We start from the raw sequence: 72,089 nt of genomic DNA, 5'->3' as shown, positions 1-72,089 counted from the left end.
AAAGAAATGAGAAACACTGGGGCGGGAGCTGTGTATTGAGAGACGGGGTGGGAGAAGTTTTAAAAGGAGCGGAAAAACAATGCGAGGAGGCTCGGTGACAGTGTGGATCACAAGACGAAGGTATTCACCTTCCCGTTTATGAATAGGTGTGTTCGACTTCATGCGGCGCGGCGCAGACCGATCGGCGGCTGACTTGAAGCAGTGCATTCTGGTTAGTAATTTTGTCCCACTTCAGCTCGCGCTGCAGGCACGTGACTGTGTCATATGGTTTTTAAGTACCGCGAGAGCAATTCGAGATCAGCCGCCTGAGTTAGCCAGCGCAGTTCGCGAAGAGGAGCTGCACGGGGTGTAATGACGACACAGCTTTTTCACTATTGGTCGGATTCACCACATGACAACAATCACGTGTGTTTCGTGCTTATTTTCACGCCCTCAGTTCCACAAATGCTTACAAATCTGTATTTTTATAACAGTTAAAGCTCTTTTCATGTAGTCGCGATGTTATATTGTATCATCTTCATCAAAATAAAATGGAAATAGAAATGAAAAAACGTAGACCCCACTTCATTGGTATTTAAATAATTTATGCTTATTTTGAACTTTATTCTTGTAAAAACAGATGATGTAAGAATCTTCAGTTCCACTCATGCTCAGAGGTGGAAAAAGTACTAAAATATTGTACTCAAGTAAAAGTAAAGTTACTTTAATAATATTTTACTTAAGTAAAAGTAAAGTTACTTGTCTAAAAATCTACTCAAGTAAAAGTAAAAAGTAAGTCATTTTAACTTTACTCAGAGTAAAAGTTACTTTTTTACAGCGGGGAGAGGTGGAGGATTCTAGTATAGTTCAAAAACGGATATATTAAGGGAATATAAATCTCAAACTAGTTGTTTTTAATTGTAGGAACATCTTTACAATTAAAGTGCAATAACAAAAAGTTAATAAAATAAAAAGCTTTTTTAAAGTAAGAAACATTTATGGAATTGTTTAATGATTTTTACATGTGAGTTATGCACTTTTGAAGGTGGTCAGCAGCTTGTAAATACAATCACTATAGTAAGGTTGTAATTGATGTATTGCTGGTAACATACATTATTTTATTAAACTATATATCTAGTTTAAATGAGCATATAATGAGATGAGTGCCATGTCTATATACATTTGACACGTTTATTACGTTCTTACTTCCCTGACCTGGGGACCTGATGACCTTTATTCTTCTCTCTCTCTCTCTCTCTCTCTCTCTCTCTCTCTCTCTCTCTTGCTCTCTCTCTCTCTCTCTCTCTCTGCAATGTCTAATGACCTGCGCTTTCTCTAAGACGTTTTGAAGTTCTGTTTGACTTGACGCAAAGCTGCTAGACCTCGGAAGATAATGCGCATGGTATTAAAAACGCGTCGTGCAATTTCGTACAGCATGAATCCTACCTTTCATAGAAATGAAACACTCGCTTCGCGTCAGTGGAAAGTGGTCGCTTAAATATGACCAGGGGTTTCTTTCATAAGATTTGAACTGAAGCGGGTCTGCATTAGCGCACGCCTGTCTCGTCCGTCTCCATGGTTCTTTTTGCGCGTTCCCCGGGCCCCGCCCATTTACATCCGTTTCGCGTCTTTTTCACTTTGCTTTTTAAAATTTTTTTTACTCAGTAACGGATATGATTTAAAAGTAAAAGTACAGATTTTAAAAACTACTCAAAAAAGTAAAAATACACAAAAAAACTACTCAATTACAGTAACGTGAGTAAATGTAATTTGTTACTTTCCACCTCTGCTCATGCTCATACACGGACATTCAAAACAGTATAATTCACTTTTTATGTAGTTTACATCTTACAAATCATGTTTATTGCGATAAAGCAAGCAAACGGCACGTGATCAGCCATGCCTGACGTAAATGGCGCAAACTACGGGAACCACACCGCGTCCGACTTCACGTCTCCGTTTTCAGCTCCTCCTCGCCTGCACGCGGCTAATCTCGCCGATCGGTTACATCCAGCCGATGTCGAACACACCTAAAGACTCTTCGAGGTCCACGTGATTTATCATGTGACGACTACACACCGCAGTGATTCCGTTTACTCTTCTGAACTGTGTGGGAACCCCCCCAGTAATTGAGAGAGGCAACATCGCTGTGGGCGAGTTAAGTGATGTTTTTTTAATGTTTCTATTTTTTATGTATTTATTAAACTGATGTATATGGACTGCATTTATATTGCCCTTTTAACAGACCTATGGCCATCCAAAGCGCTTTACAATTTTGCCTCACGTTCACCCTACTTGTGTTTTTCATGCACAAAATAATGGTGGTATCCAAAACATTCAATTTAATTCAAGTATTATATTAGATACATTTTAAAACTTCAGTGCACATGTATGATAAGCCTAGTAATACAGGAAAAAATTGTTGCGCTCTCAATTAACTATACATTTCTCTTCAGGTGCGTAGAACCAAAAAGGGTATGTAGAATGAGTTAGAAAAATGGCTGACCGCACACTGAATCCAGGAAGACTCAAAAGGTCTAGAAAGTACAAAATTTATTTATTAAAGTGCATAGTGCAAAAATGTGACTTAAAAACAGCGAAACCTGAGCAAACGTTTCAGCAGCTTACTATCCTCAGTGCTCAATGTACAACAAACACGCACCCTCTTACAAGACAGACACTAGAGGCCATCAGCTGAGTCCAATTATCATAATCATCAATTAGCACAAATGGCAATCAATGAACACAGAGAAATCTAACATAAACTATATAAACATCCAAACAGAAATAATGTTACAAAAAATGTTGCAAAAAATAAATAAATCACAGAAAACAAGAAAGTTCAAATTCTTCATTCATACCCTCAGGGAATAAAGATTTAAGTTCAAAAATCCAAAGGGCCTCCCTTTGTGGCAGTTTCTTGTCTCTGTCTCCACCTCTTCTATGAGGTAAAATCCTCTCGATGCCCAGGAACTTCATATCAGACAAAGAGTGTTTAGCAAGATTAAAATGACGATAGATGGGAAATGTATCATCACATCTGCGAATTGCACTGGTATGTTCAATCATTCTGGTACGTAAAGCACGTGTGGTTTTGCCTACATATAACAGAGTCAATGTACCTCTTAAACAAGATAATATTATCAGAAAAAGGGTTATTATTGAAAACATATTTGTCCTCCAAAAAGCCAAGATATAAATTGGCATAGTCAGGCGCCATAGTAGCCCCCATGGCCGTGCCCTCAATCTGTAAGTAATACTGGTTTTCAAATAAGTAATAGTTTTTAGTGAGAACCATTTCAGCCATGTCAATTATGAATTTAGATGGAAGGCCATCATCTTCAGCACGTAAATCAAGGAAATGTTTTAAGGCCACTAGACCTTCATGATGTGGAATGTTGGTATATAATGAGGTCACATCCATTGTAGCAAGTATTACACCCTGTTCAACATTGCGAATGGTTGATAAACACTGGAGGAAATCTGATGTATCTCTGAGATAACTAGGGAGAGATGTGACTAAAGGTCTCAGAACAAAATCAACAAAATTTGAGAGTGGTTCAGTGAGACTATTGTTACCAGCTACTATAGGCCGTCCAGGTGGATTGCTCAAGCTTTTATGTACCTTAGGCAGAATGTAGAAAACTGGCCTACTTGGAGAGCGATTGAACAAGTATTGCAACTCTTTATCAGAGATCAATGAGTGAGCATGTGCTTCCTGAAGAAACATCTCAATCTCTCTCTGAAACTGGGCTGTTGGATCTGATGGTAAAACTTGATAATAAGAGGAATTTTCTAATTGTCGAAGAGCCTCCTGATTATAAAGCCCTCGGGGTAAGATCACTATTTATCAGCAGGTTTGATAACAATGTCTTTATTTCGACACAATTTGTCAAGAGCCTCTTTTTCAGAGTGTGTCAAATTAGACTTTTGGTTCTGAGCTAAGGATGACTGCTCAAATAAACTAGTCACATCCCTTTCCAGTAACCTACAGTAAGTATCAATGGATGAGTTAGATACAGAAGGACAAAAAGTACTAGTAGGTTTGAATTTTGCTCTAGCATTGTACACATTTACACATGTTTGGTCTGCATGGGCATTTTTATAGAAACATTTGAGTCTTAATGTCCGAAAAAACTTGAAAAGTTCAATCTTTGTGACAAAAGGGTCTGTAGCTTTAGATGGAACAAAACTTAAACCCTTGTTAAGCAAACTTACTTCTTGTGGATGTAATTCTTGACCTGTGAGATTGAAGATCAGATTATCTTTGGACGAGTTCCTCTCTTCTGAATTGATTGTCGAGTGTAGAAGAGAGGAGTCTTCCTGGATTCAGTGTGCGGTCAGCCATTTTTCTAACTCATTCTACAAGCCTAGTAATACATAAATATTTAAAATACATCAATAAGTGATATCATAGGTTAACAAAGATAAAATCATAGTTAAGTCTTCCTTTATTAAGTCCATTACTGAGTGTATTTGTGTTTGTGAGTTTGTGACTGTGTTGTTGTCTGAAGTGGTGATTCGGATGTGGACGCCAGTCATCAGAATGGTTAATTTTCAAGTTCATCGTTCCACTCTGTAACTGACAGAGTTCCTTTAAGGACACAAACATGGTTGCTGCAAAAAATAAATTAATAAAGGACAAACGATCATTTCCCTACGTTACATAAGGCATGTTTAAGTATGTTCAAAAATTACTGCTACTCAATTATATGATCTCGGTTCTTTATGGGCAAAAAGAGTGGTCCAAAAAGCAGATAAAATACTGTGTCAACCAGCTCATGTACTCAGGAATGGATTTGTTCTTATGCAGTCTGGCTGGAGGTATCATGTGCCAATACGAAAAACGAACCGCTATGCAAACTCATTCATTCTCTCTGCTATAAGACTGTTAAATGAGAAACAATAATTACAATTGGATGTTGTATCACACTGCTCTGTTCTGTTACTTGCAGGTGAATGTGTGTGCTGTGTTGTGTGTGTGTGTGTGTATGATTGTTTTTGTATACATTTTAACTTACAATTTTATATTTATTGTGTGCTAATTGACCTATTGGATGTGTTGGCTGTAAAACTGAATTGCCCCTTGGGGACTAATAAAGATATTTGAATCTTGAATCTTTACGTATAATAACGAGGCAAAAAAATGCCTGGAGAAAGGCAGCAGTCTGTGGTGCGGCGCTGACTGGCGAGGCAGGAGGAACTTGTACTGGAGTGTGTTGTGAGGAGCTGACTGGCAAGGCAGGAGGAATTTGTATTGGAGTGTCTGAAGAGGAGCTGACTGGCAAGGGAGGGATTTGACCAGTACCCTGTGGCGTGGACTTGACTGAAGAAGCAGGAACATGGGCAGGAGTACAGGCAATTGCATTTTTTGTTATTTCAGAGACATTTGACTGTTTTTTGTAATTTGTGAGGGACTTTTGGACTGTCTTCAAAATAGGGCTTCAAATGGTCAATGTTTATTTTTAGCTTTTTTCACCCCTCACATTCTCCAAGTCAGCACTCTTTCCATCCAATGCAATTACTGTGAATGGATCAAGGTAGTTTGCCTCATGTTTTCAGCCTTCCCGCTGTTGGCTTCTCAAATTCAGTCTCCACACTTTGTCTTAAAATGTTTGATGGTTGATTTCACCGTTTTTTTTTTTTTACTTTCCTTGGGATTGTTTTATGTTTTTCTCACCCTCAAGCAAAACTTCACTGAGTCTTACTGCTGATTCTGTCACTTGCTCCACAGACACTACTTCTTCCACACTTTGGTTGATCTAAAAAAGTTTTTGGACCATATATTAAAACAGGCTATATAGTAATGAGCTATTAACACATTCACATTACTACCTTAATAAAATAATTTAATTCATTTTGAATTTACTTTACCCTGAAATCCTCTGGAATCTCACAAGGATAACGGGCCTCTCTCCCAAACATTAAAAAGTAAGAGGAGAACTTTGTTGTCATTTGTTTTTTTGTGCGTATACCAAACATGACAGCATCAAGATGTTTATCCCACTCCTTTGCCTTGTCTTTTACCAGCTTGCAAAGAGCTCTGAAAACAAAACATTGAGCATGGTACAATATACTGTTATTGCAAGCAATAACAATAGTTATTTGTGTTATTGTAGTTCTGATAGCAGGGCATGGTGCTAGCAACAATTCACTAGGAATTGATGAGTTAAATATAAATGGAATATGTGGTCTACGGGGACATGAATAGTGTATAATGACATGTTTACTATGCTATAACCATGGTTTACATGATAACACAGGAAGTGTTCCCAAAAACTGAACAGCTAAAAAAAACATACTAAATGGCACTTTTTCATAGATTAAAGCCAACAGGTATTTTTGTGACATGAGGGTTAGGGACTGGGGTAGGAATGTCATATAACAGTTTGGACAGTATAAAATGCATTGCGTCTATAGAATTGTATATAAACCACATATACGAGTGTGTGTGTGTGTGTGTGTGTGTGTGTGTGTGTGTGTATGAGTGAAAGAGGGACAGAGAGAAAGACATAAAATTATACATACCACAATAGGCTTGTAGTCTGACCCCTGTTTTAAAGATGATCTACTGGCTTGACATTGGGCACACTGTCCCACCTTGTAAAAACATATACACATTTTTAACTTTTGTCAATAATTATAAATAAAAATATGACTTTTAAGCAGCAGAGGTAAATGCACAAAACAAATCGAATTAAAAAAATATCATGTTAACAAACAAAAATGTGTTATTACCCATTTGTCAATATCTTGTGACATGCCGGGCCAATAAAATCTTCTCGAAATAGCATCTCTGGTTTTATTTTGCCCTGTATGGGCTCCAATGCTGCTGGTATGAAATTCTGAAAAAATACTGTTGGCTTCTTCAGTTCCATTCACAACTTTGGTTTTGATTGCTTTTGGGGTTTCTTTGTATCGAACATAGAACAACAAAAACTCTGCACGACTGCCAACGATGTGCAAAATAGATGTAGGCCTATTAATTTGGCATGCGACACATTCTGACCTTTTACGTGAAACACCTTTTACGTGAAAAAAAAAGACGTGGAAGATACGCAGCTGTAGGCCTACATGCGCCAAAAAAATAAATATACGCACTTTCAATAAAGTACTTAATAAAATAAAGGACTGAATGACTGAATAACTTAATAAAAATAAATAAAGGACTTAATAAAAACAAAGGAGTATCTATCTATCTATATTTTTTACACTTTAAAAAAATCTGCAATTATATAATGTACGAATGGAAAATAATCTTTTATTCAGCTGAAATCACATAATTTCTTAAATATTTCAACTATTTTAGAACTGACAATTATTATTAATAATTAAGTTATTTGATTTTTTGATGATTAAAATATCCATATATGAGCAATGACCTTTAAAATGACTTAAATAGTAATAATGAGGCGATATTGGATTAAATATAGTACTGTATCAAAACCAAGTAAACACATGTTTATTCAAAATAATAAGATATCTTCATCATAGCAACAAAATTATGTATACATTTTACAATAAGGTTGTATTATAGTAAACATTAGTAAATACATTACCTTACATGAACAAACAGTGAGCAATATGGTTGTTTAACAAGTATTAACTCTTGTTAATGTTAATTAATGTAAATTATGGTGCAATATTTAATGTAAACAGTTATGTATACAAAAATTAATTTTTTAAATGTATTAAATGTAAAATAAGATTAATAAATGCAGGGGTGGTGTCAGGGATAAGAGCGAGAACCAGATGCAGGTGAATCAAAATGTGAAATTTATTTCAAATAATCAAACTGAATAGCACAATATTCTTGTGAGCACAGCAGGGCCAGACTAGAGGGCAGCCAGGAAGCAGGATAGGGGTAGGATTCCAGGTAGATCCACCGGAGCACCAGACAGCAGGCCACAGGGCTGAGGTCAGCAGTGATAGGCCAACACATCCTCATCCCATGGCGTCAATATTTTACGACACTTGACCATGCGTCAATATGTTACGCGGAGGGTATACCTTTATTTTTTGACGAACTGGGGACTTCAATACTATTACGTCCGTTGCATTCTCTTTCCTATTTTCTTACCATTTTCGCGTCGGTTCAGGGTCAGATTACGCAAAATTAAACAGTGTACGCGAAATTAAACAGTTGTCACCTGGCGTTGGGGTTAGAGTTAGGTACGACAGTTGTCACCTGGCGTTGGGGTTAGAGTTAGGTTTGGGTAGGGATGTCATTATGTAAATCTAACCCTAAACCGACGCGAAAATGGTAAGAAAATAGGAAAGAGAATGCAACGGACGCAACAGCACCGAAGTCCCCAGTTCGCCAAAAAATCACGCGAAAGGTACACCCCCCGCGCAACACACCGACGCATGGTCAAGTGCCGCCAAACACCGACGCCATGGGGTGAGGATGGGTTGGATAGGCTGTAATACAAAAGGAGGTACAGGCAGGCTGGAAGCAGTCTATAATATAAGTGGGGGTCAGCACTCTCCTGGAAATAGACAGGCCAAGAGAGCTTTGAGAATCTGAAGACTTCAGTGTTTCTACTTCCTGTGATGTCAGAAGGCCAAAGATCTTTGTTTCTGTGTATGTGAGATGGTAATGATCTACTGGGATTTCAGATGAAAGAAGAGACTTTGAGAATCTGAAGACTTCAGTGTTTCTACTTCCTGTGATGTCAGAAGACCAAAGATCTCTGTCTCGGTGTGTGTGATGGTAATGATCTACTGGGATTTCAGATGAAAGAAGAGACTTTGAGAATATGAAGACTTCAGTGTTTCTACTTCCTGTGATGTCAGAAGACCAAAGATCTTTGTTTCTGTGTATGTGAGATGGTAATGATCTACTGGGATTTCAGATGAAAGAAGAGACTTTGAGAATCTGAAGACTTCAGTGTTTCTACTTCCTGTGATGTCAGAAGACCAAAGATCTCTGTCTCGGTGTGTGTGATGGTAATGATCTACTGGGATTTCAGATGAAAGAAGAGACTTTGAGAATATGAAGACTTCAGTGTTTCTACTTCCTGTGATGTCAGAAGACCAAAGATCTTTGTTTCTGTGTATGTGAGATGGTAATGATCTACTGGGATTTCAGATGAAAGAAGAGACTTTGAGAATCTGAAGACTTCAGTGTTTCTACTTCCTGTGATGTCAGAAGACCAAAGATCTCTGTCTCGGTGTGCGTGATGGTAATGATCTACTGGGATTTCAGATGAAAGAAGAGACTTTGAGAATCTGAAGACTTCAGTGTTTCTACTTCCTGTGATGTCAGAAGGCCAAAGATCTCTGTCTCGGTGTGTGTGATGGTAATGATCTACTGGGATTTCAGATGAAAGAAGAGACTTTGATAATCTGAAGGCTTCAGTGTTTCTACTTCCTGTGATGTCAGAAGACCAAAGATCTTTGTTTCTGTGTATGTGAGATGGTAATGATCTACTGGGATTTCAGATGAAAGAAGAGACTTTGAGAATCTGAAGACTTCAGTGTTTCTACTTCCTGTGATGTCAGAAGACCAAAGATCTCTGTCTCGGTGTGTGTGATGGTAATGATCTACTGGGATTTCAGATGAAAGAAGAGACTTTGAGAATATGAAGACTTCAGTGTTTCTACTTCCTGTGATGTCAGAAGACCAAAGATCTTTGTTTCTGTGTATGTGAGATGGTAATGATCTACTGGGATTTCAGATGAAAGAAGAGACTTTGAGAATCTGAAGACTTCAGTGTTTCTACTTCCTGTGATGTCAGAAGACCAAAGATCTCTGTCTCGGTGTGCGTGATGGTAATGATCTACTGGGATTTCAGATGAAAGAAGAGACTTTGAGAATCTGAAGACTTCAGTGTTTCTACTTCCTGTGATGTCAGAAGGCCAAAGATCTCTGTCTCGGTGTGTGTGATGGTAATGATCTACTGGGATTTCAGATGAAAGAAGAGACTTTGATAATCTGAAGGCTTCAGTGTTTCTACTTCCTGTGATGTCAGAAGACCAAAGATCTTTCTTTCTGTGTGTGTGATGGTAATGATCTACTGGGATTTCAGATGAAAGAAGAGACTTTGATAATCTGAAGACTTCAGTGTTTCTACTTCCTGTGATGTCAGAAGGCCAAAGATCTCTGTCTCGGTGTGTGTGATGGTAATGATCTACTAGGATTTCAGATGAAAGAAGAGACTTTGAGAATCTGAAGACTTCAGTGTTTCTACTTCCTGTGATGTCAGAAGACCAAAGATCTTTGTTTCTGTGTATGTGAGATGGTAATGATCTACTGGGATTTCAGATGAAAGAAGAGACTTTGAGAATCTGAAGACTTCAGTGTTTCTACTTCCTGTGATGTCAGAAGACCAAAGATCTCTGTCTCGGTGTGTGTGATGGTAATGATCTACTGGGATTTCAGATGAAAGAAGAGACTTTGAGAATATGAAGATTTCAGTGTTTCTACTTCCTGTGATGTCAGAAGACCAAAGATCTTTGTTTCTGTGTATGTGAGATGGTAATGATCTACTGGGATTTCAGATGAAAGAAGAGACTTTGAGAATCTGAAGACTTCCGTGTTTCTACCTACTGTGATGTCAGAAGACCAAAGATCTCTGTCTCGGTGTGCGTGATGGTAATGATCTACTGGGATTTCAGATGAAAGAAGAGACTTTGAGAATCTGAAGACTTCAGTGTTTCTACTTCCTGTGATGTCAGAAGGCCAAAGATCTCTGTCTCGGTGTGTGTGATGGTAATGATCTACTGGGATTTCAGATGAAAGAAGAGACTTTGATAATCTGAAGGCTTCAGTGTTTCTACTTCCTGTGATGTCAGAAGACCAAAGATCTTTCTTTCTGTGTGTGTGATGGTAATGATCTACTGGGATTTCAGATGAAAGAAGAGACTTTGATAATCTGAAGACTTCAGTGTTTCTACTTCCTGTGATGTCAGAAGGCCAAAGATCTCTGTCTCGGTGTGCGTGATGGTAATGATCTACTGGGATTTTAGATGAAAGAAGAGACTTTGAGAATGTGAAGAAGTGTTTTTTCTACTTCTTGTGATGTCAGAAGGCCAAAGATCTCTTATAAATATTAAGTTCATTTATTAGCTGTTTGTATTTCTGTTGTTTTGATAATAAGTTTAAAGGTAATTAACGTTTATATTAGAGAGGTGAGAGACAAAGATGGCGCAACAGTAGGAGGCAGAGGTGGGAGCCACAGTACTGGGTGGTACAAAGATGGTAGCAAAGGGCGGCATAACAGTAGGTGGCAAAATGTTAGGTGGCACAGATGTGGCAGCGATGGCTATGGTAGCTGGAACAGCAATGGCAGTAACCTGTGCAACAGCAGTTGCCACAGCAGTGGGTGTGATGTTACAGGCAGCAGTGGCACTTGCTCTCTTAATGCTCTTACATTTGCAGGATCCTAATTGTGTAATGAAATCTGGCTTTCTTAAAATTGTTTACTGGCAGTACTAGCAATGATAATGTTGCTGGGTTCAGCAGGGGCGACCACATCGATGTATGGTGAACCCTGGAATAAAACAGCACACAATTGCACTGTCACACACACTCTTATGATTTTTCAAAAAGCAAAAAAAAGATGTTTGCAAATGTTACCTTCATGTTGCACTGCTCTGTTGAAGTATCCCTTAAGATGTTTTTGAACTTTGTGGGTTTGAAATATATGGGGGCACAGAATGGGAAGTGAAAATCACTGCAGCATTTATTACATTTCTGGAAGTGAATTCCCCATTTGAATTGTTACATCCATCTTAAAAAAAGAGAGTCAAATTCAAATTTTAAGACCACCCCACAGAGCTCATACACTCAAATTGAAGTCAATACAAATTAAAACAAGGAACCTGAACAAAAGGCCAAATTACACATTCTAGCTCACATGTTAATTCCATAAACTGTTTAATACATAGTGAAGGCATAGTAAATTTGATTATTATGCAATTGTATGATTGTAAATGGCTGGCAACAACTTCATATCACAGTTAAATTAATATTGATTCATTCTAATACTTACATTTTATAAAAACTAATGTAAGTAGTCTACATAAATGATATGAAGTAAAATAATTACTCCGGCATTAATTAATTAAATTGATAGTTTTAGGAGAAAAGTCCAATAATTAAAAAAGTCAAACGGTAAATCTAATTAAATAATTAATGATGACGGTCTTTGATATTAACATAGGCTGCTTAGTGTATTTAATTGGTCTACTTTAATGTCAACTGATTTTAATTACATTTTGACAATGGCTTGTCTACAACGTTAGCTATCAAAATATTTCTTGGAAAAAAGGCGAAAAAACATACATTAATGGCTCAAATTTTGTTACAAACTATCTTAACAAATATTAAAAGGACTATTCATAGGATGATGTATCGATGAGCTATAAAGTAGTTTGATTAAAAAAGAAATCGAATGAGTATGTTTTGCTAAATAAAACTGAGGATACTCACGTTTCGGCAAAAGTTCTTCATGTTTGAACCCTCGTTTTTTCGAGACAGCGCCTCCAGCTGCTCGGAAGATCATATAACACCCTTATCCAAATGCCATTAAAAACAATGGCTGAATCCGAAATCGCATACTTACTGTGTAGGTACTGAATTTCACTGGGTACTTACTTAACGTGCGCAAAGACAGTACCTACGTTCGCGTTAAGTATGGACAGCATCCGCCATGTTGACGTTATCATGTGACATATGACGTAGTAGACTTGTTCGAGTTCATGCGGAACCACAAGAATCAACAGGAGATTAACATCACAATACCGCGAGAGCAACACGAAATCAGACTTCTCCGTATGATTTCTGGAATCGCTCTCACGGTACTTTGATGTCATCCACCTGTTGGTTCTTACAGCGGTGCATAAACTCGAACAAACCTAATAAAAGACATGAAAACGTATGCGTGTGTATGAGGGACAGGTGCACTAACACCTGATTGCATCAGACTTCACAACTCTACTACGGTCTCTGTCAGTGTTACGGATATATTACATAATTTTGTAGTGGACAAAAATAAGTAAAACAAGCAGATTGTAATTTAATATCTGTTGTCAGATGACAGCTGTGCTTAAATACAAACTAGACAATGCAGTCAATGTGATGATATACATTTTAGTGAAGCAATCGCTTGTATTTACTTAAAACAACAGGAAACATGAATAAAAAATGAATGAACAATAAATGAAAACGTATAGAAGTGAATCCCATATGAAACAAAACTTTATTCAAATGTAATTTTCTAACAAACTATCATATATTTCATCTCAACACAGCTCTAGATGATTCTACAGCTCTATTTTAAGGAATCAGCTGAGCACTTTGTGGGATATCCTGGCCGGTCTGTGCGTGAAGTCAGGGTGCTGAGGAACAGACCTGTGTAACGTATCACCCGATTGGCTGGTCTCCGGTCGATTGCTTCGCTTTCCTGTGGCATCATGGGAAAGCTGGGATAGAAGTGTCCATCCGATGCACGTTTCAGAATCTGGGCGGACTCAGTAGGGCATCCGGGGATTTCTGACCTACTGATTTTATGGATACTGAGGATTCGGACGTACTACTCTGTTCACGTGCTGTTTTCCCTACTACATTTTCAGTAAGTAGGCGGTTTCGGACGATACTTAAGTACACGTGCCTCTGAATCTCACGAGAAATAGTCCAAAATCCCGCTAATTCTTGCCTACCCTTTTACGTATACTGAGGTTTCGGACATACTATGTGTTCGCCTACTGCTTTTTGCCTACTATATAGTATGGCAGTATGCGGTTTCGGATTCAGCCAATAGACAAGTTTCCCGGGCGCTTCCGGTTTACTTCCTGTTTCTGCCAAGAACTTCCTGCGCAGGCTGAGTAGTGGTGTAAACATGGCTTTGGAACAGGCCCGGCTGCAGGATGAAATGACTGAGGGGGAATGTGAACGTTATACCATCAATAATACACTGAGATCTCGCTTTGAAAAGACATATTTTTAAATACAGCAGTCCATAAAACACTCCATATGCAACTGCACAGCACAGGTAACCAGAAACTCAGTAATAATGATAGATCATGAGATATTATTTGATAGACTAGTAAGTGCGGATTAAGGATGTTTAAAATCTCTAGCCTGTGGTCAGGACATGAGTGGATTAAATCAGCAGATTTGCAAAGGTTTATTTATCTCCACATATAAATTAAAATTAGCAGGGTAACTGTGCAGTATACCACATTATATAGGCTATGTCCTATGTGGTTTCCATATTATAGACGAGAGTATTCAACGGCAATAAACATCTGCAATAAATATCCTAACTACATTATTAGTTATTTAAAGATGCACAAATTATTCCATATATTATTTCCTGTTTAACAGCACGTATGTCTCTGGCCTCGCTCTGTTATGTAATAGCTGATTGACAGGTGCGCATCCTCGTCTTTCAAACAGGTATCATTATAACCTTTATAACAATACTGTGAACTTAATAGTTGCTTCCACTGTGTTTGTCTGATATGAATAACACATGTCAGCAAATTATTATTATTTGAAAATAATATTTATTTATTATTTGTAAATTATTATCTTATTTGAATAGATTTTCATTGCTGCTTCCACAGACATCAGGGTGTATTTTACAAACTATAGGCTATTGTTTTACCTGTGCTTATGTGTATTTAAATGTCTGAAATCTAAAATAAACATTATCAGGTTGAAAACACTGCATAGTGTTGATATATGACAGCGCTGAGCTCGTCCGTCTGGCTCAGCGCCAACCAACGCGCAAGACGTTTGAATCTGGCAGTAATGTCACGTTACTGAACATTCTAAATCCCATATGGGGATAAGTTTAAATTATTATTTAACTCAAAAGGATGAAAAATTTATTTGTAACCACGAGTACAAAAATAAAACAGAGGGAGCACAAATCAGATCTAAGGGGGAAATGCCCCCTTTTGCCCCCTCGTGGCGCCGGGCCTGCTTTGGAATGGCAACATTCGACTGAAAATCTTGTTAAAAATGGTGTTTTGACCATTCCGCATCCAAGTAAGGTAACATCATGGGCGGACAACATGTCGATATGGCCCAGCATCACAACATCCAAGATCTTGTCTTATTTAATTGATTCCATGGCGGTTGATGGGAATGCAATTAATAACCTGAAAAGCTCAGAGGCGTTTCAGTACCTCCATTCCGACAAAGTGGGCTGTGTACTTTTACACAATATGGGCAGTTTAATTTACCTAAAGGCGATGTTCAACCAAGTCAGTCCGTTAACAATTCAGCGCATAATGCCTGGGTTTTGGTTACCAAGACCGGAGATGTGGAGACTGCAGGCTGTACCTGTATCACCGGACCCGGACGTTCCTATAGCCATGCAGCCGCCATGCTTTGGAAGGTACGTTAGCTAATCTTATGTTTGTATTAAGATGTTTGTATGTATCCGTGTGTTAATCTATAACAGAACATGAAGAGTAATAAAAATCAAAAGTAATCCCCTCTAGCCTGCCTGCCTAGCACTTTAAATGTTCGTTGATCGGCGCTGATAAGAAGCGAGACACTTTGCATACATTGCGAGTTACTTTTACTTTTAGAGTTACTTTTAAGACTACAGCAAGGTGTTTACAGTAAGCGCAGAATGCGGGAGTGTTTCACAGTGCTTTAATTAATTTGGTGCTAGGTGACAAAAAAGAGTTTATTGATAGCAATGTTAATGGTATCAAGGAGGATGGCTCATAAACCAGTTTGCTGTACAAGTGATCAATCGCAGGATGATGAAAACCCTGGTTCATGTAGCGACAAAAAATAGACTTGGATGCAAACGTGTAACCATATACTGTCATTCACTTGATCTGACATTTGGCATGAGGCTGTGGTTTGTTGTTAATATTTAGTATGTAAACAAGCACACTATTTATACTGGGAAACATGCATCAGTAAAAAATAGGCTAGTGATGCCTTCACTAGACTTTTTTTACTGATGCATGTTTCCCAGTATAAATAGTGTGATCTCTCTCTGTTTTATTGGTTGTTTTGTTTATTGTCTAAGGGGGCTTACCTTTTAACCATATCCTTGCCATAAGCAGCTCTTCGCCCATCCACACCTTTATTAAACATTGATATTGATGGCTGCAGGCCCAGCTCATTAATCATTTTGAAAAGTAACAAAAACGCTCTACCTTCATCATACCCTTGTTATTTTGATTTACAAAATGTTGTCTGTAAAATAAGTCAATTGTGCTGTGATGCTCAAACCATTATTTAAAAAGTGTGTGATTTTGTTTCTGTCTGGTAGAAAATGCTGTGAGGCAGAATTACTGGAATGCCGGGACAAAAAGCAATACTGGGCACCAACCAGCATCACAGGCATCCTCCTCCAGTATACTCTCTACACCTAGTCGCAAGGTAAAAGTCCATGAGACACTGGAAGAATGGCAAAATTACTGTCAATAGCGGCACTTTTTACTGCACTTGGCAGTGGACTAATGCAGCTCACTTTTAACACCAGCCTCCCTGCTCAGTCTGCCGAGACATCAAAAGCTCCACTGCCCCTACATCATGGTGATCACAACACACAACTTGAATGTGAGAAATGTAGGGCATTCTACACCACATACATTGACATGACCACAACCCAACTTATGTACATTGAGCAGCACACTAAAGAACAGAGCAGGGAACAACTGTGGCATGACATGTGGCGGGTACGGATAACCGCAAGCACAGCCAAGAATGTGCCAGTTCGGGCTACTATGTTGCCAAAAGTTGTCGATGACTTCGATGATGGAAGGCTGAAGTTGTGCTCCAGATACATAAATGTTGTAAAATCAGCATGACCTCCTTATGTGTACTGCGGTGATTAGCCATTCCTTTTTTAACCCCTTGTCCCCTGTTGTCACAAATTATCCTGGTCTATGCTGGTTTGGTGCTGGTTTAGCGGTTGGTCATCAGCATAGCAGCAAGACCAGCATATGTTCTGTTTTCCTTTATATTCCCAGCATGGGAATTATGCAGTTTTTTTTCAGCAGGGATAGTCAGACACAAAAACATTAATTTAATAAAAGAATTTTACTCTCTTGATGTATGATGTGATTGCTGTCGCACATTGACAAACCAGCGAGCGCCTAGTTATAACTGTAATTTTGTCTGTAATTTTGCATTAGCTTAGCTCTGAAACTTTCGGAGGTGAACGCGGATCTGCCGCCACTATCGTTCAAAATCGACTCCAGACAGAGCAACTCTGCTAATATACCCGCCCTCCCTTTGACCCTGATTGGCCCTGACCTGATGCTGACTGTATTAAACAAATCAAACTGGTGATGGCAGTGACATTACCCAATCAGAAGTAGAATAGCACGAGTCTTCACAGAATGCGGGTGGGAATGGTTTTTATGAATGAATGCTGCACAACTCGAAAATATGGACAAACGCCTCATAAAGAAAACGGGACACGCTTATTCTCAAATTCAGGACGACTATTAAGAAATGTTTGGGAAATTGTAGCTTGTGTGGAAGCTACTGCACTACTTGTTCAAAAAAAGAGCTTCACTACTGGAAAGCTATTTGATTTAGAAAGCAGCCAAGCTACTTAAATATGATACTGCCCAACACTGATATAATATAAATATTACACATGTTTTTGTTTCACATAGATATTATTTTTGCACAAATCAACTTTACGACTTGGTATTAGCTAACATAAACACGAGAGATTCACATAGAACGTGCATTATTTACCCTATCGTCAAAGTTTGACTCCGTAAGCCGGTGTTTCACGTGTGGTGCCAGCCAGGACAAAAATACATAGAACGCCGGGACTTTTTTTCCCTTCTGGATCCCCGCTCCTTGTGGCAAGTTTTTTACGGAGGCGAGACGTACTTATCTCGAGTGCTCTTCCATCTCTTCATACAATCCACCATATCCAAACCGACGTTAGAGGAAATTTCTCCCCACGAATTCACTGCCATCTGGCAATCTTTGTAATCTGGTGAAGACGAGTCATACAGACAGCTGTATTTTCTCACTTCTTCAATCAGTCTCTCGGTAGCTTGATCCATTTCCATGTTTATCACTAAACTTCGCTGCTGCATTTAAAAATGGCGGGCTGCGAAGAACACGCTGGAAATGCATAGGAGGAAACACAATGCATTCACGCCGACCAATCACAGATCTTGCGGTTACATTTTTGAGGAGGTGCACGTCAGGTACTGCAAAGGGTACGGCGACAGGGGTCGTGTCTATGCATATGTTACGGCGTACCTATAACGCGCACCTAACGCAAAAGTATAAATTGGCCTTTAGGGTAAAATGGGGCATGCAGTGTGTAACTGCTCCTGTGTATAAAATTGTCATTTCCAGATGGTGTACAATTAAGTGAATGTGATGTATGTAAAAGAACAGGGAGGGTAAAAGAACAGGGAGGGTAAATCCAGGAAGTACTATTCTAAAAAAGCAGGAGTGTAAAACTAAGTAGTACCAATTTGAAAGAGCAAGGAGGTGCCAATGTGGGGTGGCATTACTATTGGCCAAACTGGTGTTTTAAGCCCCCAACGGCGCCTTCCAGGCAGCGAGGGGATGGGTAGGTTTAAGGTTGAGGGTAGAGTTAGAATGCCTCTAAGGAGCCATTGGGGGCTTAAAACACCATCAAGCTCCAAAGCTAATGTTATAGTTGTTTCTTCAAATGGGGATGTCAGCACGAGGAATTGTCAAGAAAATACTATGAAATGCAGCATCATCTCTCACACACGGATGTCATGGTAGGAACAGCTGGATTCAGGATTCCACCCCCGCACTAGAGGTCTACACGGGTCCAAAAATTCCTACCCGAACCCGATCAGACCCGTAAATGTGCTACACTGAACCGACCCGGACCCGTCTGTTGTTGTGAAAGCTGGACCCGGATCCGACGCGGACCCGTCTATTATTTAAAAGCTGGACCCGAACCCGTCCGGGAAGAAACAGACCCGACCGGCAAATATTCTTTAGCTAAATGTTATTAATAAGTCAATAAACAAGTAGCGAAAATTAACTCATTCACCACCATTGACGAGTTATCTCGTCATTTATGAGTTCATATTTAACTAATAAATATGCCTTTCTGGTCGAATTTCAAAGTGAAAGTGTAATACCGCCAAACCGAATTTATCAAAAATGGAAGTTAAAAAGATTTAATGATTTATTTTAACTGCCTTTATGTTTGATAGTCATTCTGAGTCTGATCTCTAACATAAATTTCTTTACAAAAACACAATTTTTAAAGCTTTTTGCTCAAAATGTTGTATTTTTGAAGAGAAATATCCATATTTCAGTGGTTAAATTAAGTAGAAAAAGTAAATATATAATGAAACGTTTTTTCCCCATTTTGTTTGTTTGTTTGTTTATTGTTTGTTTGAAAGCAGAGGGTGTGTTCTTTAATTTGATATAATTTGTATGTTTATATATTTATAGAAAATAATTTTTCCTGCAAGGAATTTTGTTAAAATTTTGTTAAAATCACAAAAATGCAGGTGGGCAACTTTTCTCAAAAAGGCTGGCGGTGAATGAGTTAAACTTTTTGTCTTACCCATAGAAGTTAGTCTTCTCCCTCCTTGTACCCGACTGTGTGATGCACAATCCTTATTTCCAAGAAAGTTCCATCATGTTATTCCTCTCTTGACGATTGAAATGTTTAAAGCCAGTGTTTCCTCTAGGATTTTTTTCAGCTGTGGCGGCAGGGGGCGCCCATGATGATTATAAATGTACATTATTTTTTTAAAAGTAGAATATAGGCTACAGTAAACTAACATGTATTTTTATCATTTCATGCTGTCATTTACTTTTCCTTATATTTATAGCATATTGCTTTTCTATGTTTGATCTAAAATGTATTTTCTTAAAAAACGTTACATAGCTACGTACGTAGTTCGGATATTTCATTGTACTTTTAATGTAGTGTGCATTGCAAGTTGTGCTCGTGTTTAGCGTTACAGAGCTGTTGCAAACTCACGCACAGTCCGGTTTGATAATCCGCACCGCTGTGATTGACCGAACATCCATCAGCAGCAATTTTATTTCACACCCGGACCATTTGACATAAAGACCCCGAGCCGGTCACACGGCAAATCGCGCAGTTGAATAGAAACCTTTAACGGTCTTCAGACAGATCTTAAACGCAAAGCACGGGGCCATTTAAAAACGAGTCGAATTTTGGTCTTGGATGTTAGACCCACATTTTACTCTTGTCTATTGAGTCCCGACCTGCATCTACGCAAATGACGCGCGAAAAGCCTATTATTACACACCCGTTTCATCAAATATTATGCGGTTCACCCAGCTGGTACACCGACCCTGCTGTCTGAATACAGATAAAACAGTCTCACCGTCTGCCTCAAGTTTCTATTACCAACGTTCTTCTCTTCCACGGGAATAATGTAAGTTTCCTTACAAACAGATTCGACTATTAATGTCTTGCAGTCGCATATAAGAAGTATTCAGTTTTTAGCCTTTTGTTTTTGGACAAATATCATATCATTTAATGTGACACTTTGTGAGTGTCGATCTAAAGCACAGAAGATTGATTGACAGCTGAGCAGTCAGCAGCGCGCTACTGCGCTTATAGCCTATATTCTGAATAACTAATGACCAGATAAGTTGATAATATGAGTACAGTGATTCCAAATGAATGTCCAAAAAACTCGTAATATGTTAAATCGAAAGTTTAATAATGCCTTTTCTCGCAGCCCTGCGCTGCGTCCGTGTATATGCGCCAGTGAACGTCAAATGCGTGATGACCTTGCGTGATTACCCTAAATTTATAGTCATAAAGATAAAAGTAAAACAATATTCGAAATTTCAAATTATGTATTTTTATTTGTGTAAACTCACAATAAGGAGAAAACTTTGTGCTTATTTAAAATCATTAAAAACATGACGTGCTTTCTGCTGCTTTGGTCAGCGCGTCACAAAAAAAAAAAGAAACTCAAATACTTTTTTATTCGTTTTGTCAATTAAATTATTATTTAAGTAAAACATATTTCGTATAGGCTTATTTATTTTATTATTATTTCTCAAAACAGAGACGTAGCCTAATCATCCTCTGTTGATTTAAATCTATTTGTTCATTAAACTAAACCCATGGAAGAAATGATGATACTTTACGAGATTTATTTATAAATGAGTTGTTAACGCGAATCCAGAAAGGAATTTATTTCTAAGACAGCCAGTCTGGCAGAGCGGACATTTCTGTAGCTTTTTTGCGAGCTGCCGCCGTGGGTTTTGTCTAGAAGGGATACAGCAAATGCCGAAAAGTTAAGGATTAGATTTGGAGGTAGGATTATTAGGATGAAAACAGTGGCTCTGGCTAAATGAGATACAAATACATCCTACAATCGTGTGAAATTTTGTGTTTAGAGTTGGGTTTGGTTGAAGGATTAGGATAAAACAGTGGTCATCCAGCGAGATTTCGTTTGCTGTATCCCTTCTATCCACAACCGCAGGCGTGGCGGGGATGTTTTAGGCATGGCGGGCCGCCACGGTAGAATGTATATAGCGGAAACACTGTAAAGCTTATTCCAGCTTTAAAAGTCCACTTTACAGTCATTTGTTGTGTATCGGGTCAACTTGCTTAATAATGTTTGCCCATTTGGATTATAATAACGATTGCTCGTTCAGTGCCATGGCTGCTTTCGTTAGCTTTACTTGCTATCATCTCTGTGCTCTTTGAGCAGATCGCGAAAACTTTAGATATAACAGCAAGATGGTCAATTTATAATATTATTATAAAAATGAGAGAAGTCAGTGCAAAATGCGCGGTACGGCGGAATAGGTCCCGCCTTCTAAATAAAAGAGCCAATTGTCAAAGGTAAAGCCATTGCGTCTCACTGCAGAAGCTCCTGACTGGTAGCCAGAGAAACATTACAAGAGCGCATGCGCGTTAGCTGCCTGGTTGGAGCAACCAAATATAAACTTTTTAACACAATTTTAGCGTCATAGAAAAAATGTATGCGACATTTCATCTAAGTTTTTGTTGCTGTTTTTGAAAAATTGTATTTAAATGTGAGTGTGTTTTCTCCGAGTCCGATCGACCTCGGGTATTACCCACAATGTTAAACAGACCCGGGACCCGAAGTAATAGATTGAGACCCGACCCGGCTGATCATTTAAAATATAGACCCGAACCCGTACGGGTCTCGGGTCAGGTCCCGGGTCTTCGGGTCTTCTGTGTAGACCTCTACCCTGCACCCATTTATTGGGGCCTCACCTGATGGCTTCGTTTCCTGCAGCTGCTGTGGTTCAGGCGTCATAGAAATTAAGTGCCCATTTTCTGTAAAGGACCTTTCTGTTAATGAGGCAGCAAATTCTGTTGCACACTTTTGCCTTGAAAAAGATGCGCAAGGACAAATTAGACTGAAGCGGGACCATGCATACTTTTATCAAGTGCAGATGCAGCTATTTGTTACTGACAAACAATATTGTGATTTCATTTTGTGGACTGAAAGAGAAAGTACTTCCCCAGGTGAAAAAGTAGTACACTTCCATAGTGTACTTAAAGCGCTTTATTTTAGCACACTAATTTTGTACTTAATATACTAAAAATTCATCTTTAGTACTTCTTAAGACGTTCTTAAGATTATCTTAGTGTACTTCACTGTGCTATTTTGAGACACCGTGAATATGAACTAAAATGCACTTTTAACATACTATCTCTGTATTAAAAAAATTATTTAGTTAACACTTGTATTAAACTTGAACTCAACTTTCATATAAAGATGGGTTCAAGTTTAATACAAGTGGTACCTAAATACATTTTTAGCACATTTTAGTTCATATTTATGGTGTCTCAAAATAGCACAGTGAAGTACACTTAGATGATCTTAAGAACATCTTAAGAAGTACTAAAGATGAATATTTTGTATATTAAGTACAAAAATAGTGTGCGAAAATAAAGTACACTATGGAAGTGTACTACTTTTTCACCTGGGTATGTAGCAATCAAGGATATAAAACATGGGTAGGTCATTCATATCAAATACACCAGAACAAATATCTGCTTGAGTGGAGCTCTGTTAGAATGGGTGGATGTGCAGCTTGATCTGTAAACAGAATGTGATCGCATCAGAATAGCGAGTGATAAAGTAATGACACAACAACGAAGCATGAAGTGAGAGTCAAAAAGGTTTATTTCCTGGTGGAGCACATCTGTAGCCAGTCACATCAGTTTAATTCACTGTACATTTCATCACTGGAAGGGCACCACAGATTCAGACACATTTGTAAGTGCGCAACATATGCTCACAATCTTGTCAAGGTAGGTAACATCATTTTCTCTGTCTATGTAAAACTTATGGGGACAGTGCTTTGCAGGACTGTGTACTTTTGACAGAGAACTCCTATTACTCTTTCTATATGTATCCTTAGAGAGGCTAGACATCTGGTGTTCTCCAAGTCAACAGGATCTAACTGCTTCTTTCCACGAGTAAATGCTGGAATCTTTAATTCAGCTTGGCATCTCTGAATGGACTCTTTAACCAGGAAACCTCTGTCCACTAAAACTACATCCCCTGGGAGCAAATGAGATAAAAAGTTACTTTGTTCTGTGATGAACTTATCACTTGTGCGACCTACCCATCCAGTGGAAATGAAACAAATGGAACCATGAGGGCAAATTGCAATTAAATATTTCATTGTGTGGTGTGATTTGTATGATGAGTAACACTGAGCACTGGCTAGCAATCTACTGGGTTTCTCTAGAAATATTTCAAAACAGTCTATAATGCAAACTGTCTTTTCAAAGCTACTGTTTCGAAATGCATATGGAAGAGATTTTCTTAAGGATTATCTGTCAGGCCACAACACTAGACTTGGCACCAGTCTACAATGCATCACACTAATACAGTGTTTGAAGAGCTTTGAAACAGTGGTTGAGTCAATGTCAAAATAAGAAGCCAAAAATTCAAAGAACAAGTTTATTCTAAGCTTCATTAAAGTTAACATGTACTGCTGCAAACATGTTAAACAAGATTTAAGTTTGAGAAAAGGAGCCACAATATGAAAAATTGTCATGAGAATTGAAAAAGTTGATAAACCAGTGAGAGTATTAACCCTTTTATCATCGTTATACAAGCTCATTTCATTCAGTGTAGTCCTATTAATTTTTTCCTTTAACAACACATCTTCCGTCCTCAGATCTTGGCATTCTTGCTCAAGAGATTGGGCGTGTTTAACACAGGTTTCAATGCTGCATGGTGGAGTTGCTGGATCATCCTCATGGAGAACAGGCTGGACATAATTTCCAGGTTCTTCATGGGTAGATTTCTTCAAGGGCTCAGTGGTGGGAGTTTGGTCTGCAGGAGGATCCTCGTTGCTGTCTTGGGAACAATCGGTTGATGCTCTGGTAAAAACACAAAAGTAGTAAATTAAGGGTATATGTATACACAACTTCAATTCAATTCAATTTTATTTATATAGCGCTTTTCACAATACTTAATTGTTTCAAAGCAGCTTTACATTAATAGAAGCAGTAAAAGCACAGAAAAACAACAGATAGCACAACATAATACACAATAGCATAAGCAGTCAAATATGCTGCGGCTATGACTCGACATTATGAGCGAGCGTATTACTAATGTAACGTCTAGAAGAAGAAGCTAAGTTAAGCCCAAGCAGGCTACCTCCCCGGGCTAAAAAACCCCCTAGGAGAAAAAAAACAAAACCCCCGGGTTGTTTAGCCGAGGAAATAAAAAAAGTCCTAGGAGGGAAAAACCCTTGGGAGATACATATGTATAACGGATAAGGAGATTAAGCGGGTCCTGCCGGTGATCGTTGGTCGGACATCAGCTGGGCATCACGTTGAAGGACGACCAGTAGATCAGAGGTGTGCCGACTTTCACATCTACCGGAACTGGGTCTGTTTGTCCCATTGTCCTCGGGGTCGAGGACGAGACAGGGAGAGAAAAACAAAATCATATTAGCGTAGGGGCCGTTCACATGTAATGCAAGTGTCACACAGTGATGTGGTTTAATCAGCTTAGTTTCAGACAGACTAACTATTGCGGCATAATTATATTATCCACAGTTGAGGAGTTTGCAAATTGGGGGCCCACTGCGACGGTATATATGGTAACTAAGGGTCGCCTTCCGATCTTTAAGAGAAAATGAAACCTGTCGACCCATTTGACTAAGGCCTGTAACCCCACTGTCGTCGTTAATGCAGGTTCAGTGGCAAACGGGTCTATATTGCATACTATTTACAAGATCACGAGAAAACGCCAACATCGCAACCTGACCATACGTGTCAACCCGTTTGACTAAGGCTGGAGGCCCCACTGTCGTCGTTAATGCAGGTTCAGTGGCAAACGGGTCTGTATGGCATCCTATTCACAAGACACACGAAACTGATGTCCTTTTTTGTCCATCACTCTCTGTTTTCTGCAGTATATACTAGCTTTTATTAGTAAGTAAATATATATTATTTGTATAGCACATTTACACCATAATATATATTATCGATAGCCTATTAGATAAATATTGACAATGACAGTGACAATCACATGCATAGTCAGTTGCTGCCAAATGCAAGTCGGTAGAGGTGTGTAATAATTTTTAAACCAGTCACAGATGTTGTGGTTTTTAGCTCATTGGTTGTTTTAAACCTACAATGAATTTTGCGAAAACCTTTTGGCTTATAATTTTAAAGTCCACGGAAGTGGGGTTGAACAGGTTAAGAAACTTTGTTATATTCACCTGGGAGGGATCGCTTTCGCAGATAGCTTTGTCTGCTCTATCTTCTGTAGCTTTGCTTTCTGTCGTCTGTTGAAAACCTCCAGTCTCATTTTTCTTTTCCTCTTCTCTGGAGATGGAACGCAGTTGAAAATAGATGGAACAAAGTCTGGACTCAAGGGATTATCACTCTTTCTCCCTACAAAATAAACAGAAACATTTCAGTATCAACCTGGGTTTTGTATCCAACGGCTGGGGGGTCCCATCTTTCAGTCTTGTTTTGCTTGCTTTGGCTCTTTTAATGGCGCTGATCCACTTAGCTTGCCTCTCCACATCTTTAGGAATGCGGTAAAATGACATACCTTTCTTTTTTCCTCGTTTATTTGTGCATCCTGGTGCACAACAGTTATCGACCTTGCTTAGCCTCCTTTACCACAACAGTCTGCCAGTCTGCTGAATGCTGCCAAAATGGCGGTTTCCTGTCACGTAACTACGTCATCTCCTGGAACTCTATAAACTCCATTACATAAGGTATTTCTAAAATAAATATGATGTGCATCTGACCATTTTAACCTGAGTTTAGGGGGGAGTATAATTTTAACAGGTGAGATATTAAGGCTGTGAAAATTATACTCCCCTTCAGTAAATTCTTTCTATTGTATTTACAGCTTAATGCTTATGAGGGTATAAACTCCATTACATGAGGTATTACTAATGTAAATATGATGTGCATCTGACTATTTTAACCTGAGTTAAGGGGGAGTATAATTTTAACAGGTAGAAATTATTACTCCGCCTCCCTTACGAGGGCATAAACTCAATAAAATGAAGTGACAGAATCATAAAGTTTGATATTATGTTCATTTTTACATGTAATCCTTATGACATGAAAGCATTTATGTTTTTTTTTAAATAGTAATTTGTTTTACAAAATGAACATTAAAGAAAAAACCTATACTGAAGAAAAACACAACATTTCTAACAAAAACTATTTTCTTCCGATAATTGGCTTAATAATATTGTTAACTTGAGATTTCTTAGATGCAACAAAATGTTAGCAGACAATAGTACAGCTTTTATATGTTAAACTTTCTGCTATAAGACAGCGTTATAAATTCACAAAGTATGAAAAAAGTATATAAAAAAGTATATACTTTTGAGACAGAATATTTAGGGGTCAAGCACCGAAGGTGCTGTGACACCTATTGGAATTGTTAGTATTATTAGGGGTCAAGCACCGAAGGTGCTGAGACACCTATTGTTTCTGTTAGTATTATTATTATTATTATTATTATTTTTCCCCAATGGGAGTCTATGGCAGCCCTATGAACCGTACATAGGAAAATGATGAAATTTGGCACAGTTGTAGAGATGGTCATAAATAGTCATGTGACCAAAAATGGGGTCTTTAGCAGTAACTCTATAGCGCCACCAGTAGTCCAAAAATTCAATGTTCAAACTGTTATAATTGGTGAAATATTTGATCTATGAAATTTCTACTTAGTACACTTGATTGCTCTCATCCCGCTTATTGAATTTAATACTTTACAGTAAGACTCCACCCATTACAGTAGCGGCCATTTTGAAATGTACAGTATTTCGTTTTTTCGCTACTCCTCCTTCAAATGTGGTTCAATTCTTATGAGATTTGTCACAGATGATCTTTGGAGTGAGCCGCATAGAAATGACCGAACAGAATTTTGATTTTTATCTTTGTTCAAAAGTAATAAATGCGCAAACTTAACGAGGTTGACGCAAAAATGGTTCTGAAGCTGTAGCTCAGTCATTCTTTGATCAATTGCAATGAAATTTGGTACACTTCATGTGGACCATGAACTTGGGGTCCATGCCAAATTTGGTGACAGCGCCACCTAGGGGTCATGAGATAATAAAATAGGCTATTTTTGCCCATAACTTCTGAACTGTTTGTCAGAAAATGATGATCTTGATGTCTATGGATTGCTCACTTCATGCCGCATCTGTCGATGTGAATTATGCCGTGTTTGACCAAACCGCCTGTCCGCCATTTTGAAATTTCAAATAAATTGTTATATTTTTTGAACTATTGGACATATCCGCGCAAAAAATGGTAAGGACCTTCGACATGATATCCTGAAGGTACCTGGGAAGTCAGAGTACAGCGCCACCTAGGGGTTATAAACTATAACAGTTCTTATTGAACTGCTTATAACTTCTGAATACATTGTCTGATATACATTTTCTTTGTGAAATTGTATTCACTGTTTTATGCTGATCGCAACGATACCTTGTTTGTCATTTTCCAACATTATGTTCAGGTGTTATTGTAAGGCATATGGTAAATGATTTTTTCGCTACTCCTTTTACAAATTTTGTGTATTTTATGTCAGGTTCTGCTCGTATAATGTTTGGAGCAATCCGCACAGATGTGACCGAACAGATTTTTGATATTCTGTTCTCTTTCTTAGAAATACCACTCTAAAGTTTACCGTGCCTGTGACGTTGTCTATTTGTCATAGTAATAAATTAATGTGACTGTATATTACATTGTATAGCATCACTATACATAATGGTCTGCTTGTCTTCAATTTCACTTGAACTCATGTACATTGTATTTCTGTTATTTCTACTTCTGCTGTGTCAATTCTGCATCTTTGGTGATTGACATGTTAATCCTTTCAGCTCTCTAATCTCTTGTCTGCTACCTCATAAACTGTGTCAACTGAGTGGCGTATCTAGTTAAACCACATGCATTGAGATTCTGAGTTCCTGGGTTCGAATCCCACCTGAGTCATGATGTTTTGTTCTTCCTCATCAATTCTTCTCAACCTGTCTGTAGTTCACATGTGTTCTATTTTTCCATGTTTGCTGTTGTTGCTCTGCATTGTGGTGCTTCTGCTGTGTCTTTCCTGCATCTTTGGTGATTGACATATGTTAATCCTTTCAGCTCTCTAATCTCTTGTCTGCTGCCTCATGAACTGTGTCAACTGAGTGGTGCATCTAGTTAAACCACATGCATTGAGATTCTGAGTTCCTGGGTTCGAATCCCACCTGAATCATGACGTTTTGTTCTTCCTCATCAATTCTTCTCAACCTGTCTGTAGTTCACATGTGTTCTATTTTCCATGTTTGCTGTTGTTGCTCTGCATTGTCCTGGTTCTTGCTGTGCTTTGTGTGCTTGCTGTGCTTTGTGTGCTTGTTGTGCTTTGTGTGCTTGCTGTGCTTTGTGAGCTTGCTGTGCTTTGTGTGCTGGTTGTGCTTTGTGAGCTTGCTGTGCTTTGTGAGCTTGCTATGCTTTGTGTGCTTGCTGTGCTTTGTGTGCTTGCTATGCTTTGTGAGCTTGCTGTGCTTTGTGTGCCTGCTGTGATTTGTGTGCTTGCTGTGCTTTGTGTGCTTGCTTTGCTTTGTGTGCTTGCTGTGCTTTGTGAGCTTGCTGTGCTTTGTGTGCTTGCTGTGCTTTGTGAGCTTGCTATGCTTTGTGTGCCGGCTGTGATTTGTGTGCCTGCTGTGATTTGTGTAATTGCTGTGCTTGCTGTGATTTGTGTAATTGCTGTGCTTGTGTGCTTGCTGTGCATTGTGAGCTTGCTGTGCTTTGTGTGCTTGCTGTGCTGTGTGTGCATTGCGCCGAAGGTGCTTGACCCCGTGTTGCTGCTTGCAGCTATTTAGGGGTCAAGCACCGAAGGTGCTGAGACACCTATTGTTTTTGTTAGTATTATTATTATTATTATTATTATTATTATTTTTCCGCAATGGGAGTCTATGGCAGCCCTATGAACCATACATAGGAAAATGATGAAATTTGGCACAGATGTAGAGGTGGTCATAAATAGTCATGTGACCAAAAATGGGGTCTTTAGCAGTAACTCTATAGCGCCACCAGTAGTCCAAAAAATCAATGTTCAAACTGTTATAATTGGTGAACCATTTAATCTATGAAAATTCTACTTAGTACACATGATTGCTCTCATCGTGCTTATTGAATTTGATACTTTACAGTAAGACTCCACCCATTACAGTAGCGGCCATTTTGAAATGTACAGTATTTCATTTTTTCGCTACTCCTCCTTTAAATGCGGTTCAATTCTTATGAGATTTGGCACAGATGATCTTTGGAGTGAGCCGCATAGAAATGACCGAACAGAATTTTGATATTGATCTTTGTTCAAAAGTAATAAATGCGCAAACTTAACAAGGTTGACGCAAAAATGGTTCTGAAGCTGTAGCTCAGTCATTCTTTGATCAATTGAAATGAAATTTGGTACACTTCATGTGGACCATGAACTTGGGGTCCATGACAAATTTGGTGACAGCGCCACCTATGGGTCATGAGATAGAAAAATAGGCTATTATTGCCCATAACTTCTGAACTGTTTGTCAGAAAATTATGATCTTGATGTCTATGGATTGCTTACCTCATGCCGCATCTGTCGATGTGAATTATGCCAGGTTTGACCAAACCGCCTGTCCGCCATTTTGAAATTTCAAATAAATTGTTATATTTTTTGAACTATTGGACATATCCGCGCAAAAAAATGGTAAGGAGCTTTGACATGATGTCCTGAAGGTACATGGGAAGTCAGAGTACAGCGCCACCTAGGGGTTATAAACTATAACAGTTCTTATTGAACTGCTTATAACTTCTGAATACATTGTCTGATATACATTTTCTTTGTGAAATTGTATTCACTGTTTTATGCCGATCGCAACGATACCTTGTTTGTCATTTTCCAACATTATGTTCAGGTGTTATTGTAAGGCATATGGTAAATGATTTTTTCGCTACTCCTTTTACAAATTTTGTGTATTTTATGTCAGGTTCTGCTCATATAATGTTTGGAGCAATCCGCACAGATGTGACCGAACAGATTTTTGATATTCTGTTCTCTTTCTTAGAAATACCACTCTAAAGTTTACCGTGCCTGTGACGTTGTCTATTTGTCATAGTAATAAATTAATGTGACTGTATATTACATTGTATAGCATCACTATACATAATGATCTGCTTGTCTTCAATTTCACTTGAACTAATGTACATTGTATTTCTGTTATTTCTACTTCTGCTGTGTCAATTCTGCATCTTTGGTGATTGACATGTTAATCCTTTCAGCTCTCTAATCTCTTGTCTGCTGCCTCATGAACTGTGTAAACTGAGTGGCGCATCTAGTTAACCAATTGCATTTAGATTCTAAGTTCCTGGGTTCGAATCCCACCTGAGTCATGATGTTTTGTTCTTCCTCATCAATTCTTCTCAACCTGTCTGTAGTTCACATGTGTTCTATTTTTCCATGTTTGCTGTTGTTGGTCTGCATTATGGTGGTTCTTGCTGTGCTTTGTGAGCTTGCTGTGCTTTGTGTGCTTGCTGTGCTTTGTGAGCTTGCTATGCTTTGTGTGCTTGCTGTGCTTTTTGTGTAATTGCTGTGCTTTGTGTGCTTTGTGTGCTTGCTGTGCTTTGTGAGCTTGCTGTGCTTTGTGAGCTTGCTGTGCTTTGTGTGCCTGCTGTGATTTGTGTAATTGCTGTGCTTTGTGTGCTTGCTGTGCATTGTGAGCTTGCTGTGCTTTGTGTGCTTGCTGTGCTTTGTGTGCTTGCTGTGCTTTGTGAGCTTGCTGTGCTTTGTGTGCCTGCTGTGATTTGTGTAATTGCTGTGCTTTGTGTGCTTGCTGTGCATTGTGAGCTTGCTGTGCTTTGTGTGCTTGCTGTGCTGTGTGTGCATTGCGCCGAAGGTGCTTGACCCCGTGTTGCTGCTTGCAGCTATATTTATTATTATTATTCTGCTTCCTCTTCTTAGCCATAGGCGTCTATGGCAGCCCTACGAACCTTACATAGGAAAATGATGAAATTTGGCACAGTTGTAGTGGTGGTCTTAAAAAGTCATGTGACCAAAAATGGGGTCTCTAGTACTAACTCTATAGCGCCACCAGCAGTGCAAAAATTCAATGATCAAATGGTTATAACTGCTGATCCGCTTGATCTATGAAAATTCTACTTAGTACACGTGATTGCTCTCCTCATGCTTGTTGTTTTTAATGCCTTACAGTAAAACTCCACCCATTACAGTAGCGGCCATTTTGAAATGTACAGTATTCCATTTATTCGCTACTCCTCTTTCAAATTTGGTTCAATTGTTATGAAATTTGGCACAGGTGAACTTTGGAGTGAGCCGCACAGAAATGACCAAACCGAATTTGGATATTTATCGTTGTTCAAAAGTAATAAATGCGCAAACTTAACGAGGTTGACACAAAAATAGTTCTGAGGCTGTATCTCTGTCATTCTTTCATCAATTGAAATGAAATTTCGTACACGTCATGTCGACCATAAACTGGGGGTCCATGCCAAATTTGGTGACAGCGCCACCTATGGGTCATGAGATATGGAAAATGGCTTTTTTTGCCTATAACTACTGAAATGTTTGTCAGAAAATTATGATCTTGGTGTTTACAGATTCCTTGGCTCATGCCGCATCTGTCGATGTGTATTATGCCGGGTTTGACCACACCACCTGTCCGTCATTTTGAAATTGGTCATAAATTGTTATATCTTTTGAACTATTGGACATATTCGTGCAAAAATAGTTAGGGAGCTTCGGCATGATGTCCTGAAGTTACCTGGGAAGTCAGAGTACAGCGCCACCTAGGGGTTATAAACTATAACAGTTCTTATAGAACTGCTTATATCTTCAGAATACTTTGACTGATATACATTTTCTTTGTGACATTTTATTCACTGGTTTTTGCCGATCGCAACAATACCTTGTTTGGCATTTTCCATCATTCTGTTCATGTGTTATTGTAAAGCATATGGTAAATGATTTTTTCGCTACTTCTTTTACAAATTTTGTTTATTTTATGCCAGGTTCTGCTTGTATAATGTTTGGAGCAATCCGCACAGACGTGACTGAACATATTTTTCTGCTGAATGTCAAATTTTTGAGAAATACCTCTGTAAAGCGGACCATGCCTGTCATGCTGTCCCTTTGTCATATTAAAAAAAAGACAAAATTTGCCCATGTTGTTCATTATTGTACAATATGTTCTAAACGAATTCAGTGCCATTTAAGTTATCTGATTGCCCTACACTTTGTATTTCTGTTTATTTTTGCTTTGTTGTGTTATTTCTGCCCTTTCAGTGATTGGCATGTCAATGTTTGCAGCTTTGAAGCCTCTTTTCCACAGCCTTTCAACCCATGATTCCTCAGTGGCGCATGCAGTTAGTGCTGTGCTTTGAGAACCTGAGTTCATGGGTTCAAATCCCATGTGCAGTGGTTTTTTGTCTTAACTTTTTTTCTCACTTAGGTTTTGTGATTTTCATACTATACATTGTATTTCAGTTATTTGTGCTCTCTGTTGTCATTTCTACACTTTTGGTAATTACTGGATATCAATGTTTATAGCTGTAAAGCTGTATTCTATAGCTTGGACACACCAACTCAGTGGTTTAATCAGTTACTCAGTGGCGCATGCGGTTAGTGCTATGCTTTGGGAACATGAGGTCATGGGTTCGAAACCCAGCTCTTACTTTCACTTATTGAGATTTCCTTTTGTGTTCCCTTTAACACGTTCTTCTCGACCTGTCTGGTTTTCCACACTTGTTATATTTTTGAAATCTTTTCTGTTGTTGCTCCGCACTGCAGTGGTTCTGCTTAGCATTTGCTTTGCTTCGGGTTCGGGCTCTGTATTGCGCGCTTACTGCGCTTTGCGCATTTGCTGCGTCGTGTGGTTTTTGCTGTGCTTTGGGTGCTCATTGCGCTGAAGGTGCTTGACCCCGCAATTGCTGCTTGCAGCTATATTTTTACTTGCTATTATCAACGTTTAAATAAATGCAAGTGCAGTGAGAATGACTAATACAGGATATTTCAATGAAACACTGCATTGAATAACCCTTACGAAAATTAACCATTGTTTTACTACAGTTAAAACCAAAACAACATGGTTACTGTAGTAAAACCATGGTAACCACAAAATAACCATGGTTTTGACAACCATGGTGAATGAAGTTTAAACAATGGTTGTCTAATGTCTTAGATGAGCTTGCCCCAATTAAGACCAAGCCTGTTCCTGTGTCCCGCTCCTGTCCCTGGTTTAATCCTGCGCTTATAGCTATGAAGGCTAGAGGCAGACAACTTTAACGCCTCTATAGGAAAACGGGGTTAACCATACACTTTCAAGCATTTTCAGAACATATATTAACCTCTACAAAGCAGCTTTAAGTGAGGCCCATTCGTCCTACATCTCCAATATCATTAATAAAGCTAACAACAGGCCCAAATCACTGTTTAACATGGTTAACAGGTTAGTCAAGTCACCTATGCATAATACCAGTCTACAGGAATCTGATGACTTGTGCTGCTCCTTCTTGACCTATTTTCAAAATAAGTTAGATGCCTCATGCGGGGCTTTTGATATTGAGCCGACTACTTCTTCCTTGGAGCAGTCTCAGCCTATTCGTCTGCTTAATAACTTTACCTCTGACAAACACCACTCAAATAAGTGAAATAATAAAACAATCAAATTCCTCTTTCTGCCAGTTAGACCCTGCACCCACATTTCTTCTGAAACACTGTATCACTGTCATCTCTGCTCCTATTTCACATCTGGTTAACACATCTCTTATCTCTGCTAATTTTCCGATTTCTTTAAAGACTGCTGCTATTACACCTTTCCTTAAATAAACAACCCTTGACCAAACTGACTTTGCTACCTAACGCCCATTTTCTAATTTGCCATTTGTTTAAAAAATATTAGAAAAGGTTGTGGCCGCTCAACTCCAACCTTTTCCGGCAACGTTTCCTTACTGCTATTACTCGATCTCAGCGTTTGATACTGTCTGCTACAAATTATTACTGACGCGCCTCTCAGAGACTAGTATCTCTGGAGCAGCGCTATCCTGGTTTTCCTCCTATTTGACAAAAAGACAATATTTTATTTCTATGCACAAATATAAATCGCCAACTGTTCTACTCAAACAAGGTGTTCCTCAAGGTTCAGTTCTCGGACCATTACTGTTCATCATCTATATCGCCTGTTTCACACCGCAAGCGTGAGCAGCGCGTAAGCAGCGCGTGTTTTTTCGGTGCCCATGTTAACAAGTTAAAGCATGTACACCGCACGCGTGAGCAGCGCGTAGCAGGAGCGTCGCTGAAGCAGCAGTGCTGCTATTGTTTCGGCGTCGGCTCTATTTTTGCTGCGCTGCTCATGCTCAATTAAAGTGACAGTGCATTGTTTATGCTTTAAATGGTCGTGTATTGAGTGTAATTTTACAGTAAAATCATGAATGTGATGCCAAGTGTTTTTGAAACAGTCATGACTTTGAGCAATTTAAAAGAAAACAATGAAATATTAACACACTGTTGCCAGAAGACTGCGTTCATTCACTCTCTGCCCAGCAAATGAGTCCTTATCTATCTTAATAATCTTCAGAGAAATAGATTAATCTATAAATCTAAATCTTATGCTTAAACTGTTGAAGGGAAACACGATCGACTGCTTCATGCTGTCAATCACTGAGTGAATTCTTTATTTTATCGTAAAACTTCAGAGAAACAAATTTTATAATGTGCCATGGGCTTTTTATGTCTATGATTGTGTTTTGTGTCTATATTTGTCATTACACGGACCAGAACAGCACAAACATAAACGATTGCACTTGCACATTGCAAGAGTTCAGATATTTATATACATACACAAAGCTGAGGAATTAGAAGACATACATTATGATTGATAGTATTGAGCAAAGAGATAGGTTTTTAGATTAGACTTGAATTTCTGAAGTGATGTTATTGTTCTAAGAGCCAGGGGCAGTGAGTTCCATAGCTTAGGGGCAATAACAGAGAAACGTTAGAAAAATGTCCATCACCCTTTCTAAATTCACCCACATAAAAAAAGACTATTATACCATATAATTTACTGCAGTAAAACTGTATAGTAAAATTCTTAGATACTAAAAATATACTATAGTAGGCTTCAAAAATCACCCTATAGTAATTATTTGGTATTAATATCCATGATATTTGTATTGATACATAGTACTAACAACATTGCTTAATAGGTTCCCCTAATAAAAACTTCTACACTTAAATATATACATTTTCATTTTTGTCTGTTTTAATTTCACTTGTCAAATTGCATTGTTATGACATTTTTTACACCACTGGGGCCCATTATCAAGGTCTCGCCTAGGGCCCCATACCCTCAAGGGCCGGCCCTGTTTAAAAGCAAATGAGAATATCCAGTGTCCCTACAGAGGTTGCACATTTTAGACTTGTGTTTATGTGACATTCAATTCGCATAAATGTAAGACACATAGTTAACATGACTTGAAGATGCTGCTTCCTGGGGTAGAAAACCCACATGTGTATGTACCAATCCAGCCTGTGTTACAAACAATGCTAAACAAGCCAGAAATTTTAGACAAAGCACTTACAGTGCAAGAATGTGTATCAGATGGGTACATTTCTTACCATTCAGGTGAATATTTTAAAGAGAATAGTTTTCTCAATGATGGTGAATTTAAAATTGGTGTTAGACTCTATATCTGGATTGAGGTGGCCAATCCAGAAGCAGACACAAAATGTGTGCAGTCTACTGGGTGTTATCAAACATGCCTGTAAAGTATAGGTCAGATCTTCACTGCATCCAACTGGCTCTTCTTTGCAATGTTAGAACAGTAAAGGAGTTTGGCTACCAAAAAATCATGCAACCACTTCTGCAAGACCTTATCCATCTTGCGCAAACTGGGTTGTACATTGGGCAGTTAGATGCGACTGTGAAAGAAACTGCCTTGTGTGTATCAGCTGATAATCTTGGTGCTCATTCTCTTGCAGGTTTTTTTTTTTTTGAGAGTTTTACTGTAGAGAGGTTCTGCCACTTTTGCATGGTTACCATAACGAGGCTCAGCACAGTAATGCTGAGCCACAGAAAAGTTTGCACCGGAAACTTTGAACCTCAGAATAAGGATATGCACGACAGGCAACCCACACAGCAGGAGACTCCTATGCGGATCCGCGTTCAAGTCGCCAAACCCGCGTGACTGTCACATTCGTTTTGGAGCCGCAGAGAGGATCAGCTCCGCCTCCGCGGTTAGCGCCGTAAATTCTTCTGTCAAACAGCGGATCCTGAACGGACCCATGTCGGATCCTCGGACGCGCGCTGACGGGTTAACTAGCACACCTGTCAATCGAGACTGTGGGTTAACTACGCACACATGTCAATCGAGATTGGAACACGGTTGAGCTGAACTCTCTATTGAGTAAGTATTGATTTATTGCGGCAGTAAACGTTTTTTTAACCATCATGTATAGGCTACTAATGATTGGAACGTTGTTTGATATTAGAAAACTTTAGCATCACCCGTGTATACTATCTAGTTCACGAATGTTGTCATTTCATTTGCTTTATTAAACCACGACAATAATGTAGAAGAAATGCAAATGTAAAACTAACTTAAATGATAGCAAAACATTTTAAATACAGGTAATCATTGATGAGACCTTCAATGTTCTTTTTGTGTCCTTTTAAACGGCACTTTATTAAGTTATAAGAATGTTTATGTAAATTAAATATAAAATATGATTACGTCATACTTGGCATTTCTTTATGTACATCTGTAATTATTTAACAAACATTATTGTACACTCGTTCATAAAATATATTTATACACGTCCAAATTCATAATTTCAAGTGTACCTTAATGGTTTTTTGTATTATGTTTATGACCTTCTTTACTTTATTTATATTTAATAAACATTTTTTAATGAAATAATTAAAAATAATTACTAATAGAAGTAGGCCTATTTTATTTAAATAAGTACTAAATAAACATTTGAAATATATCTGTCTGTGTGCAATGAATGAATATAATATACAAGTTTCACTTTTTGAATGGAATTAGTTATAAAGCAACTTTTGGATCAGATTCTAATTATATGAGCAGCACCTGTATACAAATTGATTTATTTGCCAGGCTATGGCTGAATCCCAAACCGCCTACTTCCATATAGTAGGCAAAGTAGCGCTTTTTACATACTATATAGTATGGAAGTAGGCGGTTTGGGATTCAGCCTAAGAGTGGCATGCACCTCCGACTTGTCGTTATTAATGGCAGCTTAATGTCCGGCTTTATTGGCAGGTATATGGTCGGCTGCCACTGGCAGCTTCTTCCTGCTGCCAGCTGCTGATTTTTCGCTAAACCCCCTCTCATGGCATAATATTCTTCCAAATCAAATGCAGTGTTATTTTACCTTGCTGTCTATTTAAAAAGATGTCTTTGCCTTTTTAGATTTGTTCTTTGGCCACCATTGGAGGCCAGGATGTGAAGAGGGTGACCTGGAACATCCTGGGCAGGCTCTTCACAGATGAGGTGGCTCATCAGATTAACTGGAAGGGTGTTCATAACAAAAAGCCTTCAGTAGGATGGCAACGAAGACCTTGCTTTTTAGTAAGTATAGAATTTAAAGTAATATTATATTAGTTCAATTATCTGTCCGTGTAATGTAACCAAGGTTCTAGTGGAGACTAAATGCAAGTAAATGGAGTTTACCCCCCGCTCAAATGTCAGAAATAGAGTTTAGCCACCTGTTAAGAGTTTACCTCCAAATAGAATGTTACAGGACCCCAACAGACTTAGAACATTACAAAACCACACTGATGTCTCCACATACAATATGTGCTCTGATCAAGGAACCATTTAATACAACTGATATTGTTTGAACATTTTGGATGTCTTTTTAAACGTACGATAGCGAAAAGGCACCCCACCATGATCATGAATTAATGGTTTACCCACCTCTTATTTTAACCACCACAAACCTGTTTTATAACCTTGTAATTCATGTTTCTTTTTACATTTAATCTCCTTAATGCCTCTCCCATATATATTGTGTAAGCATACTTGGCTTTGGATGCTTCATACCAAACATTAACATCTGTCTTTTGATTACAGGTGCTGTGAGAAAAAACACTGTGACCCAGTCAGCCACGGACACAGAAGTCACCAAGCATGCAATCAGGTGGTTCAACCTGGCAGCAGATCGGTCTACGAGGAGACGTGTCCCGCCTTCCTACACACAAAATGATGAATGAGTAATGGGAGTAAATGTTCAAAAATTAAACCATGAACAACTTGTCTTTCTCCAGTTATTCCTTTTCAGATAATTTAGCTGTGCATACTGCAGCATTTCATTGAAGTTGTAGCCTAATAGATCAAGTTTTTTTTTTGCACTGACCTGGGCCTATAAACCACTTAATTAGGTTTTGAACAGAAAAATAATATTTTTAACAAAAACATAATATGCCATAACCTATAACTGTCCATAAATGTAAATGGCAATTTTATATTTCCATTGAGTACTAATTACCTTTGTACAGTACATTGATATCTTTAGTGAAACTTTTCTGTTTACAATATTGTTAGGTTAAAAATACAAGGCAATGCAGATTTAAGGTTCTCTATTGCTGTAGTAGCCAGGCCTAGTGATAGTTGGGTTTTATCCTTTGGTTTAGTTCGTCCTATTTTATCCTACAGCAAGAACATAAGGGATATTGAAAGTAAGAGAAACTGGTCCAAAACAGACCCGACCCTGATAGAAATAAGCTCCGGGGTGGATCCGTAACCGACCCGCCCCGAAGTCAATGTTCCGCTCTGGATCCGTTGCGGATCCGCCCCGGAGCTTTTAATGAGTCCGTTGCGGGTCCGTGGCGGATATATGAATGAATTTGCGCCACGGATGCGGAGCGGATGCAGCGCAAGGCCACGGCGGGTCCGCGATCCGCCTTCATTGCGGATCCGTCACTGCGCGCAAGTGGACGCCGACACGGGTCCGTTTCGCGGGTCCGTTCCGGAAGCCACGATACCTCCGCGGATGATCCGCCACGGAGTCCTTTTGCTGTGTGGGAAGTTAAGGAGATAATGCAAGATCCCTCTTTGAGAAAGGTATATGGTGTAAAAGGAAGTTGCCCACTAAAATTTGTGCAAAGGGTCTGAAACAGTCGTTGCACTGTTTATTTTGGTAAGGTAGGTACGCGATATGTTTGTATTGAGATGGATTCAGATATTCTACTTTGATGAAACATTATGTTGCTTATGAAATTTGTGTTCGTTTACGGATTAGCGTAACGATATAGTTACTACGTCTACACAACCGAACGTGTGCTTAAACTAATTCTGATGTAAACCAGTTTATGTTGGTTATTTTGGAAGTGTTATTCACTTTGTACTGCAAAGTTTTCTCACTGTGGTGAATGAGACCGTCTGATTTGTGCGTGTTCATGTGTTTTGAAAGAGGCGTGACTTTGGATGGCGATTTGACTTGAGGGTGGGATCGTGTTTTCATTGCTAGGCGGCTACTGTTAGCATTTTTCAAAATGTGTTACCCTACCTTTAATGTAAAACAGATATGAACTGCAATAAAGACTTAATAGTTTATGTCTGAATAAATGTGCTGCAATATTTTAAGGCTTTTTCAATTCCATAAATACAGTGGAAGTTATTAATAAGAAGTGGTGGATTTAAGTTATCCGAGCCAACTGAGGTCCGAAGTCTTTTGATTCAAGGGCTACCCCTCATGTTTGGAGATGACTCCCCTGCACTCTATAAGACATGTTTGGTAAGTCTCCTATCTTTGTCTATCTATCTGCCTACCTACACTCATAAATGGATGTGTTATTTTTAACCCATGCTGGGTAAATATCGCCCAGAACACCAGTGGCGGTTCTACACGGAGGCCAAGGGTGGCCCATGCCTCTGTAGACAAGTCCCTGGCCACCCCTGTGGCCACCCCGTGCTGACCAAATAAAAAAGTATACATTTATTTTGATTTTACACGCGAGCACCAAAAGCGGAACTAATCCGACGCACAACGTTCTTAACGGGCAAATTAGAGCGGCGCACCCAACCACTGTAGCAGGCTGCGGGTGCTGGGTGCTGCTCAGCGAGTGTCTCAATTCATTCCCAATTTTCCGATGTTGAGAATGTGTATGCAGGTTTGGGCACTGGTAAGGACTCTAGCTCACTTGACATTGGGACACTGTTCACTTGTTCACCTGTGACGTGGCTGCATAAGCGCGTTGTGATCATTCACTGCTGCTACTCATCAACAACCGGCAAAACCAACATCTCGCTAACTTTTTAAAGTTTACACATTGTAAAAAGCCCTGTAATTATGCTTTTACATACACTTGCATAAAATTGGAGGAATATAATTAAATGTGTCATATAAAAATGTTTACAATTTAAAATAAATATTATTTTAAATACTGATTAGATTGTGGTCCGTAACTGTCTAGCAATGTGTGTTTATATGTAAACTAAAACAAACGTATGTCTTTGTAAAAGTTTGCATTTCATAAAGTTTATTGAGTAGGCTGGCATGATTTTCGGTTGGGGGGCTTTAGAAAAGAGCCAAGCTCCCCTTTTGCACCTGCACTCACTCTTGTATTAAATAAAGATTTATATGATTGTAAAGTAAGATCAAGTTTATGGGGCAGTTTCCCGGACAGGGATTAGACTAGTCCTAAACTAAAATAAATATAAGAGCTGTCCAAACTGAAAACAACTTGCAATGCCATATCTTAAAATACATCAATGCCCTTTGTTTTGCTTCAAAATGCACACAAGTAATGTATTAAGGCATGTTTGTTAAAACTAGTTATATTTCCTAATTAAACTAAGGCCTAGTACTGTCTTAAACTAATTCCTGTAAACGCCTCTATAATCTTTAAATATAATTTCTTGCCGTTTTTTTATGTGCCCCTCTGGTAAAACACTGGCCCCTCCTTGGCCCCCCTAGTGAAATTTGTTTAGAACCGCCACTGCAGAACACATGCTGGGTTGAAGTTATTCAGCATGGGTTATAATTAACCCAGCCATTAAGTTAACATAACCCAATACTGGGAATTTTTTTTAACCCAGCATGTGTTCTGTGCGATTTTTACCCAGCATGGGTTACAAATAACACAGCCATTTATAGAGTGTAAATACCTACATCTGTCTGTCTGCCTGTCTTCCTCTGTATGTCTATGACTACGTTCACACTGTCATCAAAATCCGATTTTCTGCTCATATGTAACCCTACTTATACCTGAAAGCCCCTAACACGCAAATAAGGATGTTTGACTTTCCTGAAGCGTAGTCCAGACGACAGACCTGCACGTGACCCGGGAGCAGACTGCCTCGGCTCGTATCGTTTGCTCCCACGGAAAAAATTCGGGACAGTCCCGAAATCTAAGCTGCTGTCCCCAATTCCAAATCCTGCTCTAATTGTCCCGAAAATTATACTCAAGCAAAATCTGTCTGATAAAACATGAGCGAGGAAGTTGGTTGAGTCACCCTGCAGCCAGCTGCTCATTGGCTGCAACATCTTGTTTGGTTTTTACTGTAGGTGCGCATTAAGATATGCACTGAGAAGGCATGGGAGTGCTGGCAGCAGTTAAAAGCTCCGCAAAATATGACATCGAGCCTCCACAACCTCGGTAGACTATAGCTCAAGTGTGAATTTAAAGTTGTACTGTTTCTATTAATTTATCTAATTCATCCATATGCACAAAGACAATAAGACCTTTTTGTCCCCTTTTTGTTTTATTGAGTAGAGAGCGAAAGTTGCAGCAGCCGTGAGGACAGTTGAAAGTGCAGGATGTGACAGTCAGTCGCATGGAGTCAGATTGGTCGAGGGCGAGGCACTTTGTTCCAAAAAAATATGTCTATACCTATTATATAAATTTCTATGCATATGTTCTTATGTTAATAAAATATGATTGGTTCAGTAACTTCAGTTTGAAATTCATTATCTTTTATTTAAAAAAACTTTTGGATGATCTAACTATTATTGTATGAACTATTAAGTATAAAATACTTCTATATGTATTATATCAATTTATTTAAATGCATATCCGTTTACACTGTTATATGTCACAGGTCGGGGAAGCGGACCGCCCCTGTCGCGGGTCACGCTCCTCCTAGTTCCACCCCGAGGAGGTCCCAAAACATCCCAATGACCAGACAGACAAAAGATTAAGATTTAACAACTTTTATTAAATAGTAGAATAGGGGGGATTAAATAGTTAAAAAACAAAATCAGATCTGCATGGCAAAAGGGGGGCTCCAGGAAATCCCAACTTATAAGGTTCTTCGATCCACTCTCCACAGACCTCAACGGGCTGAATCTTCCCCTGACTCCTCGGGTCTCAAAAATGGCTTCTGTCGCTACGGACATAGCACGACACTCCAAGCTGTCAAGCGTACACACACAAATGAAGGCAAAGACTCACCCACGACACTGCACACACCCTTCGTGAATTACGGACGAAGCCAGACTCGACCCGGGCCCGCCGTGGGGTTGGGTGATCTTTCTTGGTGGAGGGGATGAGATGGATAGAAAAGGAACACGGGACCCCCCCCCCCCCCCTCGTGGCGATTCTGATGCTCGCCCACGCTTCTCTCTCCAATGGGGCCGCAATGCTACGTAGCAACTCACAACACCAGGTGATACCTGGTGCATTCACAATACACACCACAGACTGAAAGGTTACTCACGTATATCTCTACTTCCAGGGTAGCTCCCCGGCTCACCCACGCTTCTCTCTTCAGTGGGGCCGCAACGCTTCGTGACACTCACAGCGCAAAATCAGGTAATACTTTTATATCCACAATACACATCGCAGGCTGAAATGCTACTCACGTGTATGTGGTTCTTCCAGAATGGATCCTCGGCTCGCCCACGTCTCTCTCTCTTTCTCTCCGGTGGGGCCGAAATGCTACGTGGCTACTCACAACACACAATCAGGTGAATGCGTTTCAGTTACTTTCAACGGTTTGGTTTGTTTAATCACACTTGCTGGGGTTTCCCGATGATCCGCTTTAAAAACAGCAACTGTCTTCACTTAGCTGCCTAAATGACTCGTTTTTAGCGATATTACTTTGCCCAGTTCTTCGTCTCCAAACCCTCCATGGTAACCACAGCAAACCAGCACAGCACGATACCGCCAGCAGAACACAGCACAATAATACAGCAACCAAGCACTTGGCTTCTTTTTCCGGGGTGCTCTGCAACATAATATAGCCACAACTCCTTCCTATAGCCTCCCTCGGACCCGCACTCTTTCCGTTCACTTTGAAAGCGATCCCCGGATCAACGGCGTCCTCGGCGCTTCGCAGGAAGTGCGTAATTGTGGTCCGCCTTTGGCGGAGCGGAGCTCGCCCACGGAAATCTGCCTCCTCTTGCGTGTTGCTGCAGATCTATTTATACTTCCCATCCTCTTCCTTCTTCCAATCACACATTACCAGCCTTAACTCTCCTCACCTGTTGCTTGTCAGTCCTGATTGCGTTGTCCCAGCAACCAGGAAGTGCCGGAGTTTGCACTGCTCGGCCTGGGCGGAAACCATCTTCGGGCGGAACCAATCTTCTCTGCTTTTGGTTCCGCCGTATCATAGTCACCCCGTGATATATACATTTTGCAAAGGAGGTTCAGCACTTTTTTCAAACAGCAACTTTCTCAATAATAATTATGTGCGATATTAAGCATAAAATGTATGGCCGTCTCTTCCTAAATAGTTCTAAGTGAGTGCACTTGAGTTAATTCTGGGTATACGAGTTAAATCATCCTTATTGTGTCCTACTTTAACATAAGACCATACTTTATGTCTGTACAGACGCTTCAGATAAAGCATTTACATTATTTTCACACACAGTATTACTGCTGGACTGTGTAACACACAGCACTGGTAAAGTATTTGTGTCTTCTTATCATCATACAAAAGAAAAAAAATACCCAACACACTCACTAAACGTTGGTTTGTTTCACTGATGAGTGAACTGGTGCACGAGAAAATATCATTTCCTGTTTGTCACTAACATTGACCCATTTTTCTAAACACACACACACACACACACACACACACACACACACACACACACTCACACACACACACACACACACTCACTCAAAAAGTCCCCAAAAGGTCAAAAACATTTGGTACCCACAACATGATAATTACCAGGTACACACACACAGACAATTCTAATACACTGCTAATGTAAAATCGTTTAATTTTCTTATTTATTAAAAATAAAACATTACACATGAGGTTAACACCAGCACATGTTTTGGGAAATCATTTGAATTCAAATGGATAAAATGTCCTGGGATCACCAGACAAAAGCGGCTCGTTCACGGAGCATCCGTACACCGAAACGCTGCCATTCCCGCTGATGAATCCACAGCTCCTGTGTGGTGTCCAAACACGCCAACACCGCTCCACCCTTCCACGCTATAAATCGAGGATCCATGTCCTGTGTAAAAACATTTAAACAAAAGTTCACTCAAAACACATTTATTTACACTCCCATTATCTGAAATGTAGATGCCGACATTTTTGACTTTGTCCGTGGTTTCGGTGATGGCACAGTGATTAAGAGACACGCCTTTGGTGTGAGAGACCCGGGTTCAAATCCACTGTGACACACCATTGTGTCCCTGAGTAAGACACTTCACCCCTAGTTGCTCCAGAGGCATGCAACCTCTGACATATATAGCAATTGGATAAAAGCGTCAGCTAAATGAATAAGTAAGGGATAAAAAAGTTCACTTCTAAACCCCAGACAAGGGCAACCATGAAGACAAAGACAGACCGTGCTATCATTATCCATGCCATTGATACACGTCTGACCCAGAAAGTCTGAAGCTGTTTTTCAGACCATGCTCTTTCTGACCCAAGCTATGAAACACCTACCGGACATCTATGGGCAGATGAAGGTTCGATGAGGAATTCAGAGACTTTTGGGAAGATTTTTTTACCAACGTTGAACGAAATGTAATGCTGAGAAAACAAGGAAGAGGGAAAGAAGAAACAGACTGAAAAAGAACTGCATATGGCTACGTTATATCTGGGACAAATGTCTGCTGGACAGTTCCACGGTCCTAGGCATTACAACATAAGCTACCGCCAATTTCAACATCCAGGTCGTGCCTGTGGATGGGGCAGACCAGAATAAGATTCAAAGACTTGTGTTAATTGTGGCAAACAAGGACATTGGTGAAAAGATTGTCCGGAAGCTCAAACGCAAAAAAGAGGAAAAGAGCATGGCGACTGAGATGAGGAGGGGGGAGCGTCGTCAGTCAGGGTGAGTACGATTTTTTTGCAATGAAGAAACGCTTGCTGCTGCATATAGTATGTATAAGTCCCCAATTTCTAAAACAACCAGAATATACACTGCAAAAAATGATCTTGAAAATTTTTCTTAATCACAAAATTCAAGAAAAATGCAAGAAAAATTTGCTTACCCCATTGGCAGATTTTTTTTTTGCTTGTTTTATGCACAAAATCACTTAAATTTGATATTTTTGGTCTAAAAACTAAACTTATTTTCTTGGGTTGTTTTGCTCATCAGGAGAGAATCTTAATTTAGGAATTTTTTGTTTTTTTTCTGAAAACAAGACAAAAATATTTAGAAAATGTTTTCTTGAAAATTATTTTTTGCAGTGCAGTATGATGGTTGGAGAGCAAAATTTATGTTTTATGGTAGATTCTGGTGCAACTAATTTCGTTATGAAGCATGACGAAGTGTCTGCGTCACTTACTGAATGGTCAGTAGTGTCAGAGATTGCCACAGGCAACACCAGAAGGAACTTTTACTGTGAACCTTTAATATGTGAAGATCGAGGTTGAGCATTGAGCACAGTTTTTTAGTCAGACGTACTTGCTCTGTGAATCTGATGGGAAGAGATCTCATGTGTAAAATGGGTAATTCTGAGTAATGGGAAACTGAAACTAAATAATTGGCAGGGATTCATATCTGGAATAAGAATGTGTTTGTAGCTCTCGTACAACTAAACAAATCCCAAAAGATGATGTACAATGTTGAAGGAGCTGTCGCACACATCTTGCTTTCCAAGTCGCTCTCTGCAGATTGACAGGATGTAGGTCTATTTGCAGCTAAATGTGCACGCACATCAAATTGGGCAGGTGATGAGAACTTCCAGTTTTCAGAGACGTGACAAGACGTCTAGTACAAGAAAACATGTTTAACCTTTCGACCTTTAAACATGTTCAAGGTTTTTCTCCCATTTCAGAAGATCACTGCAGTAGATGCATCATCTGTATGACTAAAAACGTGGGAAGAGGAACGGTCACAAGGAAAGCATGGCATCCCATTCCTGAGTGGCCATTCGACCACTTTATGTTTGACTATATTGAACTCACATCGGCTGAATGCTAGAAATATTGTCTAATACTGGTAAACATGTTCTCAATATAAAAATTGAAAAAAGAAAAATTGGCAAAACTGGCCTGAATTGGGTACAGGCACTACTTATAATACTGATGTACATGAGAATGAGAGTAACAAGAGAACGAGAGACAAGATCAAAATATCTCAATACGAGATAATGTTTGCAAAACCCCCACATGTGGTGTGGGAGCCAGGTCAAAACCCCCAAACCTTTGACCACAAGAAAAAATAACATGCTTGAATATTGTGAGAAAATGTGTGTGGGTTGTTGTCAAATATCAGCTTAACAGGTTAAAGCAGCACTCTCGGGGCCAGCTGAAGGGCCATTTCACACCATTATGCCAGGAGATTATGTGGTAATCAAGGATTTCAGAAGGAAGTCGTGGCGAGCCAAGAGGTGGAACGGGCCGTACCAGGTCCTGTTGGTCACCCACACTGCCATGAAAGTAGCTGAAAGTGCCACTTGGGTCCATGCAACACACTGCAGAAAGGTCAAAAACGATCCAACTCTGGATCCGCACAAAAAACTATAGCCACTGAAAGGACGCATGGGAGGAACACACACACACAAAGAACTATAGCCACTGATTGGAGGGAGAGGAGTCAGGATCATCATGAAACTGCTGCTGTTATTGTGCACTGTTGTCATAATAAGGGCAGCTGCACGAGAACTTATTCTATTATAAAGTTCACATTTTACACAGTAAAGTTAGCTCAGTGTAGTTTTTGATACGCTATGATTTGAACTAAGGTAATTTGCTTGTTATCAGAAATAAACTACTCTAAAATGACTTTGTTGTTATTGATTCTTTGTGGAGTTTACCGGAAGTTATGTTTGTTCCACGAAAGCGGTTTGTTTTTGTTGTTATTGCTGAAACCGTCTATAGGTCTACAATTCATAGACACATAAATCTCCATTCAGCAGAACACAGATGACTAGATAAATGTTTTTTCATCAGACATTAAACAACGAAAGGGTCTTATACCTTTGGTCGCGTGATGACCTCAACGTTCTCGACCATACAGCGGAAAGACGGAGGCATTTTATTAAGAATACGATGCTGTAGAAACTCCTGAGCACCGTGAAACAGAAGTCCACCTCCAACCAGAAGAATACAGCCGTACATCTTACGCTTCGTTTCATCTGATGCTGTCAAAACACAAACACATCACACATCTTTTCATAGATATTTTAAACAAACTAACATACAGCTATTATGTACAAGTCTATTTTAGATAGACGAAGTAAAATATATTTGGTTTTTATAAGAATAATCAGAACGTTTTTCCATGACAGTATTAAGTTTGTCAGAGGTTTGAAATGTCACAACCTAAAAATCGTATCAATTCTAAAACACTGTATCATAAAAACTATTAAGACTTTAACCATTTCTGTTTAAACATTTACTCTGCCAGATTCTACATTAAACATATAATCTGATTAAATATATATAATATATAGTACTGTGTGTAGTAGTTAGGGGTGGGTTCACAAAGCCCACTGTTCGGTCAGTATCACGGTTTTAGGGTCACGGTTTTCGGTTCTGTAAGTTTCTTGTCGCTGTTTTTTCTTTTAATCGTTAACCCTCCAGATATTTACCTCAGCATATATATAGCTTAATTATCCACAATTTAGGATACAGTATTAACAAAATTGTTATATCATGTAATCATGCACAAACTGAAATTGACTTGTCTTTAAGCACATTATTGGGAACATCTCTGAGGAAAGCTAGGTGAGATTTTGATACAGCAACAGAGAAGACATTGATGACATGTTTTTTATTTATTTGACAAAAAAGGACAATGTGTGTTGCTATCTCTACAGGAACGTATGCGCCTTTTTAGCAAACAAAGATTGAACTTGAAGCACACAAAGATTAAACTGAAGAATCAACTTGCATTTATCAAACTGCCAACTTCAGTGTAGCTTTAAGCCTTGTTTGCGCCTGGCAAAAATGACGTAAACGCCGAGTTGGCAGCAGTGCACTTCGAGTGAGCGAGACCCCATTTTGCTTGGCGGTGTGCACTTCAAACTTTGTGCGCCGCTCTGCAACCCAAGAAGCATGAGCTCCAGGCGAATCTGGCCGAGCATGAGGTCTCATCACGCCGGCACCCAGTCTGTGCTTTGAGTATAAACACCTCCCCAAACGGAGCACTCGCAGTCAGCGGAGGCTCGCGCTGTGGAGCCAGACGAAAGTATACAAGGCTTCAGGTAACATACGGCATGTGGCTACTTTGCGCATGCGTCGAACCGTGCAACACACCCACGCTCCGAACCAAGACAAGCAAACCAAACAGTACGGATGTTTTTTCATGTACCCTGCCACCCCTAGTATTAGTGCTTGTAGTAGTGTGTGGTAATGTGCTTGCAGTAGTAATGTGTGTGTAGTTATTATAGTGCTCTGTGCAGTACAACACAAGAAAGATAATGCAGAGATATGAATGAAGTGGACATTACACTATATGAAGCAACAACACTGCACATCATATAACAGAGAGAGAGGGGTTTTAACAAAAAAGATGTGTGTGTGTGTGTGTGTGTGTGTGTTTATATTTACAGCAAGAGTCGATGCTGTGCAAGATGGCTTTATCCACACCGAGTGCTTTTCCCTCAAACTGAGTCATTGCGGCTGTGCTCCGGCTGAACAGAAGCGAAGTGTTTTCCTCTGTTTCTGATCCACTAATGAGAGATTCAGCGTGACTATGAGCCAGATCCACATCATGAACCATGTTTCCTTTCTCGGATAGATCACATGTGCTGGATTCTCCTTCAAAACCAACAGGCTTATGGAAAGACTTTCTGTCTGCTGTAGCTTTAGATGACTGTAAGAGATAGAAAAACACAACAATGAGACCATACCTCACCATTCCTTGGTTTTGTTTAAAGGTCTAAACATTATTTACATTCAAGTATTTCTTTTAGGCAGGTGCTTTTATACAAAACTTATAATTTGTATCAGTATGTCTGTTTACTGAGACCATTAAAACAGTTAAAAATTAAACTTAATGACTCCATTCATTTATAATGAAGGAAGCTGATCTTAAACCTAATACAAGTGATTTTGAAATTGAATTTATTCATGTTTTGTTGGCATGAAGCGTCAAGTTCGGGATACTCTTCCCATCCTACAGTACATACAAGGACATATTTTTTTTAAACACGGAAAAGAGGCCGATCGCTTAAAAACATTATTAACAGCACCGGTGACCGGTGCTCGTATACTGTGATCCTCCTCTGTCAAAGGCGCTCCAGGAACTGAAGGACAGTGCATGAACAGATACAGCGGCGCTTCATGATAAATGCATCGACACATCTTGTTCATTATATCACATTATCTGAGCTTTACAATATTTCCTTCCACACTGCTCTATTAATCAATACAATAGATTGTTTTAATAGATCGTCAAATGTTTTTATTTTGAATAAGCCCTTTAGATTACTGATATATGTATGTAGTGATTTATAATACAAAAAAAATTTCCTTTGCCTACATAAACGGTTTATTTCCTTTTTAAATTACGTCAACATTGTTGCCGTGTAATTACACCGGCTAATTCATCATGGAGGACAAAATAAATTGCAGATAAATGTTTTAATACAGATTAAAGTTCGAATTTAAGATTTGTTAATCTGTGTTTAAATGTAAGTGGTGCTAACACAACTCAAATTAAAATTAAACAAAACCTAGTTTAGCTCTAAACTCTGCTTAATTTAATCCTTGTTGGTGCAACCCACCCTATGAATTTAAGTAGGAGTGGGCCGATAAATCATGCTTGCTATGCTTCTCAATGAATTACGGTGAAATGCTGCTACATACAAAACCAGAGGGCGCTCTCGTGTCAAAACTCAAAATTAGCCATAGAAAATGTATAAGCATATTTATATTCAAAGGTGGACACTACCTGAGTATTTTAGTTACATTTTACAAGCATCTGTGCTTTATCAGAGTGTTGTCTTGGGAAAAAAAAAACTTTACTAAAAAAATTTCACTATATTCTAAAGCATAGAATCATGCTGTGTATTCCTTATATATTGCATATAAAAATTTATTTAATACCTAATTACACAAAAATTGTGTACTTTTACTTTCTTAAGTAAAAAGTACTTTTGTACTTTTACTCAAGTAAAAGTAAAAAAATACTAGATGTTTAATGTACTTAAATATTAAATATAAACCAAAAACTTGAAATTATGAAATGTCGTGGAGTAAAAATTATGATAATATGCTTTGGAAAGTATGTTTTCCAAAGAAAAACACTGATAAAATACGAATACTTGAAAATGTACTTTTATGTATAAATTAAAAATACTTAAGTAGTGTCCGCCTCTGTTTATATCTCTGTACTTCAAACTTTTTCAAGTATTTTCATGATAATAAAGATTATGTTTGAATAGTGTTGCCTTTTCAAATGCATGTTATAAATGACTCAAACTCACAGTGATTTTAGATTGATAATTCCTACTTCCTAGTGATCAAAGTGCCATAATACAAGAAAAAGCTATGCTTAATATCACGTTTGTGTATCATTTCTTTTATGGGCACCTCCCCCGGAAAAGCACACCCACACATCAATCAGTGGGAGAGAAAGAACCGAGGACGCTAGAAGTCACAGGCATTTCTTCAGGCAGCTTTGTTTTATATCAAGAAGAAGTGTGTTTTTGGATGTAAGAAAATGTAACCCAACCTTATCTGAACAATAGATATAATTTGTTTATCCGGGTAGCAGCGGAGTTTTGCGTATATGCCAATGAGAGAGGCGTTCATGGACGTCAGTTGCTAAAGCATTGTGTTAGTAGCACAAAAGGAAACACACAGTACTGATATAATCTACAGAATAAACAATGGATGAATAAAAGCGTCTCTACTAGATGAATAACGCATCTAGATTTACCTGGTCTTGTTTGCTTTGTGTGGTCAACAGAAAGTGTTCATCATGTGGATCTTCAGCGTCTCCTTGCGAGCGATGCTGCAGTGATGTCATCTTCTGACCCACTATACCAAACGCAGCAGGGTAAAATAAAGCCATAGGAGCCTGAACACACACACAATAATGAATCAAACAGACATGTGCTCAATTTAAACTGATGACATCACATCCACCTGAAGTACCTGAAGTTTCTCATCTCCTAACCGCAGCTGAAAGAGAAGAAGTGGAGAATCTGGAAAACGTGTGCGAAACTCGTGATCCTGAAGTCCAGAAATATCCTACACAAATCAATGAAACATTATAATAAGACATCATCACCGCTGAACATTTAATGGTGATGGGTTAACAACAGATTCATATACTATAACTGCACAGTTATAAGGTTTATCCAGATCTAATAAGCATTATAATTCCTTATCACAATTAGAAATCTTATGCTGTCTAACCGTGGGTTCACACCAGCCGCGTTTGAGGCGTTAAATTCGCGTGTAGTTTGCCGCTTGAACATTTTGAGTTTACTGTATTTTCCGGACTATAAGTCACTTTTTTTGTAGTTTGGCTGGTCCTGCGACTTATAGCCAGGTGCGACTTATATGTCTAAAATTAATTCATACTGACTAACATGAACCAAAATAAAACATTACCGTCGACAGCCTTGAGAGGGCACTATATGTTGCTCCTGTAGCCTACCCTTGAAAAAAACTGTTAACTGAAACATTAACTTAAAAGACAACGGAGAAAGACTTAACAAACAAAATGCCACCAAAAAGAATAATCATTTTCTAAATAAATGCGACTTATAGTCCAGTGCGACTTCTATGTTTTTGTCCTCTTCATGACGCATTTTTTGACTGATGCGATTTATAATCCAGAGCGATTTATAATCCGGAAAATATGGTGCTCGCTTGACTCATGCGTGAAAGCCGCACATGAAATTCTAGCAATTAAGAGGGGCTTTCTGTAATCATGTCACTACTAGAGCAAGCTCCTGATTGGTTAACTCGGCGCGTTTTTCCGCCAAAGTTCAAAATTTTCAACTCGTTTATTTCCCGCAGCAACGCTCAATTCGCGTGAACTAGACGCGCGAATGAGGCGCAATTGCGTCTACCGCGCAGCGCTAAACGCCTCATTCGCTCCGCAAGACCTCCAGACACGCGTCAACGCATCTTCAAATTGACTTAACATTTACGGTGCATTCACACGGGCCGTAAGCGTTAATGCTTAATGGAAGGCTTGTCTGAAGCGTGGCCAACAGCCAATCACAGTGGCTGCTACACATGCTCCGGTCTTCCATAAACGTAATTAGCTGGCTCTGCCTAGGTTATTTGCATAAGTCAAACTGATTGGCTGACGCACACGTTGCCGCTTAAAAAGTTGAGAAATGTTCAACTTCTGCCGTGAGCAACGGCAGTGACGCGGCGCCGACGGATCCACAATTCAGTTCAGCAACGCATGACGTCACCCATTAAAAAAGTGAATAGGAAGCGTCAATGCTTACGCCCCATGTGAATGTACCGTTAAATCACTCACTCTTCATGCAGCATAAAGCCTAGGTTAGGTGTCTCCAACCCTGTTCCTGGTGAGCTACCGTCCTGCAGACTTCAGCTCCAACATACCTGTCTGTAATTATCACACAACCCTAAACAACTTGATTAGCTGCTTCAGATGTGTTTGATTGGAGCTGGAGCTAAAATCTGTAGGACGATAGCTCACCAGGAGCAGGGTTGGAAACCCCTGTGCTAATATTATAGTTTGTTTTTGCACAGGCTTGCAAAGCATAGTTTACTTGACTCATTTGCATACACTGCACTTTTACTATAGTAAAACCAATGTGAATGTTTTAGAAGGACTAGCCTGGTGGTGTAAGGGCTTGGTTAAGCTAGTGAGTTTATATGATTGTAGCTTCATGCTAATGTAAAATAATTATTTTTGTATTAAATCCACATTCACTGAATCAAATTAAAAACTCAAATCATGACCTTGTGAATCAGAGCTGAATCGAGTGTGCGGTGTTATGATGTCTGTACACTGGTGTGTTTACCTGGTCCAGATGACAGAAAGACTCTTTAAGTTGTTGTAGTAAGATGAAGTCGAGTTTGTTAGTGAGTCGACACTCTCTGTAAGGAAATCCAGCTCTCTGCATTAACCAGAAGAAACAGCGCGTCACATCTGAGCCGCCGTACGCAAGACATAACCTGTGTTTAACAAACAAAAACATACATGACACAATACTCTTAATACAATTCATTTAAATCATAGCGAAAAATGTTTACACTTAACATAAAGAAAGCACACAACATAAATAAAGCACACAACATAAATAAAGCACACAACATAAATAAAGCACACAATCATTTCTCTTTTCAAAGACTAGAAAGGCCCAGATGTTTAACTGTAATCTTTGATATGTGTGTGTGTGTGTGTGTGTGTGTGTGTGTGTGTGTGTGTGTGTGTGTGTGTGTGTGTGTGTGTGTGTGTATGCTTCACCTGGAGTTGCGGTGAGATACTCCATCTTCAACACAACACACACTGGTCTTTTCATCGCCCACGTCCACCACACATGCACTGCTTACACCACTGCCCAACGTCGTACACACCGACTCCTGATGCACAACCACAGCTACACACACACACACAACACAAATACACACATTATGTGCTATTTAAATGTAATAACAGTGTTTGGGGGTGCTATTAGTAAAGGGCATCAAAATTCATCATCCAAAGTGTATTAGAAAGAAACTGTACAAGTACAATTCATTTGTTGTTTGTTTCATACCTGAGAATCCAATGTTAACCAGCAGCATATTGACAATTTCCTTCACATGCTGTCTGTTATAAATGTCTGGAATCAGAAGGATGCATCTGTAATACTATAAAGTTGTACGTGTTAGCTGATGAATGATCTGACGTTACAGAAGATATTAGTATTCAATCAGTAAATTGAAATGATTTGTAAGGCCAATTAGATTTTCTGTACAAATTTTATGTAGCAAAATGGTTTTAAGGGTACAGAGACTGTCTAAGTGATTAACATGTCCTTTTATATTGAATCCTGTAGATAATAAGGTGGCATTCATTTGCATGGAGTTACATTTTGGGAGAGGATTTTGAGGCCCAGAGTGGATTTTTGTTATATGTGCACTTTTATTTAACTGATATAATTTTTCTTTATAGTCATTTAGGCCTTGTCCACACAGACACGGGTATTTTTTAAAACCGTGACTTTTTACGTGGTTCGGCCATTTATCCACACGGAAACGCAGTATCAGGTCACTGAAACCGAACATTTTTGAAAACCCCTACCAGGGTGAGGTTTTTCAGAAACGCCGGTTGCAGTGTTGTCGTGTAGACAGTAGAACCGGGGTTTATGCTTCTGATTAAGGCTTCTGATTGGCCAACGTGGCTTTACGATTAGGGTTATATCACCATCTGCTGGTGTGGCATGATCTTGACAGCGCGTGATCACGTGTTTTTGCGTGTTCATGTAGGGGGAGATTTCTTTTAAACCTGTGTGGAGGGAATTTTTTTAATCCGCAGGAGGAAAAACTGTGGTTATAAAAATCCCAGTGTCGGTGTGGACTAGGCCTTAGATCAGGGGTCACCAACATGGTGCCCGCGGGCACCAGGTAGCCCGCACAGAGTCTGTGAGGTGCCCGCCAAAGCACATTCTATTAATAGTCTCAACTGTATTATTTATTCATTACATATTTTTTTATATTAGCTTGGCTTGGTTTACGTATGTTAAAATTTTAAACAATACTAAAACATATAAACATTTATTGTATTTATAGTGGTTGTGCACACACAAGTAATATTACTCTCAATTTATTGAACTAACTCATAACAGTCGTTCTGAAATTAAAAACTCAAGAGTTTCTCCTTTCTGAGTAAAAAAAAGAGTTTAAGTTGTAATTCAAGAGGTTAAGTTGTAACTCAAGAGGTAAGATGTATCTCCTTGTTAATACAGGCCTATGGAGTGCTTTAAATTACTTTCATGATGGATGTATGTTCTTTCTTTGTTGTCTGTTTCCTTCCATGTTGTAGACATACAGCATATTGTGTGTCTGTGTGTGTGTTCAGTGACCGGTACAGCACTAACAGCAGCAGTAGGATTCACACACACCTTCAGATCTTTCAGTGGGATTTCTAGGAGCTTCTGGAGAACGTAAGACCAGATGGTCTCCAGGTCTGCGAGCACAGCTGTGAGAGATCCACCTGGAGCGCTGTGAATGTTCAGGTGACCCCTGCGAATGGGCCAGTGAATACTGTAGCTGTCTGTTGGGTTTACATATAAAGCCTGCACAAACACAAACACAGACAGAGAGACATCAGACAGATCAACAGACACAAGAGAGAACGTGTAGTGTCCCTTTAATTGTTACTGAGTGATTTAAAAAAATTGATTTTAAGAATAAAGTAAAGCATCCAGATAATAATTTTTTACTGAACTTGATCATACATTTCCTCATCATTCTTTTTATTGTGATAATCAGATTTTTTTATCTTTATGTCAGAAGTCTCAAAATGTATATACAGTACTTAACAGTATATATTTGTGTTCTGCCAAACATTTATTTTTTCTGTTATTTTTATTGATGATTGATGTTTTTAATGAATTTGGAAGAGAACGATATAGATACCCCCTGTATCTGTTCTCTCTCTCTCTCTCTCTCTCTCTCTCCCCGCAAATATTTATCAAAACTAACTGATGAATTAACAAGGTGGTGGCCTGACATTTCATCTTACCTGTCAGATTTTCCTAACAGGGCTGTAAACCTTATCTCGTAAATAGTTGATTTTTAAATACCGGAAGGACAATCTGAATGGGAGTTTTCACATTATCCCAACATTTTTATCATTATTTCCCATTTCTGGAAATCAATCCCACAACCCTTTATATTGCTAACCCGAACGAAGACTAAATGTGAGATGACTTTCCTAGTGTCATCTATAAGATTGTATATATTTAGAAGTCATTGTTTCATTATTGATTCTTACATCTTCTCCTACGAGGTATTCAGGCTGATGTGCTGTATTTGTCCACTTTACTGAAGAGTTTGAGTCCAATACTGCAGGATTTATCTGTCTGTTGTACAATCTTGCCTGTAAACACACAAACACAAACATACACAGGTAGCAATAACACATATACACACTCGTGTGTTTGTGGTTTATGTGGACTCCTCATAGACATACTGGTTTATATATTATACAAACTCTATATTCTATACCATTAACTAGGGGTGTGACGGATCATAAAACTCACGGTTCGAATCACATTACGGTTTTTGAGGCACGGATCGGATCATTTTTCCGATCAGCAAAAAAAAAGGGGGTAGGAAAAATCTAATAACAACAAATAAAGAAATTAAACATTTATAAAAAAAGAAAAGAAAAAGTTGCACATTAAATAAGGTCTAAAATTAGCATTAGGTACAAAAATCTTACTAAATTAATAATAACACTTAAATGCTCTCTAAGCGAATTCACGCGTTTTAGACCATAAAACATTTTTTGTTACATACAGCAAACATCTCCTCACTATCTGCTTGCTGCCTGTCCGCTGATCAAACTGTAAAAAAAACGCGATCTCTGTAGACAGCCCAGGCTCTACAAACTTCAATATAAACACAGTCGCCAAACCTGCACCACAAAACAAAACAAAGTGTTCCAGCCAATAAACGCCAAGAAGGATTTGGGGGTTGGGTTTGGGCGCGTTCATGAAAGCACGGAAGGGAGGGGGAGGGGGAGGAGTTAACTACGTTTGTTTGAAAACACATTTCAAAAATCAACACACCGATTCGCTTAGAACGCCTTTAATTGTATTGTATAAGAATGAGAGTTCATTTCAAAACGGTAAGAATCAAATGTTTAACTCTAGGGGAGCTGAAAATTAGCATATTTAAAAAAAAAAGTGGAATGTCCCTTTAAGGTTAAGGGTTAATTGAGGTTACGGCCTCTTTAAGAAAAGCACGGACCTGGTCTCTGCCTCTAATTTATACATACATTTAAGACATAAACAAATGTTTTTATTAGAAAAAGAATACTGTGGTTTTCCAGAACATTTAGTTTGTATGTGTCCTGTTAAGAACAGAAAGATTTTATGTTTCCTTGTTTTTTGAAACGCGTCTCTCAGTGTATGCACTTTTAAGTGCACTTAAAACACACGCGCGCACACACACAGACAGACGGCGAATTCCAAACAGCGCTTCGATTAGCAAATGATAAACGTTCCCTATTTAAATTTGCGTATTAATCCGTGAATCGCATGCAAGCCAAACAGTGGGTCTGCGATCCGGTAAAACACTACCATTCACCTAAACATCACAAAAAAAATTTATATTTTATATTTAATTTAGAAAAAAATTACCATTCAGTATTTTTTCGTACACACACGTTGGCATATGTGGTTTACAGTGTTAGTTTAACATCCTGTCCTTGTGGGGGCGCTAACGGGGTGAGAATGCCTCATGTTATGTATGTTTATGTTTTACCCGTGAGCAGTGGTTGCTGTAGTCAGGGTTGCTGATAATAAAGTCTTAAAAAGAGCTATTTGTTTGTTGCCATTCGAGTTTACATTGGTAGCAGAGGATGGCTGCGGGAAACTACAAGGTCCCGCCACAGTTTGATGAAAAGAAGTGTTATGAGAGCTGGAAAAATGAGGTGGAAATGTGGATGCGTGTCACAGAGCTGGAGAAAAAGAAACAAGCACTGGCTGTCGCGCTATCGTTAACGGGGAGGGCGCGAGATGCTGCTCTGGAAATATCTGCGGATGATTTAAACAAAGATGATGGTATGAAAACGATTTTAGACAAGTTGGACTCTGTATTCCTGAAAAAAGAAAAAGATCGCCAATACGACGCGTATACGGAGTTTGATCGTATCACACGAGAGCACGGAATCCCGATGGCCGATTACATCATCGAGTTTGAAAGCAAATATAACAAGCTGCGGAATTTCGGTATGACACTTCCAGATGCTGTACTGGCGTTTAAACTGCTCGACACAGAGGGTCTCGATGCTAAAGATAAACAATTAGCGCTTACCGCTTGCGCAACCCTCACATTTGCGGATATGAAATCTGCTCTGAAACGAATTTTTGGAGAAAATTACATGCGTGGAAGCCACTTTACTGGTGAGTCTGCATGTTTCACTGATTTTAGTAAGAATGAAAACAAGCCACGTCTACAAAGACCACTGAAAACACAGCCAGGAACGAATCCTCTCGATAGATATGGCAGGCGATCTAAATGTGCTATCTGTCAGAGTACATATCACTGGGCAAAAGACTGCCCTCACAGAACTGAACAAGCAAAGCTGACTGAGGATGTAGAGCAATGTAACATCACTTTGTTTTCTAAAGAAACTTTGTCAGATGCAGAAGTGTTTATGGTTGAATCACTTGGGTCAGCAGTTATTGATACAGCCTGTACTAAAACGGTGTGCGGACAGAAATGGTTTGATCACTACGTCAGTGAACTAAAAACAGCAGAGCTAAAAAAGTTGAAACGCACAGATAGTGCAAGAGCTTTCAAGTTTGGAGATGGAAAAGTTGTACATTCTACAAAACAGGTCAAGATTCCAGCTATGATTGGACAGACCAAATGTTACATTGAAACTGAAGTAGTCCCAGTTGATATCCCTTTGCTCTTGAGCAAAACATCCGTAAAAAGAGCAGGTGCTGTACTGGATCTTCAGAATGACACCGCAATAATGTTCAAACACCCTGTGACCCTTGAGCTTACCTCATCAGGACATTACTGCATAAACCTGATGGATCAAGACTCCTCCTGTGATGCTGAGAAATGTAGTGAAGATGAAGTTCTATTTGTAACAGAGAACATGACTTCAAAGAAAAAGAAAGAAGTCCTAATAAAGTTGCATAAACAATTTGGCCATGCTACTGTGGATAGGTTAAAAAAGCTGCTGATCAGTTCAGGTAATCATGATGAGGAGTGCATTGTGATTTTAAAGGACATAGTAGATCACTGTGAAACATGTGTGAAATACAGCAGGCCCAAACCTAAGCCTGCGGTGGGACTGCCTATGGCCTCAAGTTACAATGAAACAGTAGCTATAGACCTGCATGAACTGGATAAAGGAGTGTGGTATCTTCATGCTATTGACCACTTCACTCGCTTTAGTGCTGGAGTTATTATGACCACAAAAAAGGCAAGTGAAATTGTAAAGAGCTTCATCCACTGTTGGATTAGCATACATGGTCCACCTAAAAGACTGTTTAGTGACAATGGTGGAGAGTTTAACAATGAGGAAATGAGGTGCATGGCAGAAAAGTTCAACATTGAGGTAAAGACCACTGCGGCATATAGTCCCTGGAGTAATGGTCTTTTGGAAAGACACAATCAGACGCTTACAGACATACTAATGAAAGTGAAAAATGACAACAGATGTGACTGGAAAACCGCCCTGGATTGGGCACTGATGGCAAAAAACTCAATGCACAATGTCCACGGTTTCAATCCCTACCAGCTTGTATTTGGTCAAAATCCAAACCTACCATCAGTCCTTACTGACAAACCGCCAGCTCTGGAAAGTAGTAGTACAAGTACTTTGGTAGGACAGCACATTTCAGTTTTACATGCTGCAAGGAGAGCGTTTACAGAGTCTGAATGCTCTGAAAGAATTAGACGAGCTTTGCGCAAACAGTTACGACCTACAGATGAGAAATATGAGACTGGTGACAAAGTTTACTACAAGCATGCAGATAGTGCACAGTGGAAAGGCCCAGGTGTCGTGATTGGCCAGGACGGGGCAGTGATTTTTGTATGGCATGGAGGTACTTATGTTCGTGTACACCATTCTAGGCTCCGAAAGACAGATGAAAATCACACAATACAGGAAGACGGAGATGCAAAAGAACAAGACATTGAGAACAGTACAGTTTTACAACCTGCAGTTTTAAACAGTATGGAGTACGACGATGACACTGATAGCATTGAGAAATCACAAGCAAATGTTGAAGGTGAAATTGATGAACAAAATGACACATCGACTCAGTCAGAAGATGACACACTGCCTCAATCAGGAGAAGATGCAAGAAGTTGTACTCCTAAACTGAAAGCGGGACAAACCATTATCTTTACAGACAGAGAAAGCGGTGAGTCACGTACAGCACAAATTCTTAGCAGAGCAGGAAAAGCTACAGGAAAACACAAAGACTGGTACAATCTACAGTACACCCACCCAGAGACTGTTGCAGGTATTACTGGGTCAGCTGAATTAACACTAGTGGATGACCTTCAGATTATTACCCCAGTCACCACAGTACAAGGTAATCCTCACCATGAAAGTGATGTGCTGATTATTGAAGACGAACCTTTTGCTGCAGCTAAGAAAACTGAGCTGGACAACTGGAAAAGTAACTGTGTGTTTAAGGAAGTGAAAGATGATGGTCAAAAATTTATCAGCACAAGGTGGGTGTGTTCAATTAAAGAAACACCTGATGGTATAGTACCTAAGGCAAGACTAGTTGCAAGAGGTTTCGAAGAATTAAATGTCAGTGACCTTCCTAAAGACTCTACTACTTGTGCTTCAGATTCTCTAAGAGTTGTTATGGCAGTCATATGTCAAAGGAAATGGCACCTGAACTCAATTGATATCAAAGCTGCTTTTCTTCAAGGAAAAGAATTGTCAAGAAATGTCTATATTCGTCCTCCTCCAGAAGCAATGTGCAAAGGAACGCTATGGAAACTAAACAAATGTGTGTATGGTTTAGTGGATGCTTCTCTGTACTGGTATAATAAGGTAAAAGATACCATGCAACAGCTGGGAGGTCATGTATCACAGATTGACCCTGCAGTGTTCTACTGGGTGGACGACAAAGGTGAGTTGACTGGAATCCTCGCCTCTCATGTTGATGATTTTCTGTGGGCTGGTTCGAAAACGTTTTCTTCTTTGGTCATCCCACATTTGAAAACAGCTTTTGAAGTTGGCCGTCAAGAGAGTGATAGTTTTAATTATGTGGGAATGGAAATCTCTTCTGGAAATGGAGAGATACATGTACGTCAAAGCACATATATAAAGAATCTTCAGCCTTTTGTTTTGGATCCAACCAGAGCTGTGCAACGTACAGCTCCACTGACAAACTTGGAAGCTGACATGCTGAGGTCCAAGATTGGACAAATCCAGTGGGTTGCTAGACAGAGTAGACCAGATATAATGTGTGACACTTCTCTCCTTGCTTCAACTACAAAACATGCTACTGTTCAGACTTTGCACGATGTAAACAAGCTTATCAGAAAACTAAAGTCAGAGGAGGTCATTTTAAAATTTCAGAACCTGGGAAAAGACAGCTCCCTGAAACTGGTTGTTTTTAGCGATGCCTCATTGGGAAATCTTCCGGACGGCGGTACTCAAGGTGGACATCTAATTTTCTTGGTGGGAGAAGATGGAAAATTTTCTCCCATCTCCTGGCAATCTAAGAGAATCAGAAGAGTCGTCAGAAGCACTTTGGCAGGAGAAACTCTGGCGCTCGCCGATGGCATTGATAATGGGATGTGTATATCTGCTCTTTATTCAGAAATTACAACAGGCAACATTGCTTTAATCAACCTGCCAGTTCTCTGTGTAACTGACAATCATTCTCTTTTTGATGCTGTGAAGTCCATAAAGTCTGTTACAGAAAAAAGACTTTGTCTTGAGATCAGCAGCATAAAAGAACTAATCCACTCTGGAAACATCAAGCAGATCCTTTGGTCTGCTACAAAGCAACAACTTGCTGACTCTCTGACTAAAAAGGGAGCTTCTACTTTGTTACTTCTGAAAACTCTTAGTGAAGGTGTATGGGAACATAAATAAGTTAAACGTAAATAAGTTTAAAAAAAAAAGGGATAATGATCTCTTTAAAGAGATGTTACTGTCATTTAATTTTGTTACATATGTTCACCCCTTCTTTTAGGATAATGTTTCCACTCCCTTTAAAAAATGTGTATTTGTTTTTTTATTTTGTTTTTTTTAAGAGGGAGATTGTTAGTTTAACATCCTGTCCTTGTGGGGGCGCTAACGGGGTGAGAATGCCTCATGTTATGTATGTTTATGTTTTACCCGTGAGCAGTGGTTGCTGTAGTCAGGGTTGCTGATAATAAAGTCTTAAAAAGAGCTATTTGTTTGTTGCCATTCGAGTTTACATACAGGGCCGTTCCATAGACGCAATGCATTTTATACTGTACGACCTGTATATCCTATTCCCCTAACCTACCCCAGTCCCTAACCCCAACCATCACAAAAACCTGTTGGCAGTCTTTAATCTATGAAAAACGACCATTTAGTTACCATGTTTTTTAAGCCGTTCAGTTTACGGGACACTTCCTGTGTTTATAGCATAATAAACATGTCATTATACTATATTCATGTCCCCGTAAACCACATACACCATCCCTCAACACACACACACACACACACACACACACACACACACACACACACACACACCTGTTGTGCAGACACAGGAACTCTTCTTAGACCATTAGACATTTTTTTGGACCAGATGGATTGATCGATCATCTTCAGGCCGTTCTGTCTTTGTTCATTACTCTCTGATGTCTACAGAACAAACACACACGCACAGAGAGTCATCATCTATCACATCTACATCACATATTCATACTCATCATGATTAAGTTAAAATACATTAAGTCCATCTCGTAGGAGACACTGGTCCTCGTATGGGGTCTGTCCGGTCTGTTTGTGTCTACGGGCGATGACGTGATGTACAGTCTGTGGCTGTGTGTCTGTAGCTCGTCCAATCTGCAGGGTTTTGGATCCAGGATGAATCACCACTATAAAGTTGGCCTGAATTTGCTGGAAAAAAAAACATTGACAAGGACAGTTTAACAAACATAATAAAGTATCTTGAACAAAGACTTGTTTTGTAGAAGCATCCATTTATTATTTGATACGATTAGCCCACGTCTTAAAAAGATTATTTTATTCACTGTGGTGAGAAATTAATATTAAAGATTCTTGTTTGAAGATGTGGTGTGTGCCACTGCCAACCTTCTGACACCCACAGAAGATAATCACAGACTATATTTGATAACAAGACCGCTATAATGTCCATCCCTGAATCTCTCTCACTGAACGACGAAGGACCACCGTTTATAAACGGTTATCACAGAAATCATCGCAAATGACATCTGGTGCAGCAGAAAATCATACTGTGTGAAGCCAGCAATTGCTTTCTTCTCATCTAAGATTTCTGCTCCCAGCACACATAACACATTACTATAGTGTTGAGGTCTGAGGAAGAAAGTAATCGACACATTTATTAAACATTTCAATCTATTTTAATGATTAAAGTTTAAATAAGTGGGCAAATATGGGTATTGGCTTCGGCCCAAACTCCTATTGGTGTGTATACCTATTTTTTTTATTCTAATGATATTTTATGAAGAGATTTGTTTAATGTAAGGTTCAAGGTAAAGTTTAACTTTGCTCCATTAGATAAGAGAGTCTGTTGATGTGCTTCAAATAACATCAATTTACTTTAAAAATCAATTTCCCACAGGTCATTTCAAATAAATATCTTTATAAGATTTAAGTGAATCAGAATAGTTTAATCCTTAAATAATTAAGATATATACAGTTAAAGTACAGCTGTGACTCCATCAAGCTCTGGAGAGAGAGACGCTACTGCCAGTGTGTCAAACTAATCTGTGAACATCATGAGATGAGTAATTATCAACTAAATAAACTTTTTACATAGAAATACAAAAGTGCAGTTTATTAAGACAGTCATCTATGTCACACATGAAACTAATCTGTCATCTCCCTGATAGCAGCACACATACATCTCGGAGACGTTTCCTGACATTTACAAGATGTCTGTAAGATGTTTATGATGCATAATGCGTGTAAAATTGCTGTTTCTAAGACGTTTATGGGATGTTGTTACACAGCAGACGTATTCATTCGTTCGTTAATGGACAGGGGTTAAGGAACAGCAGCAGTAAGTGTCGTCATGACGATGATGAAAATGATGTGTGTGTTTACCTCGTGCAAAGGTTCAGGCACAGCCGCGGGTGCGATGGGTCTCTTCACGCCGCGTGCCTCTTTCTCGCGATCTTTGCCGTTTTCTGCATCTCTGTCTGTCTGTGTCATGATGAAGATTATGCTGAAGAAGAGAAAATGAATCAGCTGAATGTTTACAAACACGCTACTGACGGATGAAGCTGTTCCTGCTCTTCTTCTGCAGTTGTACAGCAGGTGAGTGTTGTGTAGCTTTACCGCCACCTGCTGGACGTACGCAGCCACGCACGGGCACACACCAGGGATGATGTGGAACTGCTTTGTTCGGAGGCTGTTATTGCAGAAAGTAAGGATTACCTCAATGACAGATTAACACCAAACTCTCGGTTGATTAGCCCAAAACTTGCTACTGGTATGTGGGATCAAAAAATTAAAACCTGAGTCGATCGCTGGTTTAATGAGTTTACCATCATAGTAACCATGAGTTAAAGTTTTTAATAGTTGCTCATGGACATAATGAAGATTATAAAAAAATACTGCATTAGCCAATGAAAGAAAGTTGGCTTGGAAAAAACAACAGTAAATGTTTGAGTTTATAAATCAGTTACACTTCCTTTCAATTAGATGCACAATTAAATCTTTATACTTTTGGGCATTTACATTTCCTTTAATTTCTTAAGATTAGTGTAGCAATGTACATTGACTGGTAATACATTGTGTTCTTGTTTTTTAAGTATAATTCAGAAGAAGATAAAACTATTCTTCATTTCTAAAGTGCATAAGCTTTTACTGATCCTATGTCATATTTTATATTACAGTATCACTGTTGTGATTATTGTCATTAAATATTTTTAGGGTTCTGTTTGCTAGATCAGAATCCTTATTTATTTTCATTGTAGGATGAACTAACTGAAAATGCTGGGAGGCCATAGAGGCATTATGTATAATGCATTTCAGTTTTTTACAGAATAAATATGTTAAATATATGCTAAATACATTTTGTAGAAAGTAAAGCTTCATTAAAGGCGGGGTGCATGATCTCTGAAAGCCAATGTTGACATTTGAAATCACCTAAACAAACACGCCCCTACCCCAATAGAATCTATATATAATATAAACATTTATTTCAAAATGTATTTCAGGGGCAACAAATACATTTCTAATTTTACAACCCATATGGCAAAAAATATATTTTTCTTGGCCAAAATATAAAGGTTTGTACAAAATGTATAAGTATGTATAAAACCATAAGTATATTTTTGCAGTTGAAAATACATACAAAGTATATTTTCCAATGCAATGTTAAAATAAAGGCTTTATATGTACTCTTTTTAAATATATTTTAAAATATACAAAAATTTGGTTAAAATTACATTATAGAAATAAATATTTCAAAATATATTTCAGTACATATATTTAGCATTATATAAAATATGTTAAAGGGACAGTTCACTTCAAAGATTCTGTCATCATTTCCTCATCCCCATGTTGTCATAGATCTGCACGATTCCCCCTTCTCTGATGAACACAAAAGAAGATATTTTGAGAAATGATAGAAAACACACAGCAGATAGTGACCATTGACTTCCATAGTAGGAATTAAAAAATATGATGGAATTTAATGTGTACCGTCAACTGTGTGCTTACCATCATTTATCAAAATATTTTCTTCATCATTTATTACAATACTTGTAAAAGCAAATTTTCACTATCTGCTGTGTGTTTACCATAATTTCTCAAAATGTCTCTCTCTGTGTTTCTCAGAAAAAAGAAATCCACACAGGTCTAGTACAACATGAGGATGAGGAAATGATGACAGAATTTTTATTTTAAAGTGAACTATCCCTTTAAGTTTGATATATAAAGTTTCAAAACAATTCTTTTAAACAACAGAAATTCGCCTAAATGTTTAGGCTCCTCCTGAATCTCTCTTTAAAACAACATGTATGTAAATGTACCCGATACCAGAATTGACAGCAGTCTCATTTTGTCTTAAACACTTTCAGATGCTCTTTGATGTTTATGCTGCGAGTAGTTTCAGTATTAGATTAGTCCGTGGTGACCGTTGGACAGATGCAGTCACACATTACAAGCTTATTTATTTAGCTAATGTCAATATTTCCCAAGTCTGTTCACAAACCACAGCTAGAATGACAAACATTATTGACTGGCCCTGACCAATATTTTACACGCATATATACGTCACCGAAACCATCAGCATAACTTACTTTATTGAAGCAAATGAAACATACAGAGTCTGCTACAAAAACATAACTTTTATAAAATCAAAATAAAAACAGAGTGAGCCACGAGTTAGGAAAACAAACATACGCAAACACATATTTCATATGATATCGATGAGGATCTGACTGCCATATTCAGTCACTCCGGACCCTTCATGAAGGAATTCCCAGAGTCACGTCAAGAATCTGCTATACGAGCAGTGACAGATGTGAAGAGAGGAGTTTGTCATACTGTAGACATGATGATGATCTTATCTGAGCAGTACATCACTCTCCTCAACGCCCACAACAATGTGCAGGCATTTACCTGCGTGTAAAGAAGACAAATCTGAATTAATGTCATTTATCATTATACACGTATGAGAGTCAGCTTCATTTACAGTTCTGCGTAGGACCTACGCATCGTTCATTCATACTTCTGTGTCGTTGTTCACGTAAACGTGTAATTACTACGGCGTAGCTGCAACGGCGTCGGTTTTCATTTATACTTTTGCGTCGTCGCCCGCATCGACGTCCAAACACACGCGCAGACCACTGGTAGGCAGTAACCACGCGTGTAACCGCAGTAGCAGCGCGTCAAAGAAGAAGAAGGTTGGCAAGTTAACCCACAAATGAAGAAGAAACAGCAACTTGTGTATGATTTGAGAAGACCAGCAATGATGGAAGTAAATAAACAGTGACTTTTGATGCAGTTTGAGTTAAATCACTCCTCCACTTGGCTCATCTTTGTTTTCACCGTCGCAAACGGAAATACCCATGACGCAGTTTTTTTTACCTGACGGGAGGGGTTCTGGTGGACCAATCACAGCGCTTGCGGTCCGCGGAGATCTGACGCGCTGTGAAAATTTTGCGAGATGCACGTCAGGCTACGCACAGGCTACAGATAACCTACGGCGTAGAGCTTACGCACGACTATAAATCGGGCTTTACAGTACCAAGGCAAAAGCCACAGAAGAAGCGGCTTGTTGAAGAGCATCAGCAATGATGGAGGTAAATAGACAATGCCTTTGTTCCAGCTTGAGTTGTTATAGTTCCTCAACTTAATCACTCTTTGTTTACACCATCGCAAGCAGAAATACGATGCAGATTTTTTTACTTGATGGGAGCATTACAGGACTTCTGCGTTTTTACATTTTTGGAAATATGGCAGTCTACACCTAGGGTTTGTTTAAATGCGTGGGCGATGTCGTACAATTGACACAGAAGTATAAATTGGGTTTTAAATGTTGAATCTTTCTAACCGTCCTCATCCTCCTCCAGCCATAGGAGGAGCGGAGGGACCTGCGCCGTGGTTTATTCTGCCCATCCGTCTGCGGCCAGGGAACCCCGGAGGACTGCGAGAGAGAGAGAGAGCATTACAATTTAAATATATTTGTTATATATATTTTAATTTGTGTCATGATCTTAGTTGATATTAAAGATATCAAAATGTTATATTTTCGCAGAATGTTCTTTACATTATGTAGGATGATTTTATGTGGAAAACAAATCGCTTTAAAAAAATGACTTTAGTCTGTTTTTTACAGACAGGGTCACATTTCTGAAACAACAATGTGTGCTAGTTATGACAGATCTAGAAGACAAATATCAGTGTATGAGCTGAATTAAACACAAACCCTCTGCCATCACTGAAGCGAGACGATGCGCCGTTGTTGCCTTTTTTGGACATATCTGGCTTAATGATAGTCTGGAAGCTGGTGACATATAAATGGATTTGGATATTGACAACACATCCGACATGTAGGCATTATGTAATGATAAAGCAAGAAAAAATAACCAAACACTTACAACAAGCCAACAAACTCAACTACACCCCAGAAGAGGTCACTAAAGAACGACAGTCTCCACCGAGTCCTGCTGTCCAGAACTTCACCTGAATATAAACATCAGAGCAAAGTGTACAGTTATTCTCATCACTTCATACAGGAGAAATTATTCACGAACAAATCTAGTGAAGTTATGAAACATAATAAGGTAAACTTTTTAGTTACGTAACGTTTGCGCTGGTATGTTGATAAATAAACATGTATACTAATTACATCGTCATGATCTAACTAATGAGTTCCGTATTTACTATAGTAGCACATTAAAAAACATAAATGTAACATTAACCGAAAGAATACATCGAAAGATCACGCGACGATCATTTACATCACATATATGTAAAGTAGGCAAAGCCCAAAAACATCTGTGTCGTTTATTAAAACACGTCATGGCTTAAGTATTCCGAAATTCAGTAACTGATAAAGGATGAGATTAGCACTTCAGACAAACGCTTCAAAACGCGTCTTTTTTATCGAAATAAAGAGTTGTTTTTAGCACTTACCATTCGACACATACACCATCGTCGTCACAGCTGTTTATCAGGAAACTGAGCTTTACTTCCGGTACTGCGCACTTACCCCTTCCAACTCTTGTGGACGTGAATAGCTCCACCTGCTGCACCTAATCTGCTCTTGTTCAAATATTTGTTGAAACACACTTCAAGAATGCATCATCTCTCAAAAATAATGTTATTAATCTGATCTGATATTACACAATCATTGTCCTACAGAAAAACAATAGAACATTAAACAATTCTAATATAGACAGTTGCACTATTTAGTGATGTGCGATTTGGAAATACTGCTCCATGAAGCCTCGAGAGGGTCTTTTGTTTCGAATCGGAATTAAAATGGTTTCGGTTCTGAGCCAAGTCATGTGATTTTAGCAAACGAAGCTTTCGTTTTGAAAATCCGATGTTCTCCACTAGGGGGAGTTGATCACAAATGATCAGTGTCTGATCTCGGGTCAGTTTTATGCAAGTTCATAAAACATTAATACTTAAGACTGATAACACTATCATTTTGCCTACATTTTGTTTATAGATAGATAACATACATGTTCATAATTAAAAGGGGAGTTAAAGTGTTAATGATCAGTTAAATATAACTAAAAAAAACCCACACATAATAGCCTACACGTTTAAGTTAATTATTTTATTTTTCTTAATAACACACTTTTAGAAAAATCTTTGGAACTACATTGTAAAAAATAAAAAATATTTGGACTGAGATCTTGTTGCTTTTCAAAGTTTTCACCAGCAGGTGGCGCCATATTTAGGTGTTTTGAGCGCTTTAAAACATAAGGGATGGTTTCCCGGACAGGGATTAGACTAGTCCTAGACTAAAATAAATTTAAGAGCTGTCCAAACTGAAAACAACTTGCACTGACATATCTTAAAATACATCTACGCCCTTTGTTTTTCCCCAAAATGCACGCCAGTAAAGTTTTTAGTAAGGCATGTTTGTTAAAACTAGTTATATTTCCAAATTCAACTAAGGCTAGTCCTGGTTTAAGCTAATCCCTGTCCACGAAACCAACCCTTAGGGGCGGTTTCCCGGACAGGGATTAGACTAGTCCTAGACTAAAACATTTTTCAGAGCTGTCCAAACTGAAAACAACTTGCACTTACACAAGCCCGTAGGCAGGGGTGTTCGGGTGGTTCGAAGGGCTCGTTTGACTTCTGGCTGCGCAGACCGATCGGCATGTGACGTCTTAGCACCGCAAGACCGATTCGATAGTAAATGACCCAGTATGCTTTTAAATAGATCTCGCGGTAGTGTGATGTCACAGGCCAACAGGTCTGCGCTGCACCCCATTAAGTAAAGTCAAAATGATACCAAGATGACACATCAAATCAAACCATGCAGGCAGACAGAGGTGCAACACAAAGCCCAGATGCGCAGCTAGTGGAAGTGCAAGAAAAATGTAAGTAATCAAACGCTAACTATTATACAGCAGTTTAATGACGAGAAATATGAAATCGTAGTGACTGTCAAGGTGACAAGACAAGAAACATTACTGCAGCTAAGCCACATGGGTGTCCAAATATAATGCTACTCCCTCCAGTAATTCACTTCCCATTATTCAGCGGGTTTATTAACAAAATTCAACGGCACCCTTTAATTATTGAAGAGATCTTTTTTATGTATGATTAGATTCACTGTGTTGTACTGGACTGCTGCTAAGCTTGAACTTGAAAACGCGACGCATCACGTGCGCGGTACAACGCTTCATTCACCGGTAGCGCACGTGCACGGAGTTTAAATGAGCCCACGTTCATCTTTTGGCTTAAACATTTTATTGCATTTGGTCTTAAAGCCCAATAAACAGTACCTGTTGAAGTCATTAAAGTTAATTAAATAACAAAAGAAGAGAAAATCACTGGTCCTGACTGTAACTTTTTTCTATAGTGTTGAGCTCTGCTATTGAAGTGGTTTATCATGGAATTTTGAACTTTTACTAAAGTTACTGCAGTTAACAAGAAGCCTTTTGCTTCATTAACAGACAGTAAATCAGATGTGAGAAGTTTAAAATTCAGGCTTGCATTATGTTAACATCTTACAGTTAGTATAATGCATACAGTAATGCATACAGGGCAAGAAGAATATTTATCTAATGTGGGATAATGTGAAGTAATCGTAGATTCATTTATGCTTTTTTAATAATTACAGTTTTCTTTCATTGGATATGGACAGCCTAAAGTAGCCTTGGCCAACCCATTTATAAAATTCTGGTTCCACCACTGCATTACTGATGTTGTATTTCAGCATATTAAGTGTATAATAAGTATGTGCATATTGTGAATTAATTTAATAAACTAATTATTGATAGCCTTAAGTTAATTTACTAAAATTATCATATATTCAGTAACCCAGTGTGCCCAAGATGGTAAAATAATTATTAAAATCTATTCCTAATGACCAACACAAATTTTCTGCATACTGACATGGTTTGAAATCTATAGTTTATTGATCCTTTGGTTTTCTAATGTATTAAAATTTATATATGTAGAGCAGAGAAATAAGATTTTTTTTCCTGGGGTGCATGCGCTAGAAAAATATATATGGACCTCGGTATTTATAAAATCCAGCGTACGGCCCTGCTCATAATTAAATATTATAAACTATACCAATTAACTATTTATAGCTGTAATTCAAACTTTATAATTTCTTCTACACAACTACAAACTATGTGCATCATGATATTGGTTGAAGCAGTCCCGTGTTGGCAGAAAACATAAAAACAAGTCGCAGCCTTGGCAGAACACAGTGG

At 38.9% G+C, this 72,089-nt stretch overlaps 2 protein-coding genes and 1 long non-coding RNA gene across 3 annotated transcripts; all 3 read right to left on the bottom strand.

The window, feature by feature from the left end:
* Positions 1 to 23,073: 23,073 nt before the first annotated feature.
* On the bottom strand, positions 23,074 to 26,054 carry LOC141363895 (uncharacterized). The gene is made up of 2 exons (XR_012369524.1): positions 25,655 to 26,054; positions 23,074 to 24,302 (listed from the first exon to the last, which is right to left on the bottom strand). It is a non-coding gene; the product is annotated as an uncharacterized lncRNA (long non-coding RNA).
* An 18,584-nt stretch (positions 26,055 to 44,638) lies between these two features.
* On the bottom strand, positions 44,639 to 65,002 carry actr8 (actin related protein 8). Its single transcript, XM_055168352.2, has 13 exons — positions 64,774 to 65,002; positions 63,412 to 63,582; positions 63,214 to 63,324; positions 56,761 to 56,865; positions 55,886 to 56,059; positions 54,539 to 54,632; positions 54,247 to 54,379; positions 53,801 to 53,954; positions 51,942 to 52,037; positions 51,724 to 51,864; positions 49,389 to 49,653; positions 47,814 to 47,977; positions 44,639 to 44,889 (listed from the first exon to the last, which is right to left on the bottom strand). Exons 1-13 carry the CDS (start codon positions 64,879 to 64,881, stop codon positions 44,746 to 44,748), a joined length of 1,860 nt encoding a protein of 619 aa, XP_055024327.2. The 5' UTR covers positions 64,882 to 65,002; the 3' UTR covers positions 44,639 to 44,745.
* Positions 65,003 to 66,963: 1,961 nt separating this feature from the next.
* Positions 66,964 to 69,470, bottom strand: selenok (selenoprotein K). Its single transcript, XM_055168354.2, has 5 exons — positions 69,319 to 69,470; positions 68,781 to 68,865; positions 68,609 to 68,686; positions 68,234 to 68,326; positions 66,964 to 67,299 (listed from the first exon to the last, which is right to left on the bottom strand). The coding sequence occupies exons 1-5, from the start codon at positions 69,335 to 69,337 to the stop codon at positions 67,296 to 67,298; spliced, it is 279 nt and encodes a 92-aa protein (XP_055024329.1). The 5' UTR covers positions 69,338 to 69,470; the 3' UTR covers positions 66,964 to 67,295.
* Between the last annotated feature and the right edge of the window lie 2,619 nt (positions 69,471 to 72,089).

Source organism: Misgurnus anguillicaudatus, chromosome 5, assembly GCF_027580225.2.
Source record: "Misgurnus anguillicaudatus chromosome 5, ASM2758022v2, whole genome shotgun sequence".
Classification (NCBI taxonomy): Eukaryota; Metazoa; Chordata; class Actinopteri; order Cypriniformes; family Cobitidae; genus Misgurnus; species Misgurnus anguillicaudatus.
Note: the sequence above shows the minus strand (reverse complement) of the source record. Positions and strands in the feature narration are given on the sequence as shown.

Excerpts from the sequence above, each read along its gene's own strand:
- actr8 (XM_055168352.2), bottom strand. The coding sequence starts at position 64,881 with ATGACACAGACAGACAGAGATGCAGAAAACGGCAAAGATCGCGAGAAA. Across the intron at positions 63,583-64,773 it reads TGCCTGAACCTTTGCACGAG|CAAATTCAGGCCAACTTTAT; the intron begins GTAAACACACAC and ends TTTTTTTTCCAG. Across the intron at positions 63,325-63,411 it reads TCCTACGAGATGGACTTAAT|ACATCAGAGAGTAATGAACA; the intron begins GTATTTTAACTT and ends TTTGTTCTGTAG.